Below are 72,089 nucleotides of genomic sequence, written 5' to 3' on the forward strand. Positions count from 1 at the left end.
TGCAGTGGCCAGCTACCATTTAGTATGTGGACTCTTTACAGCCAAACTTACATGATAGACACTCCTGCCTACCACACACACACACGCACACGCACACACACAGACACAGACACACACACACTTAAATGGGCCTATTTGGAATGAAACATTTAATTTTGTATTCTTTGGAGACCCAGGTTTGTGTCCCTTCACTGAATTAAAAACAAATAGGCTATGAGATATCCTATTTTGCATTTTACTCTTTGCACTTTGGTCCTTTCTGGCGTCCAGTCTGCATAGAACAACTGCCTACTTTTTTCCCAGGACTTTTGCAGGGCGTCCTACGAAGTGCGCGTAATCTATTTGAAGTATTCCAGGAATGATGCACGAGCCATTATCTTTCTCTGTCCCGCATTGCCAATCGAAATAACGCGAACTTGCATAGTCTAAAATCAGGAATATTTTATCTGACTCGCGGCCATCGGGGAGCCACTATCAAATATCAGGGAAACTTCTTGGACTTCATTGGGATGTCTGGTCTTCCCACTGCCTGCAATCTGCAGGCTATGAGTCACGCAGTCAGGTGAAGAAGAGCTTGTAGCCTACGTGATCAAATTCAAAAGCAAATAATACGCAGCAGCTTCTAATGCGAGAGAGAGAGAGAGAGAGAGAGAGAGAGAGAGAGCGCAACCTGCACCTGGAAGTGTGTGTGTCTAATGCTCCTTTGCTCTATGCTGTTGAAATTACTTTTACAGGACTGATTTGGGTTTTGGTGGAAAATAAGCTAGTAACAATGTGAATATTTGCTGCAATAGGCTATCTAGTAATAATTTGTGTAATAATTTGACTAAAATGACGAAAATGTGAAATGTTGACTAAAATGACTAAAATTTGACTAAGACTAAAATTAATTTTCGTCATTTAGATGAAGACTAAGACTAAATTGTGAAGGCAATGACTACATTTGACTAAGACTAAAATTGATTTTCGTCATTGTGACTAAGACTATGACTAAATTTAAAAAAGCTGACGAAATTAACACTGCATCCAAGAGGGTATGTGTGGTCTGCAACAACAGTGATGTCCACAGGAGGTTTGCACCAAATAGCTCAGGTGTTCCTGTCTGCCTTTGTAGGAGAGCCAGTGTGTCACCTGTCACATTGAAGTTCCAGGGGGGAGGGCAGTAGGCCTACAACAAAATTCTCTCTAACTTCCACTGTTTACAATGTAGCCAATGTATTCATAGATTACTGGAAATATTTCTTTATCTACTGTATTTACTGAACTTAAATGTAGGCTTAGTGGTTTCCTACTGACCGTAAGAGATGCCTTATAGAAACACCTTTGCTTTTGCAGCAACCACAGATGACACAGACACTGGTTTTATTTTGGTATAATTTGGTTTGTGCCCAGTGGCGTAGCTAGAAAAGAAAATCTAGGTGTTCCCAAGAAAATACAGGTGTTCCTTATTTATTTTATTTTTTCCAACTCAGAGTAAACACAGCACGTTTGCACGGATCGGCCTACTATCACGGTGTCATACTATTACGCATACTATTACGCATGAATCATGACTGGCAAACCCAACCTAACTTATTTGTAGCTATATTTGCGCTGCAACTGAATTCAAAGGGATGCATATTGGCTTTAAATATACATCAATTATCTCATCAGAGTCCATTCCTCGGCGAGCTCCTTTTCAAACATTGACTGGAAGTGTTGCCAACCTGTTCATTCTTGAAAACACTTGCTGTAACGGTGGCTCTGGTGTGTAGGGCTACAAAATATTATTAAGGAAATGTTGAAACTAGCAAACAGAAAACCAATCCACCAGTTGGGCTGCGTTTGAAACGTTATTTAGTGTTTAATTTATATCCCGAAATTGGGAAACAACAAGGACAGCCTCCAACACAGCCATTCTAGCTAGTAGCAGAAGTTTTCACAAACCCAAAAGGCCGACCGGTTTAACCAAAACAAAGGAGAAAAGAAAAGGATGGGAAGAGGGGTACAGACAGACAGGCTGGAAGAGACGTGTGTGTGTGTGTGTGTGTGTGAGAATGTGACGTGGGTAATCACGGTTAGCACGAGCAACAGCCAGCTTACGGGTTGTCCAGACAATCAGAAAGTAAAGGAAATGTCTTCACGGTACCTGACCTGTTCCGAGCGTCCCAGCGTCCCACAACTCCAAACGAAATACACAACTCACACTTGGTAGCAGTCCGAGTTGGTAGTTAGTCGGCGTGTTACTCTCTCCGCAACTAATGCTACTCCTCCACCAAGCAGAACACCGTTTACAGGCATCTCCATACTGGCATTCTTAATGCGAAATCTCCCCTGAAGATCATAATGTGATGTTGTTTAATCCATTTCGTGTTATGCTAGCGACTGGACTTCTTTATGGAGCGTTCATGCGGGGTATCAGCTGCATCAAAATCTTCAAACTTGTTTTTAAAACTACCGCGTCTGTACTGTCTGTGTCTGCGCGCGCGTTATCGTTCACGCATGGTCTTCTCTATGGGATGTACTAGGCTATATTTATTTTAGGAGCAACGTACGAATGAAAGGGTTGAAATCCATACTCGTCGCCTACATGTGCGGCATTTTTATCATTTCGTTTCCATAATAATTTTAGGCACATAACGCTCGCGCCCTCCGCAATTTAATATTGCACTCCAACCAACTGTATCGGGCTAAATCATTTAGCCATCCACTCACTGCTTCAGGGATGGCGAAAGCTTTCAGATCGCTCTGGCATTTAGGCACGTCTACAGAAGAGAGATCTGGGATCCCCAAGCTAACTGTATTTTGGTTCATCTATAGCTGCATCATCCTCTACTCGCGCAGACCCTTAGTGCTTCGTGCATCTTCGTTACACTTCGTGAATATACATCTGCGTGAGAATCAGGTTATCCTGTCGGATGGTATGGGTAATAAGGCTAACTGTGGGCCTGCTTTTTGAAGGAGAACCTCTGCGATTCTGGAACCTGAAGTCTGTTGTGCCTAAAGCCGTGGCTTTTTAAAATAATTTCGATGAGAACTCTGTTTCATCGCAGCATATTTTAGAACTATCATGTTGCACCACTGACATAGCCTATTCAGTAGCCTATCGATGATGTGCGATTCTAAAGGTAGTTATTACGAAATACTCCACTTGCCACCTTTCCGGGTGGTACTGCACTGACAGCGCCACTAGGTGCACTGCAGGCATAGGTCCACTGGTGAGTGGGGAGGCTGCATGTAAAACCTATGATTGCACTCCCGACGCTTGCGTTTACAATCGGTTGTCAAGTGACGGCAATTTATTTTAGGTGTTCCAGTTATGAAAGTAGGTGTTCCCGGAACCCTCTGGAACACCTGTAGCTACGCCACTGTTTGTGCCATTGCTGTGTGAAGCTTGTGGAGGATTGGGGTTCCAAAGGGTTGCCTTTCACTTGCATGAGGTCAAATGTGTTGAACAAGCCAAGCCAACGATGTGGGAGCAATAGACTGGAGCGCTACAGGTGGGAATGTTTACATTTGGCATCTGTTACCATCACATGGATTTAATGCTACAAATATGATAATCATGTGGATTTAATGCAACTTGTGATAAGTGACTTACCCTGCTGTGGGCCTACATAAGCACTGCTGCTCTTGTTCTACAAAATTATGAGGTGTCTGCCTCTTAGAGGGTAGGTTTTACCCTCTATCTCATCTGTCTGGCTACAAACACAGCATATAATGTTGTGGATGTAGCCTTCATTAGCCTGTTGCAGAACTTTTTGTCAACTTTTATCTTATATTTTGCTGTTTCTCAACAAATTGCTTGTGATTTCTATGGGCAGAGCCGGAATTGACAGGGGTGAAAACATGTCGCATGCCATTCATTCTGATGCTGAGAACCAGGAATATGTGAAAGCTTGACTCATATAGCAACCGTTGCTAAGGGGGGAGGAGTTTGCGGAAAGGTCAATTGTTCTATCAAGCAGCTTCCTTGGCGGAGGTCTGCGCTCTCTGAGTGCTTCTAGTTATCCATAGAATTACCCATGTTAGTATGTCACACCACAGGACATTGTTTTCTGTGACAAGGTTTCATAACTCCATACGTTCTCAGAAAAACAGGAAAAAAATAAGCATTGTCACTGCCTAAAATAGACACCTAGAAAATCATGGCAGGGTTGTTTAGACAAATGACTGTGCTTTGATTATTTATTTAAAAATGTTTTAATATGGAGAACCAGGCTTGTGACAGTCACACCATAGGACAAATGTGACATTTGACTCAAAATTTAGTATACTTATTTTAACTCTGGACTAATTACACAGTACGTTTTCACAACATAGACACAAGTTTAATCATTTAAAAAATTAACAATTTTGAAAGCATGAATTAACTTCATTTTAAGAGCCTGTGACAGCAAAATTGACACGCCATGCTCAGGTGAGCTCATATATTGAATAGAGAAGAATGGTGGGTGGTTAACCCCCACACTGATATATAGTCACATACATACTGAATAGCCATACATTTCCCTCATTTCATAGTGCTCATGAATATTATAACAAAAATTAATAGGTATCAATAGTTAATGCTGCCTACGGTATGTCTATGTCTATGTAACATGTTTCTTTTCCTAACATAATGTGCACACATACACACACTGTATATATGTTTAAACCTTAGCCTATAATCAGACATAGTAATTTAGGAGAAGAGCATCTCTCTGTATTTTATTTTGCAGAGAGATAACTGGTCCCAATTCGAAGGGTCAACATGAACCTTGGCATTGCTTAAACAATTTGTTTTGTTTTACCCAGCTGACACAAAGTAATGTCACATGGGTTCTCTGGCTAACCAAACAGTTTGGCACCATGAATGTAAAAATAGGTGATCTCAAAGAAAACAATACACATTTTAACACTCCAATATCAAACAATACACTTTCACTTTTATCCATCCTATTCTGAACACTCCTTGGTGTTGGAGCTTTGTTTGATCAGATTTATAGTAAGAGAAGGAAGTTACTTCTCAATAATAACACAAAAAGTATTACAAAATTGTCGATAAAGTACAGTATAAGGAGACTGAGAGAATGGGCTAAAAGGATATTCTGTTATTATTTTAAAAGCGATAACAACTCACATTTTTTCATCAATCATCATTTAACCCATTGAAGCCCAAAGCACCTGCAAAAAACGCCTGCTGAATGTCTAAGCTCTTGTTGGGCTTGTTATGGCTATCAGCCCATAAAAACCTAAATAAAAACCTGATGCACATAAAACATGAAACATGATTGCATTTAAACCCCAAGACCCTCATCGTGCATTAGAATGTGTCTGTTCATTCAGCTTTAACATACCCAGATTTTTATTTAAAGAAGCTAAAATCTCAAGAGCCTGAATGCAGCGTATTGTCGCTCCCCGCACCAAAGGTCAAACAACATACGAGTCATCAGGCTAAAATTGGTTAAAATGGATGCAGTAATATACAATAAAGAAGTAAAGTGGTAGAGGCTTAAAATAGCTTTGCTTTGTAGGAAAATATCAAAGTGTACTTTATTGTCAAATATCTATGTCAGAAGGGTTAGCAGATATTGACAAACACACACACACGAGAGAGAGAGAGAGAGAGAGGGGGGGGGGGGATGAGTAGGGAAAAGAATGTGATATTCAACAATACCAATCTGATTGCCTGATAATCATGACTTTCAAATCTCTTCGAGACTTGGTCTGACCAAGAGCATAACAACATTCTTAAACGGCATGGTAGACCCATCTGTATAAAAGACCCACCTCCCTTGGTTTGCTATTGGTCGAGGGCAGAACAGGCTAAGCCAAAGTTTAAAACAAGCATTTCTTAGTTCCAATAGAACATCTCTGCTTGAACAACGCCACTGCATTGAACACGCTTCAAATGCTGAAATTTGATTTGTTCCCAACAAAGTGGGTGGAGTTTCCCACTGTGGAGGGAACCTTAGCCGAATCTCATGAACCTGAGCGAGTGTAGCTGAGCTAAAGGTGTTGCGTCACTGCGAGGGCGGAGCCAGGGTAATAATCTGATGCATCTACAAAATTCTCTAGAATCTCACTAATATCCAGAGCCACATTTTTTGCTGAGATCAACTTTTGTCTTTAACAGTGCAACCAGATCTTTAACCTTCATACGGGATTCAGGATCATATTCTAGTAATGGTAACACAATGTCCTGATGTGCAGACTGCAGTTTAGACATCGCATGGGGAGTTGATTTTTGTTTAAGAAGCTTACGCAGCTCTTGCAGTGTCCTGTATAACCATGGTTTAGAGTCTGTGAACATCTCAAGGAAGGTGATGCCAAGAGACCACATGTCAGACATGGTGGTGCTCTTCTCACATTCTACTAAACACTCTCGAGCCACGTACATTGGAGTTCCAACTAGTTTTGAATTGGTCACAGCTTCAATCAAATTTGCCAAGCCCCAGTCAGTCAGGTAGGCTTTTCCGTTATCTGCTGCAACCTGAAAACAATTACACATACATTAGGAATTACAATGGAAAGTATTATCAACACTCAGCAGGGGCTAGTCCATGACACTGACCATTATGTTGGCTGGCTTCAAGTCTTGATGGATGATCCCTTTCCAGTGTATGTATTCAACAGCCTTTGAAATGTCCAATGCCACAGACAACTTATCCTCTTCCTGCAACTGAAAGTATGTAAGCCATAAGAATTGAGTGTGAACATGTTCATTTTCCAAACTATAACTGGTAATAACTAGCCTGGAAAACCAGCGCCAACTGCTGGACGGCATCCAATCCATTTAGGCTGGTTTATCAGGCTAGGTAATAACCTGATTAAACACACTACACGTTCTCTTTTCAAGATATTTTGAACACAGTATGCAATATGAATACATTTGTAAAACAATTCCACATTGCAGAGTCTATTACAAAATATCTATGGCTTCTCAATAGTGCTGGCAGTGGCGTGCAGACATTTTGAGGGGCAGATGCAGGGGGCCACGTGGAACTGCCAGCTGCCTTACAAGGCTAAAGATGCAATATAATATAATATAACATAACAAGGCTATATACAGTACATAGGGCAGTCATGGGTAAGCGGTTAGGTTGTCAGACTTGTAGCCCAAAGGTTGCCGGTTCGACTCCTGACCCGCCAGGTTGGTGGGGGAGTAATTAATCAGTGCTCTCCCCCATCCTCCTCCATGACTGAGGTACCCTGAGCATGGTACCGTACTGCCACACTGCTCCCTTTCGGGCGCCATTGGGAACTGCCCCCTTGCCCGGGTGAGGCATGAATGCAAGATCACAGTGTGCAGTGTGCACTTGTGTGCTGCGTCACAATGACAATGGGAGTTGGAGTTTCCCAGCTGTGCTTTCACTTTCACTTATAATTGATAATAGCCATTTCAATAATAGATTTAATACAGGATTGCTGCAAGTCTTGTAACATAGAAAGTTGTGGTTTTAGCTGTAACTAATTTCAAGCAATAAACCACTTTCTCTTATAAAAAGCTGCCCACATTTCATTTGAAGACGTTTCTTTTTTAAATGAGGAGCAGCGGCTTTAAAGTATGCTATTTTAAAAAGGCCATAAAGGAACAGTCCACCCTTTTTTGATTTTCACATATTTGCAGTATCTCCAAGCATTATTCATGAATGTGCATATCATTTTTGTTCTCATTTTTTCAGTACTTAGATTTATTGTATCAGAATTATTAGCATAGCTTAGAATAATCACTGTAAGTCAGGGGTGGGCAATTATTTTGGCCCGAGAGCCGCATTAGGTTTAGAATATTGACCGAAGGGTTGGATGCCACAGACAACTTACCCGTGTCAATAAAAAAAACATAGCGTACGCTGACGTAATTTAGCAGCAATGATATTCCGCCACATTGCAATTAAATATATTTACTTAGATGAAGCCTATGTCTTTGGTTAATCTTTCATCCGCAAGACTTCTGTTTTAGGTATGATTTTAAGTTTGAATTTGGGTTTAAAAGTTTGAGTTTGAATTTGGGTTTAAAAGTTGTCTTTTTGTAAAGGCTCTGAGGGCCACATGAAATGGCTGAGGGGGCCGCATGTGGCCCCCGAGCCTGAGTTTGCCCACGTCTGCTGTAAGTGAATGGAGGCATTAGCATCAAGCCACAAATGATCACAGGACAGGATTAAATAGCTGTTTTGCACTCTGGTGAATTTAACATTAATTTAAAAAGTGATGCTGTTTTGTTTGTCCCCATAGACTTGCATTGCTACGCTTAATGTGGCTATACTGTTAAACTAGGCAATGGAAACACATAGACGAAAATGATATGCACATTCATGAATAATGCTGGGAAATACTGCAACTATGTGAAAATCAAAAAAGAGTGGACTGTTCCTTTAAAGAAAACAGTCACCAAGTGAACTTAAAGGGACACTGTGTGAGATTTTTAGTTGTTTATTTCCAGAATTCATGTTGCCCATTCACTAATGTTACCTTTTTCATGAATACTTACCACCACCATCAAATTCTAAGTATTCATTATGACTGGAAAAATTGCACTTTTCATACATGAAAAGGGGGATCTTGTCCATGGTCCGCCATTTTGAATTTCCAAAAATAGCCATTTTTAGCTTAAAAAATGACTCTACTTAGACCATACTAGAAAATATTACTTAGTAAACTTTCATGTAAATATCAAATTTGGCGATAGCCAACCCAATTTCAATGAGCAGCATAGTTGCAGTACCTTTTTTGACCATTTCCTGCACAGTGTCCCTTTAAAAAAAAAACTATGGCCGTCGCTTGCAATCATAGATAAACTACAACTCCCAGCATACTCTGTAAACAGGGCGTGGCTAAAAATAGACGCACTAGGTGTAAATAAGTGCATTCGATTTCTCATCAACGCATGCATGCGCATGTAGACAGCAATGCACTCTGGATGAAAATACTGCATGACGGTTAGATTTCCTGTCAAACTTCGAAATTTCGTCGATGTTGCGTTGACGAGGTGACATGACACATGGTGTCAAATTATCGCGAGATGAATGCGGCTGCAGTCAGATCTTGCAACCTCTGCAGTTGCTTATCCCCTTCAACGCTCGTCTGCGGACTGCCTCCGAGGTCACGCGGCCATTAACTGGTTGGTCAACAACTCACTCACGTGTGTATTGTCTCACACCTCTACACAAGCTTGCGCAGGTCCCCACTTCAGCTCCTCCTCACTGCCTGTCCCCCCACTCCTCACACGTGGTGTGTTAGTAGAGCAAATCGGCGCGAGCTCATCGTCTCGTTCATATTTGTGGCCGACTGTAAATGCGCTGTATTTAATAACACCCACATCGTGACAACAAGTTCTCGCTCACGTGCTTCCATCAACGTTGGTCGACAGCAACAAAGTCGTATGGGCCTAATATTTTCGTGATCACAATGAGATCTGCTTGGTGTAATAAAAGTGGGGTTGAATGCTTGGCAAAAAAGATAGACAGAAATATCTAATGTGATTTCCCAAGACATATAAAACGCTGCACGTTACACAGTATATTGATATTTTAGGGAGCATACCAAAGAATTCCGAGCGACATGACAATGTTGTATGGTGTCATTCGGAGTACAAGAAAGAGCCAGCCGATAAGAAAACAGGTTCTTGTCATACACTGTGCAAGGCTTCAATCAGTATGTTTACATGAGACATTTAAATACGATTTAATTCACTTTAAATCTGATTAAAACTTAATTCTGCTCTAAAAACATCATGTAAACACTTGCCATACCGGAATTAAGTTTATTCTGAATTGAACTGAAGTCTGATTAAAGTGGGTGGTTTATTCCCCTTTTAATTCAGATTAAACACTCTCTGTCATGTAACCTTTTACTGTATTCCACTTTAACAACAATTCCGGTCATTCCACGCATGCTCATTGGCCACGCGATGGCGCAAGACCTTTCTTTGTTCTTTGCTTTGTTCTTTGTTCATTGCTTCTGTGAGAAAAAAATGGCCGACAAAACAAAACAACAACAAAAAAACCCCCCCAAAAAAAACCATGTTTCTCGTGGGGATATTTTTAGAGACTGAGGTGCCGTTTCCACGTAGCTGGATATTTTTATATGTGGATATTTTTTCTCCTGCTTGTATTGGTTTTGCATTGGTTTTGGCCTTCCGTTTCCACGTAGCAGATATTTAAAAATCCAGGTGCAGGAGAAAAAAATAGCAGGAGAAAAAAATATCCTGTTTAGGGGTCTGAAACGCATTTGTTACAATGGAGGATTTTTTTTATCCACATGTTGCGTTTCCACGTAGCAGGAGAAAAAAATACCCTGCTAAAAAAATATCCTGCTACGTGGAAACAGCACCTGACTTATACCCTTGGACATACCCGGACTCTTTTTAATTATGGAACAATTGGATGCAGGTGAGGGGTGGCTTAGAGGGAAGGTGATTGGGGTGAACTAGAGAGACTGTTTTTAAAGACTGAAGCGAAGCTGATCGGGGGACTGGACGTGGGGAGAGAAGACACAGACAAGAGAGAGAGACTGCAGAGGGCTCCTGGAGAGGTGACTGCGGCCGAGCAGCTGTGCAGGAGGGGGCCGTGGGGAGGCTCTACCGGTATCCGGACAGAACCAGGAAAGCATCGGCGGGGTACGCGAGATGATCCTATGGATACGGACGACGGCGGCCTGTGGCGTGACGAAGGAAGCGTTGGCATACGGCCTGGTGGTGCGCACCTCGAGCGCAGGCCTGGTTTACCACGTTGGAGAAACTGGAGGGGTGAAAGGATGTTCACCCCTCAATGAGTTAAGTAACCTATTCGTGCCCAAATGCTCTGGGGCCACATAACAGAAAAAATCCTAAATGCTCATCCTAACTTAAGATAGGAACAGTAAGATAGGAAAAATCCTAACTTCCTATTACAGAAGGAATTCCTAAGTCCCTAGCCGTTTCTTATCTTATTTTTTGCCCCCCATCCTATCTTAAATTAGGAATTCCTAACTCCTCTATCATATTGATTTTTTCGATTGGTCGTGTCTGTTTCTGCCATTTCGAATGTGCATGAGATTGACAGAATGTAACGACTTCACTTTTGAAGCGGCGGGCAGCCAGTTGTAGCCTATGGTACATGTTGGGGGGAGAACGTGTTATGTTGTGCGGTATAAAAGAAGCAGGATTCCGGTATACATTTTTAAACTTTATATACGAACCCGGAGGTCAAAAGCATGTCTGCATCGTAGATTACATTTTCAGCATCTCCTCGATAAGACTTCCTCTATACATACATTAATAACTCCAAAGAGGTACCGGTGCCACCTAGCGGCGTGGCAATGTGTGGACACAACATCCCCCCACAACGTAAAACAATTCTTCCTGTCATGAGGTAACTAGAAGAAATACCTTCAGAGATATGCCTGTAACGTAAGGCATTTTAAACATTAACAGTAAGCACTCTAAGCATTAGAATTAACTGTAGAATCATGAATGAACTTAATGTATAAGCACATGGAAATATTTGCATAACACATTCCATTTTTAAGGTAAGCATTTTAAATGAATTACTGAACTTCAATATTTTCTTTTAAGCATAAACAAAGAATGAATTCACTTTCTGAATTAATTTTTTTTTTTAAAGGATATGAATCAACAATGAATTAACTTTTGCATAACTTGGAAAGGATATGGATCAGTCCATTTTTATTTATCAGGCCTCATAGTCTTTCATCCATTCAGGAGGTATCCGCTCTCTGGCCGGCTGTACTCGGTCAGCAGGCTGGTTTCTCTCAGGTGCAGGTACTTCAGCTGCTGCAGTCGGAGGTTGCTCTGGAGTCGGAGTCACAGCGTCCTCGTCGGCGTCCTTGTCGTCGGTGCGCTGATCTGGTGGCATCACCGCTGCATCAGGCACTCGTGAAAGCTGAGAAGAATGCCAGTTCTTTCCGTCGGCCAGTTCGAACGTGCATGGTCCAACTTGTTTTTGGATTTGGACTGGGTGAGTGAATTTGGGATGACCTTTGGGCACATGTGTCTGTATTCTCACCCGTACTTTGTCTCCCACTTTGAAAGCAGGTGTGCGCGCCCCCCTTTTCTTATCACAGTATGCCTTCATCTGTGACTGGCGCTTTGAGACACGGTTGCGCACTTCCTCATCCCGGTTTGAGCAGGGCGGCAGTGGCATGACAGCAAGTTTGGTACGCATCTTACGACCATACATCAGTTCGAAAGGTGACACACCTGTCATGGCATGTGGTGTTGCACGGTAAGTATGCAAGAAGCTTGTCACAGTCTCTTTCCATGGTGCGTTTTGGACAATGGCAGATTGCACCACACCTTTAAGCACTCGATTAAATCTTTCCACAGCACCATTGGATGCTGGGTGGTACACAGACACTCGGGTGTGTTTGATGTTGCGTTCAGTAAAGAATGTAGACATTGCAGTTGAGATCAGTTGTGGACCGTTGTCGGTCACTACGCACTCAGGGTTGCCATAGCGACTGAAGGTTGACTTGAGAAAGCTAATCACAGTCTCTGTAGTGATAGAGGGTGTGAATGCAACTTCAGGCCATTTTGTGTAATAATCAGTTAAAGTGATGGCATACCTGCAGTTCCATGTAGCTGTCTCGAATGGTCCCACAATGTCAAGACCTAGCTTCGTCCACGGAGCAGTAGGCAGTGGTACAGGCTGTAGTGGTGCGGCGAAGGTCTTTGCTGTACGGTCCAGTTCTGGGCAGAGTGTGCAGCCAGCGGCGTAGGATTGGGCCATTTCATCCATTCCAGGGAACCAATACAACTCGCGCAGACGTTGTTTCGTTCGTCCTATGCCCTGGTGGTCCTCATGTGCCAGCACAACTAGTGTTTTCCTCAGGGAAAGAGGCACTATGAAGCGAGAGCCTCTGAGCACTAGGTTCTCATGTACACTCAGTCCATGTCGTATTTTAAAGTAGGGCTGAAGGTCGGGGCTCACGGCTTTAAGTGACCTAGGCCAGCCTTTTTGTATCTGCAGGCGTAAGGCTGATAGCTCTGGACACAATTCGGAAGAGGACGTGAACTCAGCAGGTGTAGTGGCTGCTTGTGCTGTGGAGAGCATGGCAACAACCTCAGGCTCTGTCACGTGTTCATCAGCATCCGATGTAGGCAAGGGTAAGCGAGACAGACAGTCAGCAGTTTGGTTCAGTGCGCCAGCACGGTAGATGACGTCGTAATTGAAGCAGAGCAGTCGTGCTGACCACCTGGCAATGCGCATTCCAGCCCTGTCAGTGCCTTTGGTGCAGAGGAGTGTAGTGAGGGCCTGGTGGTCGGTGAGTAAGGTGAACCTGTGGCCCCAGAGGTACGTTCTCCATTTCTCGACTGCCCAAACACATGCTAAGGCTTCTTTCTCCACAGTCGCATACTTCCTTTCAGCCTGAGTAAGTGTCCTGGATGCAAACGCAACAGTGCGCTCACTGTCATCAGGGTGAATCTGTGTAAACACGGCACCTATGCCGTAGTCAGAGGCATCGGTAGAGATGATGCATGGCAGAGTAGGGTCGTACAGAGCAAGTGCAGAACTGTGCACCAGCAGTTCTTTTACTTTACTGAAGCACTCGTCAGCCTCGGCAGTCCAGCTGAACTCGGTGTCAGTACGCAGGCAAGCACGCAGTGGCTCCACCACCGTAGCGTAGTTGGGTATGAATTTGTTGTACCATGAAAGCATCCCGAGGAATGAACGTAAGGTAGCTGGATCAGTGGGTGGAGGTGCTTGTTTGATTGCTTGTACGTGTTCTTTGTCAGGCTCAATGCCTTGTGCAGTCACTAAGTGTCCCAGGAAGCGCAGACTGGGCTGTCTGAACTGACACTTTTTCTCATTCAGGCGCAGGCCTACCTTCCTCAGGCGTGACAACACTGCATTCAGTGCAGTATCATGCTCGGCTTGTGTACGCCCATGACAAATGACGTCGTCAAGGTAGCACTGGACGTTGGGCACTCCAGCCAGCACGGTAGACATCATCTTTTGAAACGCAGCAGGCGCAGAAGCCAACCCATAGGGCACACGGCAGTACCTGAAGAGTCCCTCGTGGGTTATGAAGGCGGTGAGATCCCTGCTGTCTGGGTGTAGTGGTAGCTGGTGATAGGCACTCTCAAGGTCGATCGTTGAGAAGAGTGTAGAGCCGGCAAGTTTTGTAAGTAGTTCCTCCATGTGTGGTAGAGGATGACTGTCCACCACTAAGGCTTTGTTGGGCTCCCGTAGATCGGCACACATCCTGATGCTACCCGTCTTCTTTTGTGTCACTACGATGTTTGACACCCAGGGTGACGCGTCGACTCGCTCGATCACCCCAGCGGAGAGTAATCGTTGCAGTTCATCAGACACAGCAGATCGCACGGCGAAGGGTAGACGGCGAAGTTTCTGACGAACAGGTTTGGCATTGTCACGGATTTTTACTTTGTGCATGAACCCTTCAACACAGCCCACAGATGGAGACTCAGCAGCACTGTCCATGGAGAGCTGTAGGACTGGTTTGGAGGCAGATGAAGTAGGAAGCACAGTATTCCCCTCAATGCGCAGTTTCAGAGCAGTGATCAAGTCCATGCCCATCAGTGGAGTTCCACTGTCTGTCACATAGAAGCTTGCTTTGCAGGTGTCGTTGTCCCTCACAACTGTAGCAGGCATGCAACCCAGCACTGTGATTGGAGTTTTGGAGTAAGTGACTAGGCGAGCTGCAGGAGGCTGTAAGGGTATTCCTTTGAAGTTTTCCTCGACCAGGCATTTTGGTAGCACTGACACTGAGGCACCAGTATCCACGGTAAGTTTCACAGTCTTTTTCGCAGTGCCAGCGCGAATGTCCACGGTACAATGGAGCTTGGCTGGTGAATCAGACTGTTGCAGTAAGAGCATCGTGTATTCTGGAACTTCTACTTGCTGTACTTTGTGCGTCTGAGCAGACCTACACACACGAGCAAAATGTCCCTTTTTGTTGCAATCTTTGCACACAGCTTTAATCGCGGGGCATTCGGGTGCATTTGCAAGATGTTTGTCAGATCCGCAGCGAAAACATGCACGTGAATTAGTCGGAGTAGAAGTGGAGCGGCTAGGCTGAACTGATCGTGCATTCCCTCTCGAACGCTGCTGCCTGCCTTTCCCTCGGCTTTGCACTTGCACCGCTTGCACTGGTAAGCTAGAGCGACTAGCACTAGCCATAGCTTTCGCTTGCTCGCCAGCAGACTCAATTTGACATGCAAGGGTAATTGCATCCTTCAGTTTCAGTTTTGTTTTTAGCAACAGTCTTTCCCTTATGTGTGGGTTTGCGCAATGTTCCACGAGTTGATCTCGGATCATGTCATCAGAATTTTCAAACTCACAGGTAACGGCTAAATGACGCAGGGCAGCAATGTATTGTACTATGCTTTCATCACGTAACTGAGCACGCTTTCTGAACGCGTGTCGTTCCACTACGACATTTACCTTTGGCGTGAAGTAGTCATTCAGAGCCTTTAGCGCCGTTTCCAATGTTGTCCCTGTATCATCCAGACTGTAAAAGATCCGTTGGCCTTCGGTTCCTAAGCAGTGAAGTAGTAGAGCTCTTTGCCTTGCATCGGTCCATTTTTGTCCTTCCACATCAATGACCAAGCAGTAGTTTTTGAACATCTTTTCCCATGTTTTGAAAGGAATGGCGGGCTCCCCCGGAGCGGGAAGAAAAAAACTCGGCAGAGGAGTTGTAGTAGCCATCGCAAAAATGTCCAAAAATTAGTCAGCAGGTTGACCAAAAGTAAGCACGCACGCAGGAGTAAGTTCCTCGTCGCCAATTTGTTATGTTGTGCGGTATAAAAGAAGCAGGATTCCGGTATACATTTTTAAACTTTATATACGAACCCGGAGGTCAAAAGCATGTCTGCATCGTAGATTACATTTTCAGCATCTCCTCGATAAGACTTCCTCTATACATACATTAATAACTCCAAAGAGGTACCGGTGCCACCTAGCGGCGTGGCAATGTGTGGACACAACAGAACGCATAGCCTAATTAGGCCTTTTAATAACTATGGACGAAAAAATACAGTGACTAAAAGGAGGGCATTCATTTCCATCATTCATGTAGGCTACATACAGTAGCTAAGAATCCTCAAAAGTTTCCTCATAGCCGTGTTGTCAGTTTTAGCAGTTCCCGTCGCAAATCCGCCACATGAATGCTGTTTTAACAATGTGCAAATTCCCATGATCAAGTAGGCCTATCTTATTCAAATTGAAACGGGCGACGAAACAAGTCACATCGACTGTCAGCCTAAACAACGCGTGTAAAACAGTCATCATTCTGGGATGCCTCCGTGTAGTGAACTAAAGACATTTTATTGATCATAGAAACATTCTTAGTTTGAATGACAGCGTGAAGATGGGAGGAGGGAGGGAGGGCAAGGTGCGCCTGCCTGTGTGACTGCACTGACAGAGGACGAGGGAGAGCGAGAGGAATCGGATCATCAAATAGGCTAACTGTTGAACCCTGTTTAGCATAATATCTACACCGTTAACTTTGTGAGGACAAATGGATTAGTTTTGTGTGGTCTATAAATTCATCAGTAGACCTAGGAGACTAGGCATTGTAACTTGTCCTGTTCAACTCCTGAGAGGAGACTTTGGCGAGGGAGGCAAGGCAAGGCAAGGCAAGGCAAGTTTATTTATATAGCGCATTTCATACACAGGTGCAACTCAATGTGCTTCACAAAGTTAACAAATGTAAATGAAAGGAAAACAGGGAAATGAATTAGAGTCAGAAAAAACATTTAAAACATTAAGATAAAACATAAGGTAAAAATAATAATAAAATAAAACATAAATAAACATAAAACCTTGAAAAACATACGCAGTCTTCAGATTTTAACTGTTCGACGACAGAGGATTCTGGCCTCCTTTTTTCCGTTTACCTGATAGAGTCTAGAATTGTCAGGGTTTTGTCTTCTTTTATTTTACCGTCTTTTCATTCAATCCTCAGAATTTAACTGTTCGACGACAGAGGAGTCTGGCCTCCTTTTTTCCGTTTACCTGATAGGGTCTAGAATTGTCAGGGTTTTGTCTTCTCTTATTTTACCATCTTTTCATTCAATAATTTAAGAAAGCATCTGAGAACAGCTTTGTCTTGAGTCTAGATTTAAAGCTATCAATAGTGGGTGCATTTTTTACGTCATCTGGAAGCTGGTTCCAAAGCTTTGAAGCATAGAAGCTAAAGGCTGCCTCTCCACACTTTGTTTTGACTTTTGGAATCACCAGCAAATTCTTCTCCGTTGACCTTAGTGACCTGGTCGGTGCATACAGCTGAAACATATCCAGTAGATATGTGGGTCCCATTCCATTTAATGATTTAAACACAAGTAGCATTGCCTTAAAATCAATTCTGTAGCTTACTGGGAGCCAATGCAGCGATCTTAAAATTGGAGTAATGTGGTCAAACTTCCTTGTCTTTGTAAGAACCCTTGCAGCTGCATTTTGTACCAGTTGAAGCTGTTTAATTGTCTTATTTGGGAGGCCAGTAAACAGACTGTTACAGTAATCAACTTTACTAGACATGAAGGCATGTATTAGCTTCTCCAGATCATGTTTAGACATCAGGCCCCTAAATTTAGAGACGTTTTTTATGTGATAAAATGCAGACTTAGTAATAGCTTTCATGTGACTGTTGAAATTTAGGTCACTGTCAATGAGGACCCCAAGATTTTTAACTGTTTCCCTTGGTTTCAGTCCCTTCGTTTCAAGGATAGTAGCAATCTTTTGTCTCTCCTCTCTTTTCCCAAATATAATTACTTCAGTTTTTTCTGTGTTCAGCTGGAGGAAATTGTGAGACATCCATTTGTTAATTTGGTCCATGCAATGATAGAGTGATTCAAGGGGGGTGTAGTCATTGGGGGACATAGATAAGTAGAGCTGGGTATCATCCGCATAGCTATGGTAATTTATGGAGTTATTCTCGATAATGTGTCCCAGTGGCAACATATACAGATTGAACAGTAGTGGTCCCAGAATGGAGCCCTGGGGGACCCCACAATCCAGAGACATTGGTGATGAAGTATGTCTTCCAATGGCGACAAAAAAACTTCTTTGTTCTAAGTACGATTTTAACCAGTCGATCACTATGCCCGTAAAGCCAACCCAGTGTTCCAGTCTATGTAGTAGTATAGAATGATTAACTGTGTCGAAAGCAGCACTTAAATCAAGTAACACCAAGACGGATGATTTGCAAGCATCAGAATTCAATCTTATGTCATTCATAACTTTAATAAGAGCTGTTTCAGTGCTGTGGTAGGCACGGAAACCTGATTGAAACTTATCAAAATAGCTATTAGACATTAAAAAGGCAGTTAATTGGTTAAAAACAATTTTCTCTATTATTTTACCCATGAATGGTAGATTGGATATGGGCCTATAGTTGTTTAGTACCAGTGCATCCAGGTTGTTCTTTTTCAGTAAGGGTTTCACAACTGCTTCTTTCAGACAGCCTGGGAATATGCCTGTTTGTAGTGAGGTGTTGATGATCTGAAGTACATCTGGTGATATTAGATGTCAGATGGATTTGAAGAAGGCTGTTGGTAGAATATCTAAGTCAGATGTAGAGGAGCTAAGACTTTGTACCGTTCTATTAAGAATGTCCACATCAACTAAATTAAAATTTCTCATGAGGTTAGGATTTAACTTCACCGTAGCAAGTTGGTCCGAATCTTGGGTCGGTTGCACATGTGTGAGTATGTTTGTACGTATTTTTTCAATCTTTCCTTTGAAAAAGGATGCAAACTCATTGCATTTGCTGACTGAGAGGAACTCAGAGGGCATTTGATTTGGGGGCCTTGCTAGCTTTTCCACAGTGCCAAACAGGACGCGTGCATTATTAATATTTCTGTTAATTATATCAGAGAAAAAAGATTGTCTAGCTTTAGAAATTTCTTGGTTGTATTTCGAGAGTGTGTGTTTATAGATTTGGTAGTGGACTTCAAGTTTGGATTTACGCCACTGTCTTTCAGCCCTCCTGCATTCTTGCTTTAGCAATATAACTGTGGGATTCATTCTCCAAGGTGCTTTTTTATGTCCCACTGTTTTGATTTTTTCGGGGGCAATAACATCCATAATATGGGTCATCCTTGCATTAAAATTAACCATGAGATCATCAGCATTCTCTGAAGTTTGACTTTGGATCTCTGAAAGTGCTTGCTGAAAGAGTGAGGCTGTCTCACAGTTGATTATACGTTTTTTGACTGTAACAGATTCCCTTTGAACATGAGGGTACATAGAAACATCAGAAAAAATGCAGTAATGGTCAGAAAAGCCATAGTCTTTGACACTAGCACAAGCATTGATGCCTTTTGTTATTATTAGGTCTAGAGTGTGACCTTGGTTGTGTGTTGGTCCTGTTACATGCTGTGTAAGGCTAAAAATGTCAATAAGACTTAAAAATTCCTTAGCATAGACATTATCTAAGTCGTTCACGTGAAAATTGAAATCGCCTGTTACTGTATAAAAAGGCTTTCATAGTCCACACAAACATTCGACAACAGCTCACCAAATTCCTCTAAGAAGAGTGGTGCAGAAAGTCTTGGAGGTCTGTAGATAGTTAATAACAGTATGTCAGAAGAACATTTTAGAACTGCAGCTAAGTATTCAAAAGATGAAAATTCACCTACTGCTGTCTTTTGACATTGAAACAGTGCCTTGAAAATAATTGCTATCCCCCCTCCCTGTTTATTCTGCCTTTCTGTACTAATGAAATGAAAGTGTGGTGGAGTTGCTTCTATAAGTGTGATAGAACTAGTGGATTTTTCCAGCCATGTTTCAGTTAAAAATAAAAAATCAAAAACCTGTCACAACATCAGCACGTAGGCTACGTGAAGTCAGTTGCTTTTTTGTTGGACGTTGCAAAATCAATCTTTGAACCCCATGGTCAAAGTAGGCCTAATTCAAAGGCTACACTTGTTAATAGGAAATGTGTTTGGCTTTCAAATTTTTTTCTTTTTTAATTTCTAAATAAAGGTAGGCTATATTGCATGGATAGAACGATGACAGGCTTCAAATGGTAAAATTATTTAGGCCTAAGCTTACATCAGGCAACTATGGAATTGTAGCCTGCCTGGTTGGGAAGCTACTGTGGTAACCGTACCAGTGCCATTTTTTTCTCTCTTGAAAACAAAATGCCCCCATTAACCCAGGCATCACTGCTCTTTTAGTTTGATGCCACATGTTACTGACATTGCGCATAATGCAAAAAAGCACCAGTAACAGGGGTATCCTGAGTTTAGGACAGGGTGTATGGTCTCCTAACTTAGGCATCCTAAATTAAGATATTCCTAATTTAGGATGCTTCTGGAATGGCTATATTCCTATCTTAAGATAAGATAGGATTTCTTCCTAAATTAAGTTAGGAAACCTCCTTCTGTTATACCAAAATTCCTAAATCCCTTCCTATCTCAAGATAAGATAGGATTTCAGACTTAGGAAGTTTCTGTTATGTGGCCCCTGGTGTCTGTGACCTCCCATTGGAAGCCCAGCTCCCGGAATGCTCAAGCTGCGTCTCGCCACTACTCTCTTGCTCTCTCTCTCTCTCGCTCTCCCTCTCTCTCTCTCTACCTTCCACTGGACTAGCCAATACAGTGTGATAGTTTATTAGAGCTGCCTACACCCTCCACACTAAAGTGGATTGCTGTACATTTGAGCTTGTGTGCTTTTGTACTGGTTTGGTTTGGTTCGGTTTACTGGTACACTTGCAACGTGTCGTTATGAATGCCACGGCTCTCTTTAGACCACTTATAAAAAAACTTTTAGCATTAAAAATATTCGCTGTGGAGGAGGAGTGTGGGGGGACCCCACTACACTGCTGCCTGCACAGCAACACGCAGCTGAGTCTGTTCAGTTAAGGTGTACTAGGCGCGTTCAATTTGACAGAGAAAGAAACTTTGAAAGAGAGTGGTGTGTGCCATTGGATGGTATATCAAGGCATTATTATTACACAGGTCTTTTAATCGAGAAATATTTCTAGATGATCATGACATGACAAAAAAAACCCACAAACTTTCAAAACACTCCAGGTAGTAGTGAAGTACCTTAACAGGGCCATCTCCATGAAGAACATCGTCAAGGTCGGCTCCATGGATGTATGCATTAGCTATCAAGATCTCAGTCTCACTTTTTGCCACAGCCATCATCTGCACAATGTTGGGATGAGACAAACGCCTGAAAAATAGTTTGAAATGCATTTTTTTAAGCAAACACACACATGTATATACAGTATGTATACAAAGTACGTATACACTTTCTCTCTCTCTCTCTATTTATAAACAATTAAAATATGCCATCATGGCTTGAATTGAGTGATTAGTACATTAGTCATTGACATCGACCTATTTTGATGAATTGGGATAGCAATAATTTTAAGGTATTAATATTAGAAACATAATTTGTTATGAATGTAATTATGAAGTCAGTTTAGTTAATCATGTAAGTTCATACGAGGGAATCCTGAATTCATTTGCTATCTTCCTATCCTCTGTCCTTGGATCCTGTTTTATGATCTTCACAGCAGCTTGAGTTCCAAGGTATGATCCTTTGTAAACTGTTCCAAATCCACCCCTTCCGATGCATTCCATGATATTATAAGTTATTGTGGAAATATCCTCAAATTGATCTTCTGCTTCAATGCCTGAAATACATAGCATACTGTAAGCATTCACAAAATATCACAGAAAATACAAATTGCAACGCTTTTGAGTGATTATGTAATACTAATATGAATTTATTTCCTGAAGTGAGAAAAATGAAATACCAAAGCAATGTAAATTAACCTGTTTTGTTTAATGATGACTTGTGTTGTCCTGGATTGAGCTTTTTACTCTTGGCTTCTCCATCTCCAGCAGCTCCTCTACTGTCCTCAGTTGTTCCAACCCCAGAGCCTTGAGTAGAGACAGCTATGCTGAGCTGCCTAAAGGACTCCACTGAGACTAATTGGGATGCTGATGCAGAGCCATATGCAGAATCTCCTCTAGAGAAGTCAGGAGGTATGACCTTACTGCCTACAGGACAGTAGAAATGCAAAGTTATTAGAGTAAAATGCTAGCCGAGTGATTCTGTACTGATCTAAAGTAACAACCTGAAGCAGAAGCTGGTAAAATGAATACAATATCAAGGTACACGTACCTGTTTCCCTTACGTATGGCTTCTCTTGCCCTACTGTAAGCATTTCTCTCTTGGCTTCTCCATCTCCAGCAGCTCCTCTACTGTCCTCAGTTGTTCCAACCCCAGAGCCTTGAGTAGAGACAGCCATGCTGAGCTGCCTAAAGGACTCCACTGAGACTAATTGAGGTACTGATGCAGAGCCATACACAGCATACACAGAATCTTCTCTAGAGAAGTCAGGAGGTATGACCCTACTGACTAAAAAGGCATTGGAAATTTAAAATAGTTAATTTAACTCCATTATAGATACAGAGGAAATCAGACGTTGAGATAGAGTATACTGTGTGTAAAGATACACAATATTTTTCCCAATTCTTTGACAGTAAATTAGATTAGACCGCTCTTGTTTTCTAGTGATTCATGATTATATTACCAAAACTATTGACAAATCCAAGAACAATGAGAGGGAATTTAAGACAATGTGTTTAGAAAAAGTTTTCTTTGAAGTGAAAAATGTACATAGATGTACAGCAGTGGTTCTTAACCTGGGGTGCGAGCACCCCCTGGGGGTGCGCCAGAGATTTCAGGGGGTGCACGGAATTTTCTTTGTGTTGAGGTTGTGACCAAAATTCTGCAAGCGAACAGTATAAATAGGCCAAATCAAAACCAAATTAAACCATGTTTTGGTCCCCATGTAAAGGCATAAGGTATTTATTAATGTCTCAAGCAAGAATCATTGTAATTAATCACGAAAATATATTTTTTAGTGTGTATTTATGTGTAGACGCTTGAGTTGGGTGTGCGCGACTTGTCTTGGGCACAGTTAAGGGGGTGCGTTAAGAAAAAAAGGTTAAGAACCACTGATCACCTTCCAAGTAGGTATGAATGCCTTTAAACCAGGGGTGGGGAACCTATGTCTCGAGGGCCGTTGACAGCCCTAAAGGCCATTTTATCTAGCCCCGATATGACTTTAATGCTATGCAGTTTCACATGAAATATGACATATTTTGTAAAGGAATCTTCTAAATTACATTTACATTACAATTATGTTATATTCAGGGGACCTAGAGAAGGTGGGGTCTGTTTTTAAAGTGATTTCCTTCTATATGGGCCTAAAGTGCAGAAATCATTTGTGTTCATAGTACGGCCCTCTGAGGATTTCCATGGCCCTTGGAGGATGGCCTCTCAAATGAAAAAGATTCTGCACCCCTGCTTTAAACTGTATCATTTGGGTGAACATTTTTAAAGGGCACACAAGTATACATGATTTCATAATATTATACAGCCTTGTCATAAAAGCATACAGCCACTATACGTACTTAAACAGTAAAAATGGGTATTAGCTCAGTGAAGCAAGTGGCACGCTGAACACTTTCATAATGGGAGAACAGCATTTTACCAACTGTTTCAGAAGTGTGTTGTATGTTATTGGCACTAATGACATTGTATATATAAAGTACAGACTTGCCTGGTTTTGTGGTTTCACTGTTACTGGGGGACTGTGCAATCTTCTATGAGGAAAGCAATCACCATGAATCCACATATCACAGACATCATAAAAATCACGTCAAGGATATAACACAAAGTTAATATTATACGTTGTTTAAGTGAAGAAGAAAGGCTGCAGAGAAATAGCTATAAGACCATGCAAAGCGGCTCTGGTCCACCGTTAAGTATTACAAAATGAAGAAGCAGCAAAACTTTGACCTGTAATGTTCTGAGGTATTATATTAAACTATATTATATTACTACATTACATTTGTTGTAGTTTTTATAAAAGAATGAAGTGTATTTTATAGTATCATTAGTTACCAATTAGCAAGCATGCAGGCAGTTTTCCCCTGATGCTGAAGGATTCCATGATACAGTAGCTCAGGGGCCAACAATTCAATACACACTCAAGACCCCCCGCTGACAACATGTCATCATGCATTGCGTATAGATGACACACGGATTTGAACCCACTATCGCTTGTGTCCAATACGCCTTTGCAAGTCAAGCCAACCCCCTGTGACAGGTTAGGTTTAGGGATGGTTTTGGTTTAGGCAAAATTTAGCTAGAAATTCGCCTAATGTCACTGTTTTTGGCAAAGTAAAGCAGCAAAAACATTGCTTGACTGACAGGCTAGGTTTAGGGATGGTTTTGGTTAGGGCACAGCAAAGCATATTTGCGTTTCTACTCGTAATGGAGAAGCACACCTCAACTTCAAAAGGCGTCGCACCAACACGCTGAATGCACTAGCGTGCGGTACATACGATAAAACATGATGACAGCCTGCTGCTGGCACTGCTGTATGTGAATAGGGAATTAACATCTTTCTTGACAGGCTACCTATCCCCAGTTGCCTTAAAGGTGCACTGTGTAGGATGGTGGCCAGAGTTGTTATTGCAACTATGTATTCTGCTCATTGAAACTGTGATGCCTATTTTCAAATTTGAAATATTCGTGAACTTTAACTAAATAAACCACAAGAGACTGGCCTGTTTTTGCGACTAATCTGACCGAGCGGGTCATTTATGACCCCAAGGAGTTTATATAGAAATACCACTATATAAATTATTTTTTGGGGTTCATTCAAATTTATTTACATCTTGCACATACTTGTCCCTGATCTAAAGCAAAAAAAGTGAATTTGAACATTTTATTGTTTTGCTAAAATTAAATTAGTCAAACTATACGTAAATGCTAAATATGATGTATGCCCTCATTTGCATGAGTAAACATCAAAATACATGATAGATCAGGGGCCTACAAGTGAACACACACTCAAGAGCCCTTGCTTGCCCCCACGCTGGCGCTATTGTATGTGACAAGTTCAACCTCTGGGGCGCTGTGGACGCACGCTAGGGCTTACGTGCCCACGGGGCCCCCGGTTCGAGTCCAACCGGGGTCATTTCCTGGCCCTCCCCCGTCTCTCTCTCCCAAGCCTCTCTGTTCTCCACTGTCCTGTAATAATAGGCTTGTTTGTGACGAAGCAGTGCTGCTTTTGATAGGCAGTGGGCATGCGCACTTTGCCAGTTTGATGCATTCTGGTTATTCTAACCAGAATGCATCAAACTGGCAAAGTGCGCATGCTCGCTGCTTAGCAAAAGCAGCACTGCTTCGTCAAGAACGAGCCTAATAAAGGCCGGAAGGCCCCAAAAAATACTTTAAAAAATGGGAAAAAAGAGAAAAGTTCAGCCTCAGGAATGTAATCAAGAACATGATCTGCTCATAGGAGTTTTGAGATGCAGTGTAAATCGTCATGATACCTAGATTTAAACCTGCCAAACTTCCGTAGTATGCGTTCATCGGGAAGTTATACCACGCATGATAGACAGGTCATCAGCTGGGAAAATTAGGCCTTTCGTCCTACCGCACTTTTCTCTGTGGATTACTGACCTGAAGCCCTATTGGAAGAAATTAAAACATGGGGCCACGCCAATTTTTGCTCAGAATTCAATATGGCCGCCATTTTCCAAAATGACTTGTTTTCATGCATTATTACATTGTACTATGAGGTGATATTCATGAACGATTACCTACTTTCAGCACTATTCTGTCCTATTTCCTTACATACATGTTTACAAAGGTTGACTAAACTAAAACAAATGAAAATAAAGTTGGCCACCTTGCGATATCCAAAGGAAAGTGCTGAAAATAATGATAGCACATAGAGAGTCTATGGCTAGGAAAATTATGCCTATTGTCCTGTCAGGGTTTTCACAGTGGATTACAGACCAGAAGGCCTATTGACAAAGATTCACCAGCTGGTTGGCATCTTAAATGTGCTCCAAAATTCAAAATGTTCTCTGTTTTTCAGAATGGCAGACTTTCATACATTTTTCTTAATACTGTAAGACCATAATTATCAATGAAGATAACATATTTTCTGTGAAATTCTGTCCTATCTCCTATCTACAGACGTGAGTACAAAGGTTGGCAACAGAAAGATGTATATCTTGCCCCTTTGAAATATCCTAAGGATTGTTGTCAGAAAATGATTGACATACACAGTTGACTGCTGAAAAAAGGCTATTGACCTGCCAAACTTTTCACATTAGATTACTGACCAAAAGGCCTACATTTTTTTGCATAAAGCAAGGGTGATTGTGCGTGCCTGCCTGTGTATTCCCCGCTCGTCTTTCCCCTGCTCTACAGTGTCTTTCCCCCACACACTATTCTGCCTCCCCCACCCTCTCACACATCTCCCCCCACACACTATTCTGCCCCCCAACCCCCTCACTCATCCCCCCATGCTACTCTGCCCCCCCACCCCTCACTCACCCCCCACTATTCAGCCACCCACGCGCACCCCCTGATTCATTCTCCCCCCACACACCCCCACAAAATACTCGCCCACCCCCCACCCCCATCCAATGTGAAGTTTGGCAGGTCAACCCCCCCCGACTCAACTTACCCTGACAGGACAATAGGCATAATTTTCCCAGCCATAGACTCTCTATGTGCATTTCAATCATTATTTTCAGCACTTTCCTTTGGATATTGCAAGGTGGCCAACTTTATTTTCATTTGTTTTAGTTTAGTGTATAGTGTATACTGTAACTCAAGAGTATCTCACTGTATACTGTAGCTCAAGAGATTATATTCGGCTTTTGCACTCCACAGTGAACAACAGATGCAAACAGCTACACGTATGAGAGGGCAGGTTACTACAAATATTCATCCTTTTCAGATTGTCGTCCCATAAACCCACAGGAGTAAAATTTACCATCTTTGGGGGTTTCTCATCTTTGTTCTTATCCTTCTTCATTTTCAGTTTCTGTATGAAAACAAATAACAAACTTAACTATATAACCCAAGCTAAGGTGTTAATGGGACAGGTATTTCTCTCTTGGAACCCTCTCTTGAAAAAGTCAATATCCACATCCACACAGTTACTGTAAGTGTATTTAGAATAGATTTCAAAATAGATTACAAATACTTCATTCACAGGAGAATAATTTACCATCTTTGAGGATTTATCTTGTTTCTGGTCATCCTTCTTCATGTTCTCTTTCTGTGTGGAGAAAAACACAACTACCGGTAACTCTATAACCACTGTAATGCAATGGTACTTCTCCCATGATGAAGGCAATACGCCTTTGCAAGTTAAGCCGTGCTCCACAACGCCCTGTTATAGTTTCGGGTTTGGGATGGTTTTGGTTTAGGCAAAATTTAGCTAGAAATTTGCCTAATGTCACTGTTCTTGGCAAAAGTAAAGCAGCAGAAACATTCCTTGACTGACAGACTAGGTTTAGGGATGGTTTTGGTTAGGGTACGGCACAGCAAAGCATATTTGCGTTTCATAACAGAAATGCGCCGTGGCAAAACAAAATCGCTGACACGACAGGAAAACTGTGCAAACCTCGTCACGTGTCAAAAGTGCATGAAAGCGCTTTACCGTTGCATGGAGGAGCACGCCCTAACTTCAAAAGGCGTCGCACCAACACGCTGAATGCACTAGCGTGCGGTACATACGATAAAACATGATGACAGCCTGCTGCTGGCACTGCTGTATGTGAATAGGGAATTAACATCTTTCTTGACAGGCTACCTATCCCCAGTTGCCTTAAAGGTGCACTGTGTAGGATGGTGGCCAGAGTTGTTATTGCAACTATGTATTCTGCTTATGATCGCCTGGGTTTGTGTGTGTGTTCGTTACTTGTGTGTGTGTTCGTTACGCCGTTGCTATTTCACAGCCTGCCACAAGGTGGCCGAGGTGAATTGAGCTATGACAGGGCGTGCCTGCGAGGTGGATTGATGGACAGTGACCAGAATGTAGGCTATTACGCGCGGATTTGCTGTGCCTACATGGCTGCGTAGCCAATAGCAGAGTGTTTGCCCTGTCAACCAAATCAGCTTTCGCGGAGTTAATTGTTCTCCGAGTGTTTCCCTGCTCAGTTGAAGTTCACGAAGGCTGGAGATAATAACGGCGAATAGTGTTATAACAGATAACAGACAGCGCCAAGGAGGGAAAGGTACCCGGTTCACTACAGGCTACATGAAAGGTTAATCAAAGTTGTGCTGCGACAGTCACCACAAAGCCAGACAGAATGCACACAGAACGCGCGGATTTGCTGTGCCTGCATGGCTGAAGCCAGGTGCGTGGGTAGCCAATAGCACCAAAACATAATGCAATCAATGTAATCAATCAGGGTGATGCATATCGTCGCAGCTTTCGCGGAGTGTTTTCCCTGTCAACCAAATCAGCTTTCTCTCGTCTGTCCAGTTGAAGTTTGTTGCCTACAAATGTAGGCTAAATGTAGTGAACTGGATCCTTGGCGCTGTTCACCATCCTATTTTTTATTTTTTTTTAATTTTTTTTTAAATATCCACCCTTCGTAGGCATATCGTCGCAGCTTTCTTGGAGTTTATTGTTCTCCGAGTTTTTCCCTGTCAACAAATCACTCTTTTCTCGTCTGTCCAGTTGAAGTTTGTCAGTTAAAGCAAGCCTTTTCCTTAACAGCATGCGAAGCACAGACTGGTTCTTCTAGCCTACTTTACAAATAATGAATGAATAATGAACGAGTGGAGAAATTAATAACGACGAACAGTTTAATCGTAGGTAGCAGCGCCAAGGAGGGAAAGGTAGACCTATCCAGTTCATTACATTTAAGGTTAAACATGTTAACAGACCACAGTTAATCAAGGACATGGTAATTAGGCCCTATAAAAAAGACAGATATAATTTGGTTACAACTTCACTGTTTAATTCTCTGACCACACTAATGGTGTATAAACCTGCATAAATGACACCACATCATCACACAAATAGGCTATCCTATGTGTCTAAAAACAAACTGAACGTCCTTGGCGGAGGTCTGCACACTCTGGGTGCATTTCTAGTTGAAACTGTGATGCCTATTGCCAAATTTGATATATTCATGAACTTTTACTAAATAATAAACTAATATATTATGACCACAGTCGTACGTTTTGCAGCTAAAATGTCTATTTGATGAGAATTTGATGATGGTGGTAAGTATCTCTGAAAAAGGTAACATTTAGTGAATGGGCAGCATGAATTCTGTAAATAAACTGCACAATTACACAGAACACCTTTCAGCTCGTTCTAGGGGGGGGGGACTTAGCCCATCAAAATTAGATTGTGACCGCTCATTTCTGCATTTGTTTTGTTTTTAAGCTTGATAGCATCAGAGCAGTTTTGAGATGCAGTGTAAATCGTCATGGGCGCATACCCAGTTTTAATCCTGACAAACTTTCATAGTACGGGTTAATTGGGAAGTTACTGCATGTCACGCATGATCAAGACACCCTGACAGCACAGTAACACAGCTTCATAGTGCAGGCCCAAGGTCTATTTTCAAGCCTGTAGGACAGCTGTGTTGCTAATTTTCTGTCTTGTCTTGAAATATATTTAATAACAGTAACTATTATAAATATTAAACTAGACTGCATTCTCGCAGAAAATGCTAAAAGTAGGCTTGACTTTAGAGCCAGAGGTTAGCAGCTTTAGTGAAAATAACATGCATGCTATTCTAACTTAGCTAAGGAACACTGTATATAATAAAATCTGAAATGCAGTCTGGGTCAAAATGGGGTTTGAACTTGCAACCTTCTGATACAAATACTTGCCAATACACAAATACTTAATGCACAGAAATTCACAGGACAAAAATGTTAGCCTACAGTCCGTTTTATCTGGTCTCTGCTCAATCTTCTGTATCTTGTGCGAAAACCACACAACTGTGTGAATAGCAGTAGTAATGGCACTTCTCCCTTGGCATACAGTAGGCATACACAACTTTAAACAGTAAGGGTGGATTCCAATATGCAGACTCCTGTCCTCGGTCTGCGCTTGTGGCCTCGCGTTTCGCTGACACCCCACCTCCGTAAAGAAAACAATAATGTTTCCCTGCTGTCAGACTAGCCACAAGAACTTTTGGGGGACTATTCATCACCATGACATCATCACCAGGCTACAAGGAGGCAAGTGAGCAAGGGAGGACGAGAGTCTGCATACTGTAAAGAACCCTTAGCGTACTTACACCCCAACTCAAGTGATGTTGGGACACTGGTAAATTGTTATAACAAAATACTGTCATTTTCAAGACGTCTGATTCCTATGTTAGATAACGGTACAAAGAAAACATGTCAGCCATCAAAACTGACCAAAATTATTGTTTTGGGGGATTTTCATGAATATGAAAAATAACACTTCTCAAAAGAGTTGAGATGGGGAGAATGAAAGGCAGCAAATGTTGAATAAGATCAAAAGCAAAACAACGGACAACACTTAACAGTTAATTACACTAACTGATGAGATGATTTTATATAAAACAAACAGTGTTGATTTCTATCTTGGACATGATTTCAACAGTTTAAATATTATTATTAATAATATTTAAGTATTCTTTATATTATTGAAGTATTCTTCGCCATGTTTTGCCATGTTTTCCTATCTGTAGTGCTTACAGTGTGACAGGTCTTGACCCAAAGGCCGGCCATTTTATCACCTGCTGGTCCGTATGATGGAGCTTAACTGTTAAAACATAGTAGAGCAGTGATTCTCAAACTGGAAGGTACTCCAAGTGGGCCTTGAAATAATTTTCTAAAAAACGATCGTACTTTTGTGTGTGTTGCTGTTGGTTTATTTTGGTTTTATTGTTTATTGGGTTAGAGGTGGGCCTCGAACGTCTGTGAAAATTTCAAGTGGGCCCCAAGTTGGAAAAGATTGGGGACCCCTGTAGTAGAGAATGCAATTTGTGCTTACTATGTGGCATGTGACATATAATGCATGAATAGCTTTTTATGCTGTTTAAAACCAATATATATATATCATTCAGCACTGTATCTAACTCTACAGATGAGTGAGAACAGCTTAAGCAATGCACTACTGCACCCCATGCCATCATGGAGGCTGACTTTTGAAGTGAGCACTAACACAAGTTGGAGGGCCCATTGTCCACTGTAGCACAGGATGTGCAAGTCTGTATTATTTTCATAAAGAAGGAAATTGTTCACTTCTATAAGCAAAGAACAGTTTCCCCATGTCTTCTGGGTCTATTTCAAGTGAATTCGGGTGCATAGGAGAATGTTAACCCCTCTATCATTTGCACACATGAAGCGTTCTTAATATGGTCAAGTTTTCAATAGCTTTAATCGTTGGAGTGCTAGAGCAAGACTACAACCAATTCATGTCATGATGTCATGAACCTATATTTGAATGACAAAAATATCTTATATATGAGGAGCTCTTTTCCAAAATGAGATACAGTTGAGGACGATCTTATTAGCCCCCTTCCTAAAATTAGACATCTCTCTTGATTTCTCAGTGAGAGGGACCATTATGAACTGTTTCTGTTATTCTGGAAACAAAAACAGACAAACTGTCCTGCTTTAATACATACCCGAAACTCCTTTAGTTTCTCCAATGTCTGATGTATTGCCTGTGTGTTCACATCGCAGTTCTTGAGGAGTCCGTGGTCTTCATGGAACAGGGCATGTACTGTCAATGACATGCAGTCTCCTACATATCTGCTGCAATCTGGTACCACATAATCTCTGTCAAGTGTATGATGGAGCATCAGCAGGATGAAGGGCTTTGTAGTGGCAGCACATTTATCTACAAAAAAAATGAAGAAACAATGAATGAGTCGTGTCAAGTAGACATGATAGCTGTTGTTACCAACCAATAACAAGGTGTCTGAGAAGATTCTCATTCAGGTTATCAGATAACAAGAAAAACAAATGTCTTAAAAGACACATTGTGGAACAACTAATGGCAGCATACTACCTTCAAAAACTTTCATTGCCGCTTCGATTTCCGTTCCCACTCGAGAAATGATGGGGCACACTCCAAGTATGATGTCACATTCACCAACTGCCTTAACTAATTCCAAACGGTACGACAGATGTTCCACAAACTGCTGTCCTGAGTTGAGTGTTTCACCACTTTCAATTACAAACCCTTTCAGCTTCGTTTTCGCCCTCCTGAGGACACAATGTTTATGTTTATGACAATGGCCCTTTACACATAATGTGGACAGTTTAAAAGAGCATACTTTATCCATCTCATTCAAGGGTGGTTATTCAAGATTTTTAAAGCAACTCACTTTATTCTGAATGAATTCATGTTCTTCAAGAGACTTCCCTTTTTCTATGACAAAACACATTTTACAACATTGTAATATTATTTAAAACCTGTCTTTGTCAATATAGCATACTTTGTTTTACTCATTTTGAAGTTGAGTGATTCATGATCATCATATCGTTTAAAAATAAACACATCATATGGCCTAACTGCAAATGCAGGTAGGATTTGTTTGCTTTTGTTAAAATGAAAGACCAGACAAATCCCAATCATCTGCTGCCTACCTGTAACTCCTTTAGTTTCTCCAATGTGTGATTTATTGCCTGTGTGTTCACATCACAGTTCTTGAGGAGTCCGTGATCTTCATGGAACAGGGCATGTACTGTGAATGACACGCGGTCTCCTACATATCTGCTGCAATCTGGGATCACATAATCTCTGTCAAGTGTATGATGGAGGACCACCAGAATGATGGGCGTTGTAGTGGGACGTTTATCTACAATAAATGAAGAAACAGTTTGCTCAATATTGCAAGACATTATTGACTATTAAACCAATACTAATAGAACTAATAGAAATCCAAATTAACTGCTCACTGCGAACAATCCTTTCTGTACTGTGGTCCTGAGCTAGAATTTTGAACCCGCAGCTACTCTGGACTTTACGGTCCCATTCACTTCAATTCATTTTTTCGAAGCCAGAACAGGTTTTACAGATTTCGGACAGTGCTGACGACGCTGTTGTCGTGCGAGGAAAACAACAATTGTGTCGGACGCTACACATGGTCATGGAACGACATGCGTAACAAGAATGATACACCTTGTGTCATTTCGAAGATAATTAAAGAAAACCTTTTTCACAATGGGACTTCTCATAGGCATGTTTTTGCATGTCTCTCATCTCTTTGCATGTTAACTGTGCAATCACCGTAACAAGTTTACAAGGTGCACGGCGCACAGCTGTATATGCATACAAAAAAAGAAAAACATTTCACGATGTAAATGTGGAAATAATTCACATCAAAGTAAAGTGTTATTACATATGCCACCATGGTAATCAATATGTGTGTAAGAACAAGTGAAAAAAACAAATTGGTCAGTTTGTCAAAGAGGACACAAAAGATATGCACCATAATACACAGTATGCATCACACCGTGCTTTTGAATGATATGAAGGACAAATACTGACGGCACAAATGTCTCTTCCCTCAATAACGCCTATGTCATGCCACTCAAGCAACTTTATCTTCATTAGCTAATGTGGCCACAAGGGGGGCGATATTGTACGCTGACACGCTGAGACATTCGGAATCTTACAACTCAATTCAAACCATAGGCATAGCCTTAGAAAGGTTAGGCCTATAATATAATAGGCTATAGATAGCCTAGATAGCCTACCATAGTCTTGTGGCCACATTAGCTAATGAAGATAAAGTTGCTTGAGTGACATGACATAGGCCTAGGCGTTATTGAGGGAAGAGACATTTGTGCCGTCAGTAGGCCTATTTGTCCTTCATATCATTCAAAAGCACGGTGTGATGCATACTGTGTATTATGGTGCATATATTTTGTGTCCTCTTTGACAAACTGACCTATTTGTTTTTTTTCACTTGTTCTTACACACATATTGATTACCATGGTGGTATATGTAATAACACTTTACTTTGATGTGAATTATTTCCACATTTACATCGTGAAATATTTTTCTTTTTTTGTATGCATATATACAGCTGTGCGCCGTGCACCTTGTAAACTTGCTAAGGTGATTGCACAGTTAACATGCAAAGAGATGAGAGACATGCAAAAACATGTCTATGAGAAGTCCCATTGTGAAAAAGGTTTTCTTTAACCCTCTGAGGTCTAAGGCCTTTCAGAGGCTTTTAGGCTGCTTGCACCACCCTGACATTTTCAAGTATTTTCAACTAACAGTAAGCATCTATGCAAAAGTGGAATATATGGTTGTATTGTGAAAAGCCTGACAAGAAATAATCTGAAAGAAAATTGGATGTCATACAAACATGTTTTATTTAAATTGAGTATAAACACAACTGTACAAAAAAAACAGGTTTCAGAGGTCTTCAAAAAGTTCAAGAAAACACACAATAAATAAGCTTATATCTAGCCAAGACTTTTGAAGTTTGAATCTTGTAAACAAATGTGTTGGCAGCATAAAAGTGAAAAGGGCATTTAGAAATGTTTTGTTGTTTTCATACAAAATGCAAAAAAGAAAGACTATGTCACTGCCACTGCCTGTCTCATTTGAATACTAATGAGATAGGTGTGAACAAACCTCTAATGGCCCACACGCCCCTGTCAATCCCCATGTGCTCTGATAGCCCCAACCCCCCTGTCACTCTACGTCTGCTGCAAATTCCTCAGTTGGTGTATTGACAAGTGAGCTGCATGGCTGTGTTTACCCTAGCTGAAAGGGGCGTGTTGTCACCTCTGAATAGCCACTCAAGCACCGGTATTTTACATGTGAATAGCTATAGGTGTGGCTGCTACAGGCAGAGAGTACAGAATATGCGAAGATTTCTTTTCACTTTCTTTAAATTGGGCCAGCTATATAATTTATTTCATATATATATATATATATATATTTGAAATCTGGAAGGTCTGAGGTTTATAATGGTGTAACTTATGTGTTTCAATGACAAAAACTCACAGAGTTACAGATTTGTTTTTGGAGACATGTCAAATTGCCCTCTGAAGGGCAATTAGACCTCTCTGTGTTAATTATCTTCGAAATGACACAAGGTGTATCATTCTTGTTACGCATGTCGTTCCATGACCATGTGTAGCGTCCGACACAATTGTTATTTTCCTGGCACGACAACAGCGGCGTCTGCACTGTCCGAAATCTGTAAAACCTGTTCTGGCTTCGAAAAAATGAATTGAAGTGAATGGGACCGTAAAGTCCAGAGTAGCTGCGGGTTCAAAATTCTAGCTCAGGACCACAGGACCGCAGTCCTTTCTGGCTACCTATTAGGCTACAGCCCATGCAGTGGCGTAACAACTCGGTCACGGGCCCCGGTGCGAGCATCCAGCACGGGCCCTCGGAGGTTGTGCAAATTTTAGGATATTTTATCTAGCCTAATACATTACGGGTGAAAGGGTAGGCCTATATTCTTTGCAATTGCAATAGCATCTTGAATGCTGCAAGGATGTGCACATTTACATCATAGAGCATAGAGTAGGCCTATTTAAGGTATCTGTCCCCCCCAAAAAACCAGGACAAACGCAAAGAAAGGCTTTCGGAATATGTGTCTAGAGACCGGTTGAGACAGGGACAGTGGGCTGGAGACAGTAGCAGTGTGTGCGTGTGTGCTTGCGAGCGCACGGTGCCTGCCCAGCTGACAGCAGGCTACACAGAGGAGGGAGACAACCCTGCTGATCTTAAGCACCCCAGTTTAAACTTCATAGATAAAAAAATAACACAAACGACTTAAAAGATAGTTAGCACAATCAACAGGATATGCCTTCATAATGATTTCAATCTTCCACTACCCCACATACAAGGTGCCACTGCAAAGTAGTGTTGCGTCCTTTGGTATCATCAAATAACGGCACAATATGCAATGCTGGTTATGGAAGACGGTCCCGGCTACCATAAACATGGGAAAAAATTGCATGGGGAAACGGTGCACTTTGGATGGAAACACAACATCCAAGACAACCATGACAACACATTGGTGACAGCCCACCAGTAAAACACACAGATAGAGCTCTACACACGCACACAGAATCGTCCACTTACCGGTATTAATTTCTTTCTCCCCTCCCCTAGCTGACGACTCGAGAGTCCACGTCGTAACATAGCCAAGCTAACAGAAGAACTTACTTATATTATGCTAACAGGAGAAACGCTAGATGATAAAATCATCATGGAGTTGAGATGCTCTTAGCAAGTCAACACAACTAGTTGTCAATTGGAGAACACAAAACTAAGTTATAACGCTGGGAATAACTAGCATTACAGCAATACCGATGTCACAGATTACAAACTAGAATGGACACCGTTAAAAATGTGCCTCGTCTCTTGTTTAACCAGACCCTGCCGAACCCAGACTACTGGACTAAATGTGACAACAACTGGAAAAAAATACCTGAAGGAGATGAGTGATATGAAATCAATAATGCCGCGGCGGACATTATTATAAGGAAACCTGACCTTACCTTCTTCGTAGCGTCTTTGAAATCTTCTTAGATAATATCCAAGGAGGTCTAATATCCATAGGACGTTCTTGCTAGCCAGTAGCCATCTCTATTCTTGGCGAATGAAGTGACTAAATTTTATATTCTGCCTTCAAGAAAGCCAACAACGCATACTACTGTACTACAACATAGATAAGATTAGAACAAAAGGCCACGTTTTGACTGACCAGCATGCATTTAATTTGAATTGGTAAGGGAATCAATCATGTGGTAATTCCAAACAGAACGTTACCACTGGCGACTCGCGCTCCCTGTTTACATACAGCCAATGATAGTGTATGAAAATATATATCCCACAATTCCTGGCCGCAATGTAAAAAATAAAATGCACAAATATAGCGTTCATGTGTTACCTTATTGCTATTTGAAACATTTGTCTGACTAATTTGACTGCCCATGTAATGACCTATAGGAATGTAAAGTGCCAATTTGCAATTGATTTAATGCTCTAGATTCCCACCGTCTTGTGGGAGTCTGCCTCGGTCTATAAATAGTGTCTGGACAAGTTGAGAAAGCCCACTGGGTGCTCTGAGAATCCGTAATCAACGAGAATACAGAGTGGCCCCTCAGTGGTCGCGGGCCCCGGTGCGACTGCACCTGCTGCACCGCCTATAGTTACGCCACTGAGGCCTACCTTCAAAAACTTTCCTCGCAGCTTCAATGTCCGTATTCACTCGAGAAACGATGGGGCAGATTGCAAGCACAACATCGTACTGATCGGTCTTAACTTCCTCCAATCGTTTGGACAGACGTTCCACAAACTGCGGTCCAGAGTCAAGTGTTTTACCAGTTTCAATTACAAATGCTTTCAGCTTATTTTTTCGACATCCTGTGGAGAACAGCTCACGATTGTTTACGTAGACTAGCGATGTGGCTTTGTTGTAATATTCTTAAAAATCACATGCGCAGCTCATAGCCACCTCAAACAAACCCTCTATTCATAGTCATATCTCATATGCGAAGAAGAACCCACCTCTTTAAACAGGATTATCTGCCCTTCTTCCACGTGAATTTAAAGTGAATCCAAATGAAATGCCATTTGTCAAATCAAAAGTGAAAGCGTTTATTTCCTGGTGACGTCAGACTAGATGGCGTATGCTATGAAAGGATGAGAATTCCTGGGCGACAGCTGAGCAAGGACAGCATTTAAGTAACATGTCTCTGTAGGCCTATAGGCTACTGTAGCCTACATGCACAGTAAATGTGGTGGCCAGTGTTAATTCAACTTTGTAGAATTGAGTAAAAAACCCGTATTGTTGGACTTACTCTCTACGTGCTAAATTAACACCGCAAAATGTCTGGTGTGAAGTACCGTGCTCAGTTTAACTGCTGTGCAAATCACATGAGTATTGGTTATTCACCACCTACTGAATGCTTAGTCTACATTGCTCAAAGGATAAGGGAAGCTATCTACAAATGCAGTCCATTTGCTTCTTCTAGAATGCAACTTGCAGTAACACCCTCCACTTTGCTCTAAGGTCTGCCTGCTTTGTTTGGCTGAGTAGCGATGGAAAGGTACAACGTGGAAGATTTCCCAAATGCACAGGATGTCACCAGAATAATGTCAAATTTTATTATTTGTTGTGTGGATTTAAAACATTTACTGTATCTGGCTTACTGTTAAGGCTATGTAATGTAAAAGGACATTAAAAAAAAAAACATTACACATACAAAGGCTGTAGCAGACAGCCATAACTTCTTACTTTTTGCATACAAGATTATCAAAGGAGTAGCATAGGCCCTTTTGGGTTGAGTAAATAATACATAGTATATGCGTGCACTGTACACATATTAGTGCATTAACACTTGCAAAAACACATGAAGAAAACATGTCGATGATACATTTTGAACATAATTTACTCTAAAGAAAACTCAAAACTCCTTTATTTTTGACATATATTATGCATCCCATATATCTTGATGTTGAGTTTTCAGGTGCAGTAACCACATAAACGTGAAAATAATCAAATGTGATGATATTTTTTTAACTTTAAATATCTATTCTCTCTTAGCAGGATTGGCGCGTCTCAGTTGTCCCAGTCAGAGGAGCATCTTGTCATCAGGCTAGGCAGGCTGCTGCTTGGGCCCCCCAAGCCTGTGAATGGTGAATAATAGCTAAGACTTCAAACTACAGTAGTGGCAATTTGTTGTGAATGTTCATTCTTTTGAATTTTTCGCTTGGGGCCCCAGCTTACCCTAGAATCGGCTCTGGCCCCAGTTGGGATTGGTTGTCCTCTGAGGTTACACGTGTCGTCCCTGTGAAGCAAAAAGCAGACCAGAAAAAAAAAACAATTCAGGCCTATCTGACAGATTAATATAATCTGGAGTGATTCAACAGTGTACATTTAGGCAGAGGAGTTACAGGAACATAGAAACTGTTCTGATCGACCTAAAATAAATATCATGGAAAACAAAGACTCCACAAAAATGTGTTGTTACTATAATGTGTATGGTGGTATGGTGTTACAGTATATTATGTTTTCATCCATTCTATTGCAGTTAGTTCTCTACTGATGCCTAATTGCTTCCTAGCCTAGTAAACTACCCGCCAGCGGCCAAAATGATTTTTGCCTGGCTGCGAGTGGGTCTAGCCTCGGACAATGTCCCATACCCTGAAACTGGCAGACCAATCACAACGCAGGAGATTAGTTTTTGATTTGTTTTGAATCTTTGGATGCGAAGCGGACAGGGTTTTGAGAGAATGACGACAAAGCGTTAGCCAAAAGGCACAGACACAGTTTGAAAAACAACGGCTTGTTCCCATCAACAATCTTCCAATGTCTCATTGATCAGGGCCAGACTAAATATCCACAACTAATCTCACAATTAGTCTGGCTTGCCAGGCTACTTGCTTCCATGATCGAGTCGGTGTGTTTGTCGAGGGAAGAATGCAAAATTTGGACAGTGTACAAAATTCTGGCACAAAGCCCTGGATGCATCTGTAGTATACACTTGTTTTGCAGAGAGAAGGCTCTTGTATGCTATAGTATATGCAAGACACAATTACATTTCCATTTAATAGAGATGAAAAATAACTTTTTTCAAATAAATCCCCCAAAAAATATTATCAGATGAAAGTAAAGTTGTGAATATGAATGAAAAGATGTATCATGGGCGGGTCATGCAAGGCTAAGGGGAAATGTGATCTGCCATAGCTGTCGAGATGTCTTAAAGGTGCACTGTGTAAGATTTTTAGTTGTTTATTTCCAGACTTCACGTTACCCATTCACTAATGTTACCTTTTTCATGAATGCTTACCACCAAATTCTAAGTATTCATTATGACTAGGAAAATTGCAGTCATCCTACATGAAAAGGGGCATCTTCTCCATAGTCACTTTGAATTTCCAGAAATATACTTTTTTTTGCTGCAAAAAGACTGTACTTGGGCCATACTAGAAAATATTGCACTAGTTGCAAAATCGAAACGTACCCTCTTGCTACCCTGAAACGGTTTCAGGTGGGTGAGCATGTCTTCAACGGCCTTATCATGTTGAGGAGTGGCTAGGAGGCCACTGTCACTGAACAGGCAGTCCACCGTCGGAATCCTCCTCTCCGTAGTAAACCGGCCAGTGTTTGGGATAACATAGTCTTTGTCAAAGGTATGGTGGAACACCACTAGGACGGCTGGTTTGTATTCTGTTGAAGAAGAAAAAAAACAGACACAAATTAGATTTCTTCGTAACCCGTTCTGAGGTGGTAACATTTTGAGTCTAGCAGTTGGGAGTCTAGCAAAGTTGTTTAGAATTCCAAAGAAAGGTGTTTGAACCAGAGAGGAAAGAATACATTTATTCTTTTCTCTATGTTTGAACTGAGGAGCCAAAGAGATGACCAGGCTGCCTTCCATGTGACGGACAAAGCAATCAATCAATCAATCAATCAATCAATCAATCAATCAATTTGAGTACGCTGACTCATCATGCAGTCTACCTGGAATTTTGTTGAGCGCCGCTCCGATATCGGTTCCGACTCGGGAGACAATGGGACAGAAAGCCAGGATGACATCACTGTCCTCAGGGGAGTGCCCCCTCACCAGGGTCACATGAGGGCTAAGCAGCTCCAGGAATCTTTCATGGCAACCCAGCGTGTTGCCAAGGACAAGGACGAACACCCGCACCACTGGAGTCTGCTGCAGACGAATGTAGCCAGCCAGCCAAGATATCACTAGAATCACTTGATCCAAAGGGAAATGTGAGGAGGTTGTGCGTTCAGTGTAACATGAATGTGCAAAATAAAGTACTCTGGGGCCTTATGTCTTACATGTACTGATACTTTACTCATGTTAACTCCATGCTAGAGTTGCTAGCCTATAGGCCTACTTACTCACTACCCTGAGACAACCAAGCCCCCCCCCCCCCCCCCCCACCCACCCCCACCCACCCCCACCGTGTGTGTGTGTGTGTGTGTGTGTGTGTGTGTGTGTGTGTGTGTGTGTGTGTGTGTGTGTGTGTGTGTGTGTGTGTGTGTGTGTGTGTGTGTGTGTCTGTGTGTCTGTGTGTGTGTTTGGGTTTTTGAGAGGTTAGGTGCTGCAAAAAGCTAAGAAATAATACTACTAATAATAAATGTTTTTTTAAAGACTTACCATTTTGTAAATATCCATCAACACGGAGGATTTGAGCTAATCTCAAGAGTAAATGGAACAGGCACACTGCTGCTTCTTTCCCCTTTGTGTAGACAAACGCTGCCACTGCATTTAAAATATGACCAGAAAATTGCAGACAGTATTAAAGAAACGTTAGGGGAGTCAATAGACATGTATAAACACAGTGCAGTGCAAATCCACTGGTTTAATACTGAAAACATCAATGTGGACATGAATAACTTTCCAAATAGCCCTGACATAACCATCATTAATGAAGACAATAACTGTAACACTTACAGAAATAGGATGCTCTTTTGACCTGTATATGGACATATTTTTAACTCTAAAATGTTGAAATATCAGCCATTACTCAATACCATTGTGGGCCTTGGGTACCAATGCAGATGAGTTGTTTTAGTATTTGGGAGCCTTGGGCATGTACAAACTTGTCCTAACAGGACTGCAACTATCTGGACTGCGCAAAACAACAGCAAAGAGACTGGCAAGATACTGTTCCATCTCTGCCATCATAGGCAGTTTGTCCATTTGGAGACGGAGATGCCATATTTATCCATAAATATTGGACTGAATAACAACATGATCATACCTATACAACTCTGTGATTTCCATCAGTATTTGGGTCTGTATAACTTTTGTGCTGCGATCCAAATAAAAGTACTAAACTGTGTCTGTCTGTCTGTGTTTGGGTTTTTGAGGGGTTAGGTGCTGCAAAAAGCTAAGAAATAATAATAATTAAAAAAAATAAAAATAAAAAATAATAATAATAATAATGAGAAATGTTTTTTAAAGACTTACCATTTTGTAAATATCCACGGAGGATTTGAGCTAATCTCAAGAGTAAATTGAACAGGCACACCACTGCTCCTTTCCTTTCTCCTTTGACCAGAAAAAAGATTTTGAAGTCAACATTTACATGTTTTTAATGTGTAGACAATGTGTCTAGAAGACATGATAGAAATATGGGCTACATGCATTTGCAGAAATGGGAGTAGGCTTACGAAGTTTTATCTACACAGCCACTCTTGGAGGAGGAATGCATAGATCACAGAATAACGTCAAGTCACGCAACCTTTACTTTTATCAACAGGCCTCGTGCTCTGGGAAGTAAGCTAGGCCTACATATTATCCAGTCTCGGCCACTTGTAGCCTATTTTTCTACTATTTGTCCAGTGGAAAATACCACAAGGGGGGCGTTCACATGCCCCCCATGTCGGCGTTTGGTGTAGGCTACCATAATTGTATGCATGCATCATAAAGCTAATATGTTACAGACAAATTAAGTTTTTTATAAATAAGCTTGACTGTTACAGCTATTTCCATCAAGTTATTGTGGCCGTCACGTCTACGTTTATGCAGAAAGACCAACGACGCTAACATGTAAAACAAGACAGTCATTGCTCAATGTGGGAAATTCTAAACTTTAACAATTTCATTTCGCCGCCCCAAGCCTGTTGTATTCTTACCGTTGATGGTTAACTCAGACAAACTCATGTCAGTCGACTGCATTAAAAGTCTATCTTCGTATGATCTAATTCGATACAAAGCTGCCTTACGGCGATTTCGATAGTAGGCTAGTTAAATGAGAAACCGAAACTAAAGTAATGCAGCCTGGTGGTGCACCAGCACAGCCAGTTTTATTTCAATCGGAGGCACTAGGTGGCGACAGACGGCCTAGGTGACGTCTTACTATACAGATGTGTGTTTACAACACTAGGAATGCCTACTGAAGTTTCACACCAGATAAAGGTTACTGTTCATTCAACACTTGTGTTGCAGTCAGACCATCGCTTTCTTTCTTTCTTTCTTTCTTTCTTTCTTTCTTTCTTTCTTTCTTTCTTTCTTTCTTTCTTTCTTTCTTTCTTTCTTTCTTTCTTTCTTTCTCTCTCTCTCTCACACACACAACGCACACACACACACACACACACACACACACACACACACACACACACACACACACACACACACACACACACACACACACACACACACACACACACACACACACACACACACACACACACACACCATTCTCCCATTTGCCTTGGGGTCCATTACAATGGCAATGTGCACAACTGGAAATAGGCTAAAGGAAATGGAAACCTGTGAGGAATATGAGGTTTGAAAGCATGGGGCTGGGGTTTAACCCAGTTAGGCCTTGATAGACACACCAACAAACCAAGCAGAATGTCCTTTTGGCAGAAGAGCTGAAGTTTTAAAGGAGGCAAGGTCTGAATTGAGTGCACTTTGTGAAAGCAGAGGTTATGGAAAGGTGTCAAGGTGACAGAGAGAGACTGAGAAATTAGTGCAATTTACACATTACAATACAAGAAAACCCTGCACAATTCACACTAAGCAAGTTCAGACGTAGCCCTACAGACTACTGAAGGTCTCTATTGTCTTCTATAGTATGTGAGACTATTCTGCCTCCTACCTTCAGGGTGTGGACGAAGATAATCTGACCCTTCGTTCACCAGTGTTCTCAAGTCTCACTCTTTGGGAGTGAGTCTACACTCTACACTCAGTTTGACCTTTTCTCACTCCACACTTAGTATCTCTCACTCTTGTTTTTTTTTTTCAAGCATTTCTGTCCATGAGGAGAATGTTCCAAGACACTGACAAAACTATTGCGCAGCCAACCTATTACCTTGTAATTGGATCTATTCAAATATGCGTCCAAAATCACACAATACTTTCACCATAAATTGGAGCAACATTTTACAGTAAGATCTCACTCCCATCTGAGGTCAAAATGTGAGAGCCCTGTTGTTCACACTGGCGCTGTCCGATGACGGATCCCATTGACTTTGCATGGTGCGGATACAAAATGAATTGTGTGTCTATCTGTTTTTGTCTCAGGGTGGTCAATATTACTCAGATTAAAAAAAAAAAAAACATGCCTTCCCCACATAGTCTTTAGGCATTAGTTGTGTTTTATCTACATGTAGGCCTATTGTTAGCTCTTCTGGTAAGCAGACACTGTAGGCTACCTGGAAAACATTGTGATGAGACAACAGCAATCAATGGCGTAGTCACTAAACTGAAGATGGTGGGAGAGTTACACACATAATAAATTAGCTACTGAGTAAATGTGTGCGCTTCAATTCAACCTTAACGTTGATTCTACAAAAACATTTGATTTAACAGCAACACAACAGAAACTCATGAATCCCAATCTGTGCACGTCTATGCTAAAAGAAAACGTCCCACCAATTGTTCAGTGATTGTGAAAGTGATGCTGTCTTTACTTGTATCATTAGCACAACAATAATACATTCATATGTGTATTTATTTACAGTACATTACATTACAGGTTTGCATTTATGTTACAGTACAGCAGTGGTTCTCAAACTTTTCCCATCATTCCCCCCTTCGGAAGGTCTGGATGCTTCCGAGCCCCCCTGCCTGCCCAAGCAACAGCAGTACTCGCGCAGACTGATTTTACGATCGCTGCACTGTGCAGAATCAAAGGAAAGGTGACTGGTGATATAAAACAAAGAGAGACTGCAGTGGAATGCAGATGTGTGTTAATTTCCTATATGACAATTAATAATATAATGCTTATAATTATGTATATAATGCTGAAACGTATTGGCTTATTGGCGAGACAGGAAATCCTTTCCTTGGGGGGAGAAAAATCAGATGTCACACGCCCCCCCTGTGATGCCTCCGCGCCCCCCCAGGGGGGCTTACGCCCCACTTTGAGAAACACTGCAGTACAGTAACATTTGTGTGGCAGTGAAACACTAGAGTAGGTGTTACTTCAGTGGATGACTTCACTCTGAAAAACAAACACAGGAAGAAATGTGTTGAGTGTGCGGTAAATATTGTTTTAAATAATGTATTGTAATTAACAATGTTATTTGATCATGTCAAAAAATGACAGATAGTGAAGAACCTGTCCTGAATCTACAGGTTGATACAGAACATGATCCATCGCATCCTTGCAACAACTAACTAGTTCTAATTTAATTGGAGTCTGACTCATTTCTCAGTTGGGCTGTTAACAACTGAACAAATCAACCGAAAACACAACATGCTTCGCAGAAGTACTGCAGTTAAAAATGTCCAATGATGATCCCCATACAATACATTCGCCCAGAAAACAACAACGCTGATTTCAGGAATTGCTATGAAATAAGACTGTTAATTGTGGGTTTGTATCACTACAGTAGAAACACAGTGAAACAACTAGGGATTCAGCTGAAGTATGGTTGCAGTATGTTTGAATCTGTGACCATCATATTGGTGATGAAGGCAAAGAGCAGTCGAGAGCTTACTGAAAATGGAAAGGTATGCAGTAACTTGGATAACTACTTGATAGGTGGCTAATTTATATGTAATGTAGAACATGTTCGGCCCTGCTGTGGCCATCCGGTAACCACTCGCCTGCTATGCGGCTGACCCGGGTTCGATTCCCGGCCCACGTCCTTTGTCGACTCCCATCTCTCTCTCCCACTCATTTCCTGTCCTACTCTTCACTATCCTGTCCTAATAAAGTCCCCCCCCCCCCCAAAAGAACATGTTCATGCTTACAAGTTCATATGCCAGCTTCTTCATCGTCTTCCGTTTTTACACAGTGGACAGGCTCTAATATTCCCCAATGAATTTACAGGAAAGCAACAGGACTCCACCAGATTCTGCACCTTCTGAATCTTCTGGAACTTCAAACATCCCAGAAAAGTGAAGAATAAATATAAAAAAAAGACATTAAAACAGTATGCAAACAATTACTGTACTCAATACATTACTGAGTTTCAAAATGTGCACCCTCCATTACTTCGTTAAATGTACTTGTTCAAACAATTATACACGTGTCTAACACCATAAAAGCTTATTCAACTCAGGAGGTAACTGTAAATGTTAGGGTATGCAGCAACCTAGGACTTCCTGAAAGATGCTTAATTTTAACACGCATGCAATGTAGAACATGTTCATGCTTACCATGTACGCCAGTTTCTTGATCACTTTCCTGAAGAGTCTGTGCATACTGCACAGGCTCTTCCCCAATGTATTTATTCGTTATCAACACAACTTGCCCAGACTGTGTGTCTTCTGTGTCGTTTGCAGCTAGAAACATCAAAGTAAAAAATTAAGAATAAATATTAAAGAAGACTTTAAAACCGTATGGAAACAATTAAGAGTAGTAGAGTAGAGTACTTTTATAATTATAAATTATATATTGATTGATCCATTATTTTGAATGGCACAAATATATACAGTATACCCACTTCAAAAAATGCTCAAATATACAGTATAGCCACCATAAAAAGTAGACTACACCACTGCTTCTAATTTAATTAAAGTCTGACTTATTTCTCAGTTGGGCTGTTAACAACTGAACAAATCAACCAAAAACACAACATGCTTCACAGAAGTACTGCAGTTAAAAATGTCCCAAAGAAATGGTGTCAGCAGCAGGGTATGAATGATGATCCCCATACATTGAACTGTGCCAACAAAGAATATTAGACTGGGTTTTGGCCCATCGCTCCATTCCTTCACTATTTTGGTGCAAAAAACAACAACACTGATTTCAGGAATGGCTATGGAATATGACTGTTAGAGCAAGTCAATGGGACTCTTGAGTCGTGTAGGTCAAAAGAATATCTCACAGATAAGTTAAATTTCCTGTTATGGTGCAAATTGTTGGTTTGTATCACTACAGTAGAAACACAGTTAAACAACTATTTACATGTAGAACATGGACATTTCTCCTTGTATGTTGCTTTGGTCAAAAGCGTCTGCTAAATGCTAATGTAAATGTAAAAATGTTCTACACTGTTTTAGACAGTGGACAGGCTCTAGTATTCCCCAAAGAATTCACACGAAAGCAACATGACTCCCCGGGATTCTGCACCTTCTGAATCTTCTGGAACTTCAAACATCCCGGAAAGAAAATGAAGAATAAATATCAAGACTTTAAATAGTATGCAAACAATTACTGTACTCATTACATTACTCAGTTTCAAAATGTGCACCATGCATACATCTTTACTATTTCAATATAACTAATAATAAGTTTGTGTCATCCACTGTAAGTAAATAGGCTATGTTAAGATTTCAGTAAGTAGGGCTAGAAGTTGTCGTTAACGGTCAGTAGCTTTTACAAAGACACACATTTCTGTTTACCTTGTGCTACCACTTTATTTTCATGGGTTTCATGGACCTGCGAGTTGAAAAGCAATTATACACTGATCAATAATACATCAATTTAATTATGACATTTTAATGACACACATATCAACACGTAAAGTGAAATAAAATGATTGATTGCAAAAGATGTGGTAAGCTAGACGATCAACAGTTATTTTTAACCAGCTGGTCTCATAGGACTCAATGTTAACTGCTAACTTGGAGGTAAAATTTGAACCGCCATCCTCAGAGAACGGCAGGAAGTACAGGATAAAGGTAAACCTCAATCATTCAATTTAAGGGGAAGTGTAATATGAGCTTATTTCCAAAAATAGTACAGTATCACTTTACGTAACAGATTACTACATAGGTGGGGCTCACTGTATCCATGCCACTTCATGCAGATGGGCATGGTTTGGGTGTATGTAGTTGTGCACAAGAGCTGAGAGCTGTGGTGCCCAATGCCCATGTCAACTTGCATGCAGTTTAGCGTCCAGGTAGGCCAACTGTTTGCTAAATCAATCATGTATTTTCAAATGACCTATTCTGACTGGATAGTATACCTCTGCACTCTGGTAATTGCAAATGACCGTCTTACCTCTGTGTTACTGTGTGGCGCATTACCACAGGATAACCAAAGTCCATAATTTACTGAATTTGCAAACACTACAAATGAACATTGGCTATGAAGGCATCTGCTAACTAACAAACATTTGGTAGTATTTTTTTTTAAATAATTGTATGTTTCTCTCATATAAATAATGGAAAATATTAATAAAAAATGTTAACACTGAAAGTGCTTTAAAGGGTATCCAGACGCATTGATGCGAAAAAATTAATTTATTAAAAATAAGTAAATAAATAAAACATTACATTGAATGGTCCCCGGGCTTTTCTGAACCACGACTTTACATTCTGAAAAACAAATAGAAAGGAAAATGTATTACATTCCATACTTTTGTTTATTTTAAACATTTGAATATAAAAAATAGTACTATCATTATGACAATAATAAATCGAGCTGACGAATAAATAATAAATTAGCTGACGTCGACCCAACCCATACAGCTGTCCACGAATCAACTGCGCTCCAATCAGCTGGTGCTCACAATTGGATGCTGCCATTTGGCGCACTTCATGTAAACTACAAAATTTGTTTTTCCTGCTGCTCGTTTTGTACCAACCACCTCCCCTGCTACGCCAGACTATCATTGCCAAACAATGTCATACTGTTTTCATTGTTGCTTGCTCTGTTACGGTGCATACACACCGCAAGTGCAGTGCGTGTCCGGTATCAGTCCGGAACGGTTAGAATACATGTAAACAGATCATGCCTTGCACACAGGAACGTGGCGTATAAGCACGGTGCAAGTGCGGCGCATGTCCAGCCCTACCGGACATGTCCGTGATGCTCCTTGAAAATAGAACTCGAGTCTATTTTACTACGCAAATGTCCGCTTTCAATGAGCGGGCTCCATTGAAAATGAATGGCTGCTGCCCGTGGATAGAACGTGGACGCTGACTGTGCAGTGTGGAAGGCAGACCGCGAACCTCTCGGACTCGCAATGCTCCCGGACATGTTAAGCGAACATTAATATCTCGGTGTGTAAGTACCATTATAGGGGGTATGATGCCTTTCCAGCTAAACGGAAGGCACTCTACCTGAGGATGCTGCTGTTTCCTGTCTTGGCTTCCATTGAGCTCATGGAGAAGTCGAGGAACTTCCTCCGAAAAGAGCCATACCGCCAAACACTAAGGGGTCTTACACACTAGGGCGTTTTTTACCGGCGTCGGTGAAAATACATTCAAACATATCTGTCCTTACACACCAACCGGCGGTAGTTGGGCGTCAGCGGCACAGGAGCCGGCTCCGCGCCGTGCTGCATTTGGAAAATAGAGCGTATTTTTCACACGTATTATTCACGCCGGCGACCGGCGGTGTCTCATTCAAATGAATGGCAAAGTAGCACGCTAACTTTGGCTGTGGGGGGTTTTGAACAGGACTGGCCCGCACGCCAATGCTGTCAGTGTGAAAGGCAGAGTAGAACACACCGGCCGAAACTAAGCAGAAAGACCGCCTTCGTCTTGCGTCTCTTCTTCCGCTTTGGTATGTTTGACGCCTAAGACCGAATCCCATTTCTAATTTCTCCCCCTACGTAGGGGCTTGAAACGCAATCCCAACGAATTGAGGCACCCCTCCAACAATCATGGAATGACACCCATAGCATTCAAAAACCAGGCTCTCTATGGTTAAACCAAAAATATTGCTTGTAATTACTCATGCAACAATGTAAAAAAGGACAATGGTGTTGCGCGACCCTCACAAAACATTCATGACTTCTATGCATTGTGTTAACATTAATAGCATTTTTTTCACGTGTGTTTCATGAGAAAATGGCCATTACACATTGGGAAAATGTTAAACTTAGTACAATGGAATAATTATTACCACTTTAACATCATCAATTACAGCGAAAATACTCATATTTGTGTGCTTTTGTGGATGCCGCCAATTGCCTACCCCTCTGTCTTAATGTGAATTGGGACGCCACTACCCCTCTATGTGAACGCGCAAAACGGAGGGGAAGGGGAAAGGCTTAGGGCTAGGGGGTGAAATGGGATTCAGCCAAAATGTCTGCATTCAGAAATAAAGCATCCAAAATGTATTTCTGTTTCTCGTCTCATTTTTTACTAGAGTGGTTCTGACAGAATTAGAGTTCAAATTAAAGATTTAAACGGATACATGCCACAAATGTTGCCTGGTTAACACTGCCCTGCTCTCTGATTGGGCAGAGAAACTGTAAAGGTCGGAATGCTTGGCCATTATGACACAGGTACCATGATCTTGGACGTTATGAGTCATCCTCGCCATACTGTCTTTCAGATCGAAACGATTGTGTAGAACTAAAGGCAGTATGGGAGTTCCCAGGCTACCACAAATGTGTCCTGGAATGAAAATGTTGCATGATGATGAAAATAAATAGTATCAAACTTAACCAAAAACTGTGCTGACGTTAGTCCCCAAAACACGACCATGTCACATGGTCTAAAAAAGTTTACGGTAGCAAGATGTTTACAGGCAAATCATGCAACTTGATTCAAGACATTTATACATACCATACATACATATACATACAGTACATACAGTATGTCACATAACATCTGACATGGGTCAATGACGTTTTAATAGTAGCACACGTGAATGTGGTGCAACCACAGCTAATGTCACTATTGTATGGATTAAACTATTATTAGTGGATTATCTCTAGGAAGCATATTCATTGCAGTACATTAATTACCAATTACTAATTCATTTTTGGGCCTTAGCTGAGGTTGTGCCACTTGACGTCTGAGACCAAAAAAACGTCATTGACCCACACACAGTACTCCTCCTCCTCCTACAACTACTACTACAACAACAACATTATAACAATAGTTAAAATAACAAACATTGACAACTTACAGGTGATGGCAAGACGCCTTTTCTCCTTGACTTCCTGTGTTCTGAGTGCTGTGTCTAAGGGGACAAGAGTGACACATCATTTGTATCTTATTCATGTAACTCTGATACATGGATAGAAATATCACTGACAGGGGTATGAGCTCCTTGCTGAAAGGTACTATCAGTTGCTACAAATATAACATGAACGTGAGGCCCAACCAGTAAGGCATTACCAAAATTATGCAAGTGAGTTGCTAAGGAGTGAAGAAAAAGGGAGATATGCTAACTGGTTATAGTATTTTGAAGATGTGTCGAGAAGTTCAAACCTTGGCATAGTTTTGCAAGAGTTCAAGAAGGGAATGAATTGCGATATCATTTGTTGAACACTGAAGTAGTCCAGTGTCTTCAGTGAACAGAAGATCCACAGTGTCAACGTGTCTTCCTTCAATGAATCTTCTGCTGTCTGGTATTACGTAATCTGGATCGAAGGTGAAGTGCATCACTACCAGGACGCAAGGCCATGTGTCTGTAAAATAAATAATTAAAAAAAACAAGTATAATTATGTTATATAATTATATAATAAGTATAATAGATTTTTTATTTTCATATTCACTTATCTCAATCTCATCACAGTCATGCAAACAAAATACAGGTACAGTAGACTACCACATTTGTTTTTAAGTGTCATGTCATTTTTTTCTTGCTATTAACTGACTCACCAAGCTATCTTACCTCTGTGGGGAAAACCAGTGATGCGCCAGATTAGTAATATACTGTAGGCCAACAGAGTGTTGTGGCTGATGTGTAAGTCTCATGCTACATGCCCACAACAACGTTAATGATAGGTTTACGTGGAACATTTGGACAGATGTGCCTATCTTGCAAAAAAAAAAAAAAGCTGAGAAAACACAAACGCCCTCCAGAGTGGAGATCTTGAAAACATTCCAACCTGACATCGCCGTTGGAAAAGTTCAAAACACAGAAGTGCTTTTTTCACATGCCCTTGGAGGTTTACTAATATTTTGTCCCCATATCTGACAGCCTGCTTTCAGGAAACAACATGAATCACCATATAGCAATAGCAACATAAAACGCTGTGCAGGCAAAGACACTGGATATTCATATGGTATGAATGAATCATACCCAATCTCTTTGATGTAGGAGTCATGTAAACAAATTGCGAGACTCCTGACTCTGAGTCATTTTGAGCACAAGAGAAAATGTCGGCATATATTGGACATTGATTTATCAAAGTCATTGGAGGGCGTGCAAGCAATTAACAGGCATTTGGTGTTGGTGGTACTGTCACCCATGCCTGCAGCGTGCATCAACGTCAGCAAACTGCAAGTTTTACACGTTTTCCCTGTTTCCACAGGCAAGCAGATTTCCACCCCCAAACGCTTGTGAAAACGCAGATAAATTGTGAAGGAAAAAAACGGACATCTGCATTTATGCTTCAGACAGTTGTCGTGGGCACTTAGCTTTAGAACATTTATCAGCAGTGGTCTAGTCTACGTAGAACGTAGGTTTACGCAGTATATCCACTTCTAAATTTCAGGGATTTCAGTATACCCACTTAATATGGATTGATCCATTATTTATAGAAATGTATACAGTATACCCACCATAAAAAAGTAGACTACACCACTGTTTTTCAGGGATCCCCTGTCCCCAGCAATGAGAACCACTGTGCCAGACAAACACTCAGCAGAATCCACATAACTGGAACTCTATGTCTTATTATGTGTATCCTAACACAGTACAGTGTCACTTTCACACTTGCCTGGTATTTCCATGAGGGCTGCCTCTAGGTCCATTTCAAGGCGAGAGACAACAGGACAGAAGGCCAGGATGAGGTCACACTCTGCAGCGTCTCCAGCCAGCTCCTCAGCATGGAGTGTTGTAAGCAGGCCTTCACACAGACCCTTCACCTTAGGAGGAATATGACTGTAGAAGCAGGTCGTTTTGTTCTCTGGGTGAGTCGGAGGAAACACATTCACTCATTCATTCATAAGATCAGTCTTTCTTTCAGCGTTTACTCATTAAATCAGTAGAGTAGCCAAATAATATGCACCGCTCCTCCAGTGGAACATGGTTATAGTCACTGAAAAGGCTTTACTTCCATAGTACTACACTACTACTATGTTGTAATAGGGGCTCTAAATTAACACCAGCCAAGCGGCCAAATGCAGGTGAATTTTCAGTCTGGCTAGTAGCAAAGCTCAACTTACTAGCCACTTTGACCAATTAGTGAGTGTGTGTTTGGCTAGTAAGATTCCTACTGTACTGTTCATTTTGACTGGTGAAGAGAAAACGTTTGTTTAGAGCCTGGGCTGTAATACATTACAACTTGGTCATGGCATTTCTGGTAATAGCTTATTTATTCCAGGGACCATGTCTTAACAGGTTCATACTCTATCCACAATATTACCCCACCCATTTCAACATTTGTTGTGGTCTCACAGCACTCGTCTGTTAGCCACACTAAGGCTGTCCATAGCCCTTCGGAATGTCTTAGCTGTAGCAACAGCTACCAAAATAGTAATAGCAGAGAGAGTAGAGAGATATATACTTATATACTTAAAGAATATAAGCGTAATATATACTTATATAGATATATACTTATATACTTAAAGAATAATAGCGTAACCGTGGATTAGAAAGTGGATATACGGTATGTACTACTGGTGCACTATGTGATATTTTTGAGTAACTAAATAAATACCACATCACTTCAATGAGTCATTGATAGGCTCGGTAACACTTCCAAATAAGGGGCCATAATTAACAGTTAAGTAGCTATAACCTAATACTTAAGTAAGGGTTAATAATCATTACTTAACGCCATATTAGACACATATTAATTGTTATTAATGCATATGTTGAGCATTAGTAAGCAGTTACTTAACTATTAGACAACAATAGCATATTATTATTTAACTAATAGATAAGTAAGGGCACAGTTAATAGTTAAGTAGCTATCAGGTCATACTTAACTAAGGACCAAAATTAATACTTACTTAATACAAAAATATGGCATAACTAATGGATAAATAATACATAAATATTGGTGTTTGGGACCCTTATATTAGAGTTGGCTGAGGATAACTAATGGTTAATTAATGGATAGATATTGGTGTTTGGGACCCTTATATTAGAGTTGGCTGCAGATAACTAATGGTTAATTAATCCATAGATATTGGTGTTTGGGACCCTTATAATAGAGTTGGCTGCGCATATCTAATAGTTAAGTAATTAGTCTACTGTGACGTCTAGCGGTCACTCGTTCAAATCACTGTAATAATGGCAACAGGAGCCATTATATAGCAAGGATTGGACGTACACTTCTCAATGATGGTGGGGTGATGATATGTAATTTGTTCATATACCACTTGTTAGTTTTAATGGTAAAAACCCTACAATAAATGCAGAACATTATGAAGACTAATAGTTTGAAGCGAAACTAAACCATTCCTTTGTGAAAATTAAGTTAATGTCTGAAAATATTAGCTCCAAGAAGTGCAGTGCATGATGGGTACTCAATCTATAGACAATATTTCGGTATTATTTATTCATTAGTTATGCCTTACTTTTGTATTAAGTAAGTGTTAATTTTGGTCCTTAGTTAAGTAAGTAATTAAGTTAAGTAAGTTAAGTAATAGTTAGTTAAGTAATTCCCCCTGCAGTTTAGGCCTACATTGAAGGTGGGCACCTTCACAACAGACCCCACCTCCTCTAGGTCCCCTGAAAACATAACTTAATTGTATTGCAAATTCAATTTCTAAGAGTTCTTTACAAAGCATGTCAAATTCCATGTGAAACTGCATAACATTAAAATTACATCAGGGGCCGTAAACGGCCCTTGAGACATAAGTTAGATTCCCCACCCTTGTATTATAAACTATATTATATCAGTGCGAATTGTCACTGCTTTTGATCTCAAGAATTTCTACCGTAGATGATCATGCCAATATGGAACACATTGTGACAAAATAACTATAACTTTCAAAAAGGGCCTTTTTTGTCCAATACTGCGAAGGGGCAGGTGCTTTAGCACCACCAAGTCCGTTCCTACATCTGTGCATGCCTATGATACAATCACTTGGGTTTGGAAATCCAACAGTAAAAGTAAAGTCCCAAATCAACAGACTGACCCGCTCTGCACTGGGATCACCCCACCTTCCAAGCAACATACTGTATGAAGAGTCCAGAGAGCAGGCCAGTAATGGGGAATAACTGATTACCGGTACATGTTTCACGATCACATTATTAACAATCAAAAAATTGAAGAGTTGCATTCCCTTACAGTTACTGCTTCAGTGTCTGGTAATTAAAGTACATTTACTATGTGAAATTAAGTGGTGGTTTCTAGATTCATATGTTGTGCTATTCTCAAAATTTAATAATTCCACACATTACCAGAAACCCAGAGAAAACACATAATGTGCATGCGTGTTGGTGTGGCAGTGGCTGTGTGTCTGTTCCTGACAGATGGAGTTGACTCTATGATTCTGCTTGCATTTGTCTCCTCCTGCTCAAATATCTACCTTCATATGGCTGTCCCTGCTGGTAACTCTTGTAATATCGTCTGAGTTTCCCAAATACACTTAAGTAGTAATAAGTAGTACTTAAGTATGAGGCACCCTTTAGACAATAGCAGGGATAGACATCAATTAAAGTTTATACAATACCTTTTCTTGTACATGCATGCTTGAACATAACACATGTGTGAGGAAAAAGGCCTATATACACTTTTAGTGGTGATGTGTATATTCCTGATATACTGACAAGGGGCCGCCTCATACTTAAGTTCGTTAACCTCCAGTAATTGCATTTGCTGAAATTACTGTAATTGAGTACTTTGATGAGTAACTTGTAATTTCCAAAGTAGTTATTAAAATGGGTGATTTTTATATTTACTCAAATTACAATTTGGCCCAAGTTTTTTTTTACTTATATCTATCTTGAGGAAGGCAACATTGAAATAAAGGTGAACATCTGTCAGACATGAAGGGAAATTGTGTGTTATTACCATTTACCATAAATTATCTATTTTGGACTAATCAGTGGATGACTCTAGGGCCCGCCGGCCCAATACCATTAGTCCGATAGCCCATAGACGGTACACAATAGAGTTGCAAGCAACTGGCTGAGAATAGTAGAGCACACACCAGGGACTAGATCTGAGGCAGTAGCAACGCAGCCTGAAAACTGTTTTTTAGAAGATATACAATACTTATTATTTATTAACAAAACTTCTTCATGAATTTAATCTCACAACTGGGAATCAAATGAAATCCACCAAACTATTTCCTTTGGTAGACTTCCCCGCCTTTGAAATTGAAGGTCCCAGACCCAAACACAATGAAATCCAGACCCCTAAATTCAGAGTAATGGGCTGTTGTATCAATGAGCTGACCCTCGGCCTGCAACTTTGCCACAACAGGGCACACAGAATTTTTTTGTCACGATCGAAGCCAGGTTTTTGGAAGATGGCATGTGTAGAGATAGACAGAGGTCACGAAGGGTGCTATTTAAGGAAAGCGATAGAAAGACATACTCAAAGTATCTAACTTCTACTCAAATTACATTTTTTAAGTTTTTTTTTTTTAACTTTTACTCAAGAACATTTTTAAAGAGGTAATTTTACTTCTACTTTGAGTAGAATTTGAACCAAGTAATGGTATTTTACTGTTTTTACTTAATTACATTCTTTAGTAAGTTATTCTTTCTACCTCTGATGGCCTCCTACTGCAAATGAGCCTGGCAACAGGCCAATTCACTCTTGGCTGAAAACGCTCAACTACATTGTAACAACATGGCTAACAATGCAGGAAGTCTTAGGTAACCGATTAACAGTTGGCCATTACCATTTGGTGACAATAAGGTTATAACAGAGGGACTGCGTTACAACCTTAAAGCCAGCCGGTCGTGGTGCACCACATGACAGCCAGGGTACACCACGTGACAGTTTTCTTGAACTACTTGTACCCAGTGCAAATTGTCTAATGTAAGGGGGTAGAGGCTAGGGCTACAATAGAAAAATAATGTAAAGTAAATACAAAAAATAATCATAAAGACACAAAAGGACAGTGCCGGCCGTGGAAAGCTCAGAGCCTTAAAGCTCACGATGAGATCAGAGCTCTTTCAAATAGTTTTTCATAAGCTGGGACAGGACTTGGAGCTGTCCATGGATGTATTCATGAAGCATTTAGGTGCCAACTCTACACAGCATCGACAAATATGTTGAACATACATACAACCCGCTACCAGCTTTTCTGCACTCAGCATGGAGAGTATGAATCAAGCCAACTTCCAACATGTGAGGACTGCCTCTTCATGCATGCTATGTTTGTCAACTATCAGGCTGGCATCTTGAGAGCAAGTCTTCAGCAGCATCCACAAATCCCAAGAACACTTGACCATGGCTGGGCCAACTATACAAATGACCAGCTCACTATACAGTGAATGCGACAATCTCCAGCCCCTGAGGCAGTGCTACAACTGATGTCTTGCAAGTGCAGCCATCAATGTAAACTGCAGGATTGCCAATGTCTGAGAAGTAGCTCAAAATGCACAACCCTCTAAAAACTTAAGACATGCGTATATCAGCATGAAGAGGATCATCATGGTGACATATTTACAGATGCTTACTGGACTGAGTCAGATCTTGAGGACTGAAATAATGCTCTTTAGTTTATTTTAATATGCTTAATGTGTATTTGTTCATGGTGTTTGTTTGTGTTATTCTTGCTATTGCAGGACAAGTTTAATTAAAAAAAAAAACGATTTCATATGTTGTCATTTTTATCACATTTTCTCATTCACATATAGCTTAGGTGATTCTATTAGGTCTATTGGTATGGTCTAACAACCTTTTTGGGGTCTTGATTGAAAGGAAAGCATCTCTGAGGAAATGTAAGCACCCTGTGTGGTCAACAAACTGCATAATAACAAAGAACAACAATAGAGTTTTCACATTTCCGTTTTACTGGTCCACCATTTCAATGCATGATCTTTCACTAACTACCTCTTTGCAATGGTTATCATGCCATATTAATGTACAGTATATGGTTATCACATGTTGGTATGTGTTTGTTCATTATGTTGTTGGTGTTGTTTTGCTGTTGGGGGTAAAAGTAAAAAAGTAAAGAATAAATAAATAAGAAAACGGATTTCATATGTTATCCTTTTTATCACATTATGTCATTCACACATTGCTGAGGTGATTCTATTAGGCCTATTAGTGTGGTCTAACAACCCCTGTAGGGTCTTAATAGAAGGGAAAGCATCCCTGAGGTAATTCAAGCACCCTGTGTGGTCAACAAACTACATAATAGTAAAGAACCACAATACCGATTTTCACATTTCCATTTTACTGGTCCACCATTTCAACACATGATAACTACCAAAAAGCTACCTGTTTGCAATGGTTATCATGCCAAAATGTTTACTTGAGATGTCCAAGAAGTAAAAAAAAACAGATTAGAACTTGCCCACCCGTTCGATTGCGAGAGGTCAATTTTTGGGTCCTGGCTCAAGGCCTATTATTAGAATATTGTTATAAAATCACATTTTTCTTCATCAAAATTCGGGTCACATTAAATCAGTTGAAATTTGGTACTTTCTACATAACATGCAATGGTCAATACTTGGTTAGGATATTCTCTGTCTTCATAATGGCCATGATGCGTTTAACATTGAAGTCAATGGCAAAAACAGTGCATGGGAGTTATGGAAGCCCAGATATCCTTGATGCTTTGCTGTCAGCTGTTCTTGTTTGTTGACCTGGTACCCCACACTTCACTCTTCAATATACCCTGTAGATTTCCATGCCACGTTTTGGCGCTAACTCACCAGTTTAATTCTAAATAACCAGAAATGAAACCCCATTGAAAATGAATGGGGTTTAATTTCTGTTGAGTTAGAATTAAACTGGTGAGTTAACACCAAAACGTGGCATGGAAATCTTCAGGTATATTGAAGAGGGAAGTGTGGGGCACCAGGTCAACAAACAAGAACAGCTGACAGCAAAGCATCAAGGATATCTGGGCTTCCATAACTCCCATGCACTGTTTTTGCCATTGACTTCAATGTTAAACGCATCATGGCCATTATGAAGACAGAGAATGTCCTAACCAAGTATTGACCATTGCATGTTATGTAGAAAGTACCAAATTTCAACTGAGTTAATGTGACCCGAATTTTGATGAAGAAAAATGTGATTTTATAATAATATTCTAATAATGCGAATTCCCCAATTCATGGGTTTTTTGAGCTGGAAGGCCAACGTATATAAAAAGAAAAAAAAATAATGATTGGAATAGTTAAAAAAACTGGGCCATGAATCTACAATCCTTGACAGTTTAACATTATTGATGGAATTATGGAAATAAATCAACTTTTTCATGGTATTCTAATAAAAAGGCCTGGAGCTGTAAGCTTAAGTCTCACAAGTTACCAAATTTGATTACATTAAACAATATCAAATCATTCTTCGTGGCAACTGGCTGTGAAGTGGTTGAGAAATAATAAAACAAACTCCTTGGGCCTCTAATTTGAATCTTTATATATGAAAAACTGAATAATTTCTTATATTCACCACCTTGAAATATGACGTATGCTTCTGCTTGAGATGTAGCAGATATAGTGTCCTCTTCTACAACACAAGACAAAAATGAATTACATACAGTCAAGGGATAGCCTACATTCCTAATGCATATATCTTGCGAATCTACAAAAAATTGAAAGTGAAGTGAAAGCCCATTGGGAAACTCCAACTCCCATTGTCATTGTGACACAGCACTCCACAGCACACAACGAAATTGCATTTTATGCCTCACCCGTGCAAGGGGGCAGCCCTCAGTGGCACCCCATGGGGAGCAGTGCGGTGGGACGGTACCATGCTCAGGGTACCTCAGTCATGGAGGAGGATGGGGGAGAGCACTGGTTGATTACTCCCCCCACCAACCTGGCAGGTCGGGAGTCGAACCGGCAACCTCTAGGATGCAAGTCTGACGCCCTAACCGCTCACCCATGACTGCCCTTGTCTTAAGTGTTTTAAGTTACCACGCGGGGATAACACAACCAAGATCACATCAAACTATACACTAGGCTAAGTGGGCGTTCATACAATGCGACTGCGAGGGAAACGACCAAATACTTGATCAGAAGTGCCATTTACATGGCAACCCCACAGTTGAGGCTTGAAGACTTGAAAGGCTTGAAAATCTGAAGACTCCAGGCCTCTGCGGTGAAGTCGCTGTGTAAACAAGGGACGCTTCAGATAAAATATTTTGTCGTTTCCACTTGCAATGGTCCTACTGTAAAAGGCACAGAAAATTAAAGACGATATGCCACTTTTCAACTTCTGTTTTGATCGTCACCATAAACGTAGCTTAAGGGTCTGAGGAGACTAGAGTATGTGACAATGACTAAAAATGTTCAAATTTTCAAACATGCCAGCATTATTCCAAAACTGTCTGATATGAACAAACAAATTCATTTTCTTTAAAAAAAAAAAAATATATATATATATATATATATATATATATATATATACACACATATATATACATATATATATATACATACATATATATATATATATGGTAACACTTTATTTTAGGGACACATCTATTAGCACTAATACATACAATATTAATGCCTGTGTAAGTAACTTGTAAGGCATGTACTAAGCAAAATAAGACAGTTGTTAAGCATGTATTCACAAATGTCTTGTTCATGCCCAATTAGGGATGTATTACTAATATAACCTTAGTAAGGACCAGTAAGCCTATATTTCTATTTATGAGTAAGCAGTAAGGGTCAGAATACAATGTGTATAAGCTCCTGGTACACTGTGTGAACAAACCCTGAACATTGTGAAAACAGATGTGGAATAAGGGTCCCTATTCTAAAGTGATGCATTGCTCAGCCCAGATGGCTTAGGGCCCCCGCACTACCTAGGGCCCCTACTCTAACCCCTCCGCCCCTCCGCCCCTGGGAAGCAAAGTGTAAGAACATCACTACTTTTTTATAAGTCTCATGAGTTATATAGGTCTCACTCATTCTACTTAATATACTACAGTGTGATTGGAAGCATTATATAGCAAGGATTGGACGTAAAGTTCTCAATGACGGTGGATGGTGAGAGGTCATTTTTTCATACACCAATTCGTTTTATTTGTAAAAACCCTACAATAAATACAGAATATAACGATGAGTAATAGTTTGGAAGCGAAACTAAGCTATTCCTTTGTGATAAATGAGTTAATGTTTGAGAAACTTAGCTCCAAGAAGTGCAGTGCATGATGGGTACGCCCTTAGTCAGAAATGCACTGCATGGCCACGAGTGAGGGGAGGAGCTAAGGCTCAGAGCTGGGTAGGTTGTCTGTTGGCCTAGATTGCGTACCCATCATGCACTGCACTTCTTGAAGCTAATGTTCTCAAACATTAACTGAATTATCACAAAAGAATAGTTTAGTTTTGCTTCAAAACTATTATTCTAATGTTCTGCATTTATTGTGGGTTTTTTTTTTTTTACAATTAAAACTCAGTGGTACATGAAAAAAATGACATCTCACCAACCCACCGCCATTGACAAGTGTACGTTCAATCCTTGCTATATATAGGCTCCTGTTACCTGCTTTCACTTATCATCAGTGAGAGAAAACTAGATGATTCTACTGGGTAAGTATTAATTATTTAACATATCCTTACACTTTGTATAGCGGGGGCTAAATAGTGTGGGCCTGGGTGGTGTGGGGGCCCTAGGTAACGAGGTGGACATTGGTAGAGCAGAGGCCCTGAAACATCTGGGCTGACCAATGCAACACTTTAGAATAGGGACCCTTATTCCGCATCTGTTTTCACACTGTTCAGGGTTTGTTCACACAGTGTGTCGGGAGCTTATACACATTGTATTCTGCCACTTACTACTTACTAATAAATAGAAATATAGGCTTACTGGTCCTTACTAAGGTTATATTAGTAATACATCCCTAATTGGGCATGAACAAGACATTTGTGAATACATGCTTAACAACTGTCTTATTTTGCTTAGTACATGCCTTACAAGTTACTTATGCAGGCATTAACATTGTATGTATTAGTGCTAATAGATGTGTCCCCAAAATAAAGTGTTAACATATATATATATATATATATATTGTGTTGGCAAAGACTGCACAATGACTAAACAATATAAAGTATTTACCACATTCCAAGTACGCAGTGAATGGAACATCTCCTGAAGAGAATAATTATTTTCGTTACACACCAAATGTACATAGTTTGAAGCTGTACATACTGTTCTCTCAGTCATAGTGACAGAGGAACATACATGATAAGAAAAATCTGTCTGACCATATAAAAACCATGCAGGTTCAAGTCATCTCAGGAGCACTTTGAGTTATATGTCCCAATAGTATACACAATTTAAATCTATGTAAAGTAGGAGTCTATTAAATTTCATGAAATTTTCAAAGTGGAATAGAATCACAGATATCAACTTAATGTTTTCACTGCCAAGTCTCAAACTGATGTGTTTATAGTCACTGAAAGCGATTTGAATACAGCTATTGGAAGACAATGCACAAATATTGTGAGATAATTGTCTGTGATTTGTGCCGTCAGCTGTGCCTGATGTCAGCTTTAGAACAGGCAGCGATAAAAGGAGAAAATTATGCCTACAAATTGTATTACACACAGGAAGTTGCATGAATTTAAATAAACACCTACTTTACAATGAGTGTGTGTATGCATTTTTTGAACATCCTGTATATACTCTTAGGAGCTGTTTCCACGTAGCATTTTTAAATCTGGATATTTTTTTCAACCTGGTTACATTGGTTTTGGCCTTTTGTTTCCACAAAGCAGATTTTTTTAAATCCAGATATTCAAAAGCATGCTTTAAAAATATTCTATTTAGGGGGCTAAAACGCATTTGTTACAATGGAGCATTTATTTTTATTCCCATGATGCTTTTCCACCTAACCAAGAAAAAAATACCCACATATGAAAATACCCTGCTACGTGGAAAGAGCTTCTAAGCTTATATGGTAACCCTCTGATTGAAAACCCATCTCCTTAACCATTAGGCCACAGCTGCCCCATGCTACTACAAATGTGATTCATGTACTGTACCGTACATAATGGCAGCTACAGACACATCTACACACACAGAGTGTATTTGCAGGGAGGAGGGGTCAAGGGGCAGTAATCTCATCAGAGGGCAGAGGCTGATTATTACTAGCCTGATTATCATCGACGTTCATATCTCTTCGAGACTAGTTGCAACGCCAAAAGTGTTGCGTCACTAGGAGGGCGCGGCCTGGCTAGATTATTACAACCGGCATTTAATGTACAATATTATATGATGTTCATTTCTATTCATAATGGTCAAAATGAAAATTGCAATTGATAACTGGAACATTAAAGTTGTTATTCTCTACAATATTTTGAAATAACATCATATAAATATTTGCAATTGTGCTTCATGAATTTAAGCTTTATGACAAACATTCTGGAAAAAGCTAACTTAGTTTAGTGAAGCTAATTATGTCACAGAATTTCCAAATGATTTTGTCAGTTGATAAGCATTTTATGCTATTAAAATCTCACCTTGTGCATAGTCTTCATAGTTACTGGGAATCCACTCTTCATTCTGTGAATCAATAAGTCAACGCTCAACAAACCTTGACAAAAGTGAAACAAGAAAAAGTTTTGGTAACACTTTACTTAAAGACAACATTATAAGCGCATTTATAACAAATTATAACGCACATTATAATTACTTACAACGTATTATGACTACACTCATAATGCTTCATGATGCTTTACATTAACAGTTATGAATAACTATGAATCTAGCTTATAATGCTTTATAAATCCGAGGGTGTCATGAGTGCTCATGACTGGCTATAAACTACAGGCTTCCTGACGGGGCTTATAGTACATTATGAGTACCTAAACCCCTCTATGCACAGACCTGGATGATAAACTGTCATAAGGGCTCATATGATGCTATAATGTTTCATGTGAGATCATAAGTTGTCAATGTGTACTCTAAGTAAAGTGAAGTTCATATGGATGCATCTATAATGCACTGTATAATGCACACATCTATAATGCATCATAATGCACTGTAAGCCCCATCAGGCAGCCTGTAGTTTATATCCTGTCATGAGCACTCATAATACCCTTGGATTTATAAAGTATTATAAGCTACATTCATGGTTATGCATTACTGTTAACATAAAGCATCATGAAACATCATCGGTGTAGTCGTAATGCTTTGTAAGTAATTATAATGTGCATTATAATTTGTTATAAATGCGCTCATAATGCGCTATAGATATGGGCTTCATAGAAAGTGTTACCGCTAAGCATTCAGAAACAATCGGACAGGTAAACTGTCAAACTTTTACCTGTTGCTCTACTAAATCTTCAAATTTGCTTCTAGACACAGGAATGCTCTGACAATCCAAGTAATGGATAAACCATGTCTGATTTTTCTGTAGTTTTCAAGTTTGCATTACTAGGAAAGTCAAAGAATCTAGAATGAATTTGCAAAGTTGCAAACCTCATCTTGTTGGCTTTCAGGTTTGTTGTCATTGACAGCTGGACCATTTTGAGAAGCTCCGTCAGCTCCATCAAGATTCTCTGTCAAACAGTTAAACACAGCAAGGTGATCTTTACAGGTCATTTTCGGAATAAGAATGTTCTTTATATGATCATATAATGATATGCTTTATATCTAGGCCTATTTATACTTTTGGCGTACTTACTCGGCAGTGGCTCTTTTAAATTACTTTCATCTCGAGATATCTTTTCAGACATCTTTACATAATCTGGTGTTACATCCGATGGTGGGTTTGGTACTGGGTCTGGTTCCAGAGTTGTCCTCTTCGGTTCTCCACATATGCCTCCGCCTTGGACCAGATCACCTGCTCATACAGTCATGACAACACTGGTTAGACAGGCTCTTGCACCATTGTTCAAAACAGTGACCGCTTGGTGGTGCTTAAATGGTGGAACAGACTACCACTTCAGAAGGAAACTGGGTCATACCCATCACAGCAGGTTAAGTTTATCAACCAAACGTTGATGCTTACAAATAAGGTACAGCGTCTATCTGTACCAATACTGCAATACAGCTCTTCTCTGCTCTTACCAGTTGTCTAGGCCTAATTACAACGCTATTCAGCCAATCACAAAATAGATGTTGTCTGTTGTCGGGCGGATTTAGATGTCCATCTAGAGTTCAATCTAAAAGCCTGCACCTACATGTAGGCTTCGTGAGTAGTCTACGTGTTCAAAGTGAACTGGCGTTTTTTTCGCCAGGAGCATCAGGTGATACCTTAATTTAGGTGGTAGCCTAACATAAGTCTTTTATTCGTTAGGCTAGTTTTTTTTCCTTAGAGCAATATCTTTCTGCCCCCAACCATGTAGGCAGAGACGTTGAGAGAACCAAATGGTTATAACGAGCTGGCAACTGTAACACCTTTCAGAAGATCCTTTCCTACCCATAAACTGACAATTTCCTAAAGGCCTACATCTCTAATGATTAGTCAACATGATAGTAGCCTAGGTGCAAGTGCACTAGCTCAAGTTGTCCCTCTGCAGTCTTTTATAGGTCTAGGCCTACTGGGCTGCGTCGCTTTCTCTACATTTTGCTCAAGTGGACACTGATTGCAATCAATTAGCCTATGTAATGGGAAAGGCTGCGCTCATGTGCCTTTTGACTACACGTTACCGTAATGACGTCTGAGCTGACGTCTGAGCTGACGTCTGAGCTGACGTCCTCCTGACACACTACCGTAAGGATTACACCCACGGCGGGTGGTAATCAATTAGTGATCAGGAGAGCTTTTATTCTTTGTTTAGGCTGTGCGACCGTGACGAGTGACACTGGTTGTGTTTGACCAGCCGCTTGATCCGATCTGATTCGGTTTGTGCTTCGCGTTGGAAGTGGAGCTGGAGATATCCTCATTGTGTGGAAGGTATGTTGAATCTGTTTAGCGTGGAAGCGTATGGATCCTAACATCAGTTGTTTGTGGCAGGGGTAACTCAGCGCTTTCTCGGTTTGTGCTCTGCGCTGGAAGTGGAGGTTGATGACATCTCCCGTTTGTGAAAGGTAGGCCTATGCTCGATGCCTTTGTGTTCATGTATTTTAAGTGTCTAAGCGCACGGCTTAATGCGAATCCTCTGTTTACGGCAGGGGTTGCTCAGGTGGCTACATCCCCTCTCTCTGGTTTCTCTGCTGCGTGTGGTGGTCGCATTGAGTCGTGGTGCAAAAGCGAGGACTAGGCGTCCGTGACCTAAACCCGATTGACGGTATGTAAAATGGATGTGTTAACTTTAGTTGGTTTTAATTTTCTTTACGCGCATTCAACTAAATCGTACTCACTCCACAGTTTGCGTTGGGGCGGAGCGCTCGTGCTCTACTTTCTGTGCTTCAGCTGCATCATCTGCGGCAGGCGCGGAGTGGCCGTCGGGAGATCGGGGACTTGTCCCGGTGGGCCGCGGCCGTGAAGAGAAACATTGCGGCGACTTAGCATTCTCGGCCGGCCCTGTAGTCACGTAAATGTAATCACACATACTGACTTCCTACTTTCCACAAATGTGTGTTTCAGGAAGAGTGACCAGCCAGTATTTATACCGCGTACCAGACGGCAATACCTCACTGACGGTGTCAAACAGTAAATTGGCCATGCCCCTTCTCTACAGATAATTTTCATACACCGTAGATCACGGAAGTTTACTAGATCTTAGTAACACAGTTTCGTTTTCAGTATTTGAAGAACCTGTGATATTTAGATTGGTTACCAAAGGATGGAAATATGAATAAGTTATGATTTATTTTCCGATTTCCACATGACTGTTAGAGTTTACAGTCTTTCCAGTCCAGATTCACTTGCTCTGTGGTTATTGACTTGGGTTACGATTCGAACAGACTTCACCAAGTGGTAAGGAAGAGAACTGCACCTAACAGAAGCAATGGGTTTTGTTTTGATTTGTTAGAACTACCGGTATATCTCCTTATAGTCGAAATAATATTATTATCATACATATATTTATATGTGGCACATTTAGGATGTAGCCTATGTCTGAAGAAATGGAACAAAATAACTACCACACAAGATTCTGATGTGACCAGTGCTGGGTGTGTAGGCTAAACTGTGGAAGTGGAGTGATTGCAAGAAACAAAGACACAGACGTGTACGGATTGGACAGAGACTAAACAGCGGCACAGCTATCAGCTGGTAGACTGATGATTCCAACTGACCAAGTAGTCATGCACCTATGAATGTGGAAACAAATTACTACTACAAGTAACATGATTTAAGACATACTGGTGGGATCATCATTAATTACATACCACCGCAGATCAGGGGCGGAGTGGGAGGCCTTTTCCCACTGGGAGAATTTTCCCCCTGGCGGCCCTCTTTTAAAAAAACAAACAAAAAAACAAAAAACTAAGCGAACAACATGGTTTCCTAACCAAAAAGACAAAAGACACGAAATCTGCAGTCATACTACATGTGCACATTAGTGTTGTCAAAATATCAACCTGAAGTGGAGAATTGTAGCCTACACCTTGATGAAATGCACAGCCAGTGGTGTAGTCTACGTAAAACTCAGGTATAGGCGTACGCACCCATTTCAAAATTTCAGGGATTACAGTATACCCACTTAAAATTGATTGATCCATTATTTACAATAGCACAAATTGTTTTAAGGTAGGCCTTTACCGTTTGGTTATACATTTTGTTGACTTATGGTTGTGCTTTGAAGTAGCTATGTTTGGCTTATTTGCTGCATGGTGGGTTTATTGCACAATGTAGACAGACTTTTTGTAAACTATAGCCTACTATAGTCCTAATATATTTTGTAAGCCTACTCTTCCAAAAATCCCCACACTCAAAACTTTGTGCCCGTGCTCATCCTGTCTTCCTGAAACGATATTTCAATTTCAAACTGTCAAAATGACAGTGGAGTGCACATTTGCATGGAACAGTAGCGTGATGTAGCCTAACCTGCAACTAGTTCTATGAATGCTTTGGACTGTGATGATGGCTCCAGTGGTGTAGTCTACTTTTTGAAGTGGGTATACTGTATATTTGAGCATTTTTTGATGTGGGTATACTGTATATATTTGTGCTATTGTAAATAATGGATCAATCAATTTTAAGTGGGTATACTGTAATCCCTGAAATTTTGAAATGGGTGCGTACGCCTATACCTGAGTTTTACGTAGACTACACCACTGGCTGTGCATTTCATCAAGGTGTAGGCTACAATTCTCCACTTCAGGTTGATATTTTGACAACACTAATGTGCACATGTAGTATGACTGCAGATTTCGTGTCTTTTGTCTTTTTGGTTAGGAAACCATGTTGTTCGCTTAGTTTTTTGTTTTTTTGTTTGTTTTTTTAAAAGAGGGCCGCCAGGGGGAAAATTCTCCCAGTGGGAAAAGGCCTCCCACTCCGCCCCTGATCTGCGGTGGTATGTAATTAATGATGATCCCACCAGTATGTCTTAAATCATGTTACTTGTAGTAGTAATTTGTTTCCACATTCATAGGTGCATGACTACTTGGTCAGTTGGAATCATCAGTCTACCAGCTGATAGCTGTGCCGCTGTTTAGTCTCTGTCCAATCCGTACACGTCTGCTGCTAACATTCGCTGCCCACAGCTTTGGGCCAGTGCCCCCTGGACGCGGACGCGTGTGTGTGTGTGTGTGTGTGTGTGTGTGTGTGTGTGCGTGCGCGTGTGTGATCGTATCTTTTTGTTTGTTTCCCTTCGTTTATTTGTATTTTGTTTTGTTTGTCTTGTCAATCCAGTGTTTGACTCTGTCTGGCCTACTTTATGCATGGCTGTTGGCTGCGCTTATCTGGGTTTGCAGGGTTAATTTAGCTTGCAGTGCTGTATTTCCTTTGGGTTTGCATGGTGTGACTTCTTTTGCTTTGCTTGCCGTGCCATTATTTTGCTTGCTTTGATTTGTTTTGCAGTGCTTTTGCTTGCTTGGCTATCTGCCTTATTTTGTCACAATTTAACCCTTGCATGCCAGGTGAAGCGCATTGGTCCAAGTGGCCTATGTGTTTTTGTTTGTCCCATTTCATGTGTCATTTTGTCCCTTATTCCAGGAGTGGAGTGGGTTCTCTGAAGGGAGGCCGGTTACCTAGTGGCAGGCGCCCTCTTGTTGTGGTGTGTTGCACTCATTACAGTGTGTAGTAGTGTAGCTTCCAATTGTGTGTTTGTAGTATCACTATAGTCCACGTGTGGCCTCATGGGCCTCTGTTACTGAAGAGACGCCTGCCTCTGGTGGGTCCCTCCTCCACTCCTGTGAATGTTGTATGTAGGCATCATGTCTGTCTGTGTCTTGGCCTAATGCCCTATTGTCAATAAACTATTATAGTTCACTGCATATTCCTTCCCTCTCCTTACCATACCAGGTTTTGATTTGTCTTTAAATAAATTCTATTATGTGAATGGAATTCTGTCTCTGCTCTTTAATTGCAACAAACCTATGTGCTTAACCTTCTGGTATTACCAAGTGATTGAGGTTTTGGTTGGTTGTTGGGGCTATTCCCCATGGCGTAGTCGACTACTTATTGAACTTTACCCCGCCCCACTACATTATGATTTAGCCTTCTTATTATTCTATAAAATTCATTATCTGTAGCCTAGTGGTCTGTATTTACAGGCGAGGTTCTGCTTCAGCCTCAAAATCTGGTATAAAGCCTAATAATAGCTATTTAATTTGTCTATGAGAAAAACCCGTCAGATGATTGGCAGGTTGCGACTCACAATCGGTATGGATGAATAAATAACCTATTGAATACATTTAGGACATTTGATCTTAAGCCTAGCTAGGTTGAAGGGAAACCTAGAGCAGGGACTCCCAAACTTTACCATGACAAGTCCCCCATTTACCAGTACATTCTAGCCAAGGCCTCCCTGACATGAGCCGTGCCACACTATTTTTTATGTGCACCCATTTTCACAACTCGATGTTGGTGGGGAAGTTGGTTGGGGAAGTTGGTGCATTCATAAACCCATTCAAGAATAGGCTAGAGAGAGCATAAGGGTGTGTAAACATCGTACAGAAGGAAATTGTTCCGCTGTGATTGTACTGCTTATTTTTTGTTTATTTTGTCTACTTACCTGTAATTTATTCAATTGGTTAAACAATTCATTTTATTTCGCTATATTTTTCCTGCCTACCTGCCGTGGTCCCCTGGCATCCCCTCGCAGCCCAGGTGTCCCTGGCCCTCACTTTGAAAACCACTGACCTAGAGGGTCGATGGGTCTTTCACTTAGCTGCTGCACTAAAATGTTTCTTCTTAATACAGTTTTGTAGTAAGCAGAATCTGTATTGCGGTACAATGCTCAGTTTAGTGATTCTATACTAATCTGAAGGTACCCCAGAACGGAAGCTAGAAAAATGAATAAAATAGGTTCTACACTAGGTACACTTACCAGTTTTTGTTAAAGACTTTTTGCTGGGATCTACTTTTGTCTTTAACAGTGCAACCAGATCTGTAGCCTTCATACGAGACTCGGGATCATATTGTAGTAATGGTAACACAGTGTCCTGATGTGCAGACTGCAGTTTAGACATAGCATGGGGGGATTCCTTTTGTTTAAGAAGCTTACGCACCTCTTGTGTCTGGCATGACCAAGGTTTAGAGTCTGTGAACATCTCAAGGAAGGTGATGCCAAGAGACCACATATCAGACATCGTGGTGGACTTATCACATTTCACTAAACATTCTCGAGCCATGTACATTGGAGATCCCCCCAGTACTATTGAATTGGTCATAGTTTCAATCACATTTGCAAAGCCCCAGTCAGTCAAGTAGGCTTTTTTGTTCTCGGCTGCAACCTGAAAACAACACAATTTAGACATCAGTATTAGGTTAGAGGCATTAATGGCAAGAAACTAAACTAAACTGCCTCCTTGCATAAAGTGCAAAAAGTAGGCTTGCCTTTTGTGCTCGAGGTTAGCCGTTTAAAGGAAAATAGCATAGATGCTAACCTAACTAATACTGTAGGCCTATATGCTGAACATTGTAACATACAGTACTTAACAAAGTTTGCATTGTTATTATGAATGCTAACCTACCTCAGCAAAGTCAAAGTGACATCACTGTTAAATGGTAGAAGTTTCAGTAGAATTAGAATGATCATATTAACAGTCAGCATAGATGTTAACCTACTTTGACTAAGAAGCAATCAGTTTTTCTCAATGTCAAGAGTGCTTCCCTTGATAGTGCCACAGCCCAAGACAAAAATGTTAATTTTAGTAAGTGGGCCAAAATCTGTCAAACAAGCTGCGCAGTCGCAGCCTAAGCTCGCTCAGCTATTGGTCTGAAAAGAAATGCGCTGTAAGTGTTTAATTCAAAAGTGTACTTTTTTCTATTTAAGGTTAGAATGGTGGTAGGCCTACGTTTTTTTTCCCTTTTCAACATACGGCCATTCCAACACAAAGGTGAAACCTTTACTGACATGACGCTTTTGGACGGCACTAAATTTATTATTACTTTACCCCTAGGTCCCCCCATTAAACTAGTTCCTGTCCACAATAGGTCTTTAGTGGGTCTTGCTGGGGAAAACCTACTCAGAATTACAATTAAGCAGCCATGGTCTAGTGGTCAGAGAGTTGGTTTTTCAATCAAGGGGTTGCAGGTTCGAATCCCCCCTGAACTCTCCCTACATATACATCCATGGCTGAAGGGCCCTTGAGCAAGGCACCTAATCCCACATTGCTCCAGGGCCTGTAACCAATATCCTGAAAAATAATAACTGTATGTCGCTTTGAATAAAATGAAAGCGACAGCTAAGTGTTATGTAATGTAATACTATCACCACCCAGCATGGGCTTGTGTACTAACAATTATGTTTGCTGGCTTCAAGTCTTGATGGATGATCCTTTTCCTGTGTATGTATTCAACAGCCATGGCAATGTCCATTGCCACAAACAACTTATCCTCTTCCTGCAACTGAAAGTATGTAGGCCATTAGAAATGAGTGTAAAAATGTTAATGATTATAAGCTGACAAAACATACTACTTGGTAAATTGGCAAGACATTTTGAACACAGTATTTGTAACACCATTCCATAGTGCGGTGTCTATTACAAAATATATATGGCTTTTCACTTGTTCCAATAATGAAATGAAGACACATTCTAGGTAGTAGTAAAGTACCTTAACAGGGGTGTCTCTGTGAAGAACACGGTCAAGGTCGGCTCCATTGATGTAATCATTAGCTATCAAGATCTCAGTCTCACTTTTGGCCACAGCCATCATCTGCACAATGTTGGGATGACGCAATTGCCTGGAAAAGCAGTTTGGAATGTATGTAGCGAACAAGTGGGCAAGAAGTTGTGGACTCACAGGAAAGGAATATGTGCATATTTAGGATATGTGTGTGTCTTTGATTGTAGTGTCAGTAAAATAAACTTTTCCAAACCCTAGCAATGCGTCAATTTGCACTTACAATGGATTGTGTGTTTGATATTTGTTCAAATACCACTTGAAAAGTTAAACCATCAAAGATTTCATTCACAAATTGAAAAGTTACTCTCATATACCAAAAATTAATA

The 72,089-nt window shown here is 40.8% G+C and overlaps 2 protein-coding genes across 3 annotated transcripts; both read right to left on the minus strand.

Moving 5' to 3' along the window:
- Window positions 1–5,550: 5,550 nt before the first annotated feature.
- LOC134468258 (interferon-induced, double-stranded RNA-activated protein kinase-like) lies at window positions 5,551–36,400 on the minus strand. The gene is made up of 14 exons (XM_063222201.1): window positions 36,258–36,400; window positions 32,367–32,578; window positions 32,105–32,148; window positions 31,786–31,982; window positions 31,400–31,614; window positions 26,995–27,045; window positions 26,758–26,808; window positions 23,515–23,557; window positions 22,068–22,304; window positions 21,716–21,943; window positions 21,384–21,573; window positions 20,978–21,107; window positions 6,536–6,643; window positions 5,551–6,454 (listed from the first exon to the last, which is right to left on the minus strand). The coding sequence occupies exons 3-14, from the start codon at window positions 32,122–32,124 to the stop codon at window positions 6,047–6,049; spliced, it is 1,878 nt and encodes a 625-aa protein (XP_063078271.1). The 5' UTR covers window positions 32,125–32,148; window positions 32,367–32,578; window positions 36,258–36,400; the 3' UTR covers window positions 5,551–6,046.
- A 1,456-nt stretch (window positions 36,401–37,856) lies between these two features.
- LOC134469420 (uncharacterized) lies at window positions 37,857–42,528 on the minus strand. Of its 2 annotated transcripts, XM_063223668.1 has the most exons (7): window positions 42,362–42,528; window positions 41,694–41,774; window positions 40,878–40,982; window positions 40,226–40,468; window positions 39,729–39,934; window positions 38,492–38,552; window positions 37,857–38,391 (listed from the first exon to the last, which is right to left on the minus strand). In XM_063223668.1, exons 1-6 carry the CDS (start codon window positions 42,402–42,404, stop codon window positions 38,538–38,540), a joined length of 693 nt encoding a protein of 230 aa, XP_063079738.1. In that variant the 5' UTR covers window positions 42,405–42,528; the 3' UTR covers window positions 37,857–38,391; window positions 38,492–38,537. The 2 variants fall into 2 exon arrangements, with proteins under 2 accessions (XP_063079738.1, XP_063079739.1); XM_063223669.1 differs by having other exon boundaries at window positions 37,857–38,552.
- Window positions 42,529–72,089: the final 29,561 nt, after the last annotated feature.

This window comes from Engraulis encrasicolus, chromosome 18, assembly GCF_034702125.1.
Source record: "Engraulis encrasicolus isolate BLACKSEA-1 chromosome 18, IST_EnEncr_1.0, whole genome shotgun sequence".
Classification (NCBI taxonomy): Eukaryota; Metazoa; Chordata; class Actinopteri; order Clupeiformes; family Engraulidae; genus Engraulis; species Engraulis encrasicolus.

Bases quoted from the DNA above. Each gene is read 5' to 3' on its own strand.
- LOC134469420 (XM_063223668.1), bottom strand. From the start codon at position 42,404: ATGCAGTCGACTGACATGAGTTTGTCTGAGTTAACCATCAACG. The intron at 40,983-41,693 runs GTAAGTCTTTAA...TTTTAAATGCAG, and splicing joins CCGTGGATATTTACAAAATG to TGGCAGCGTTTGTCTACACA. The intron at 40,469-40,877 runs GTAAGTCTTTAA...CTTTGGATCAAG, and splicing joins TGATGGATATTTACAAAATG to TGATTCTAGTGATATCTTGG.
- LOC134468258 (XM_063222201.1), bottom strand. From the start codon at position 32,124: ATGAATTCATTCAGAATAAA. The intron at 23,558-26,757 runs GTAAATTTTACT...CTTTCCTCATAG, and splicing joins ATGAGAAACCCCCAAAGATG to AAGATTGCACAGTCCCCCAG. The intron at 6,644-20,977 runs GTACTTCACTAC...ACATACTTTCAG, and splicing joins ATGGAGATGGCCCTGTTAAG to TTGCAGGAAGAGGATAAGTT.